At 46.4% G+C, this 65182-nt stretch overlaps 5 pseudogenes; all 5 read left to right on the top strand.

The window, feature by feature from the left end:
* Positions 1 to 11037: 11037 nt before the first annotated feature.
* Positions 11038 to 12363, top strand: LOC149347497 (legumain pseudogene; annotated as a pseudogene).
* A 14552-nt stretch (positions 12364 to 26915) lies between these two features.
* Positions 26916 to 28241, top strand: LOC149347496 (legumain pseudogene; annotated as a pseudogene).
* A 7324-nt stretch (positions 28242 to 35565) lies between these two features.
* Positions 35566 to 37068, top strand: LOC149347495 (legumain pseudogene; annotated as a pseudogene).
* An 8718-nt stretch (positions 37069 to 45786) lies between these two features.
* On the top strand, positions 45787 to 47115 carry LOC149347494 (legumain pseudogene; annotated as a pseudogene).
* A 9567-nt stretch (positions 47116 to 56682) lies between these two features.
* Positions 56683 to 58062, top strand: LOC149347493 (legumain pseudogene; annotated as a pseudogene).
* Positions 58063 to 65182: the final 7120 nt, after the last annotated feature.

Here is a 65182-nt window from a genome sequence, read left to right as displayed (position 1 = left end):
CTAAGGTTTCGAGTTCTCAAAGACGCGTATCACGGAGCAGTAAAGAAAATCGGCAATATGACGGGGACGAACAGCATTAATTCACTTTGAAACCTGAGAGGCGCACTCTTCTCTGTGGGCAAGAGAAGCTACTTGTACATCGCGTTCTCACAATGGAGTAGGCCCTATTCGGTCTGACCTAAAATCATATTCAAAGCTTCGTGTTCACGCACTGCCAGTCAAACCAAATAGCATGTTCACTCGACTGGACCGACTCAAAAAACAACATTTGGGAAACCAAAACAGAAATAAATTGCGAAAGAGGCAAGAACTTCTATGGAATCGTGTAGGCAGGACCCCAAAAAAGACTGGCTATAGGACTGCCAAAACTGTAGACAATCATAAAAGAAAAGTGCACCGTCTTTTGTATGGATACGCTGTTTGTCATGCGAGTAGGCTCACAAAGATTGTCTCGGTTCTCATGGAGCGAGCTTCACGTGCCTTTTTTGCCAAGATGAGAAATGTCTTAATTTTTTTAGAGGCGTTGCATTTTCTCCCACGCACAGTCTCATTTTACCCTGTGGGGGTGGGGCAAGATGTGATAGTTTGATAGTTTGAAATTTTTGTTTTAAAAACCTTTCTGGAGTCCCGCATCCGCGAGATGTTTACTAAATTTGGAGTCAGAAAGGCAGCGCATATGTCTAAATGACAAAAATAAAACGATTATTTACAAATTTATGTCGCCTTTTCTCTCACCCGGCTTCATGACAAACAGTTGACACGTGTCGAACAACAATGAAAACATCTAGAGAACGGAATTTAATTAAAGGAATACACCCATCAATTGCATATGAGAATAAATATATCTTCAAATACTAAAGCCTTAGCTGGCGTCACCCTCTGTAAAGTGGCCGCCACGGTGACTTAGTGGTTATGGCGCTCGGCTGCTGGCTCGAAAGACACGGGTTCGATCCCGGCCGCGGCGGTCGAATTTCGATGGAGGCGAAATTCTAGAGGCTCGTGTACTGTGCGATGTCAGTGGATGTTAAAGAACACCAGGTGGTCGAGATTTCCGGAGCCCTTCCTTAGGGCGTCCCTCATAGCCTCAGTCGCTTTGGGACGTTAACACCCAATAAATCAAACCAAACTAAACCCAAACTTTGTAATATAGAAATACAAATCTGCAACGACTAAATGAGTTTTAGTAACGTAAAACAAAGTACTACTTCCGTCTAGAAGAAAACATTGATGACTGAATGCTTATATTCTTGCGTGCTAGAATACGCCTAAATCATGAGAATACGCCTGGCGTTGAATCTCTGGTACCTTGAAGGATTCTTGAAGGATTGTGAAGAGCTCCACGCGCCAGCTAAGAAGTGCTTGCTTGTCCGCAAGCGGGGCTACAACGTTCTCCGCTGCGCGGTTCCACCCACTGCCTACGTTGCTCATACGCGGCCTTGTATCTGTTATTGTCGAAAAGATGTTTCAGCCGTCACTTCACCGCCGTGCCCCTCAAGTTGCGCTGGAAGCAAAGATAAAGCCGGCCACAAGGCTCGGCAATTCGATGCTGAGCCGTCTTGCTTGCACCGGTGTGGCTGGCACCGAAACTTGACCGAGGAGAAATACTGCGTCGTGCCCGATGGGGTTATGAACACCTGGCCACAATCTCTGAATAGGAGTGTATAAAAGCTTTGTGGCTTCTCTGCATCTATAGTAGACAAGCCTAGAGGATAAAAAAAGGAAGAAATAGTCCCCAAACTCGTATACCGAGTAAGAGATGTGATACCAGCAGCGTGAAAATTGACAGGAGCATGGATCGGACGACTAGCACGTTGTTAGTTCTCAGTCCAGTCGTCGTGGCGTGTGCACTCCTCTTGTCCCTCGTCTTGTGTGACTGGTTTTTTTTTTTCATTTGCAATGTACCAGCTGGCCCGCATTTCAACCCTTCTGCAGACTAGCACGAGAAGTGTTCATTTTAAGTTATGGAGAAAAAATGGACGTGGACAACGCATATAATATGCTGAGCACTTAAGTGATTGCCCTTATGCTAATGGACTGTATTTCAAGAGACCTGGAATGGACTCTGCGCTGGCTGAGAGTTGAAGGAATGACGTGGTTGAGAAATTTGTTGACATAAATTAGATGAAAAAGCCAGCCCTGAGGGATGTTATACCAGAATACACAACCTTAATGCTGTTCTTTGCTCGGTGTCAACGAAAAAGTAATCAAAGTTGTGAAACGAGAAGAATTAGGCAGAAGCTTTAGCAGAATCCTTTAGCCTTTAGCCTTACATAAGCTTTAGCCTGGTCAGATACTTCAAATAGAGAACGAGTACATGTGTCTGGAGAAAGCACACTAGTAAGCCAGAAGTTACCGTCAAAAAAACAACACCAATCTTCAACAGCTTGACAAATAATCATTAATTAAGTCCAGGGAATGAAGTACGGAAAGGAGTGAAAGAAAAAGAAATTATTGCCAATTTCCATAGTCAGGCCAAATGCCAATTAGATGCGCTAGCAGTATATGTGGCTATTGATTTGCCTTTTTCTTCTTTGTTTTTGTATTGTTTATTGCGGTTATAATTTGTTATGCATAACACTGTTCTTCAATTATAGTTGTGTATCAATAGTATTATCGGTGTTGTGTGTTTGCATAGATTTCAATGCAGCAAAATAGACACATGAGACAATAATCATTGCAGTCGTTTTGTGTATATCTCTCGGATTGCCCTCAAAGGTTACAAAACCTGTATTGTGACTAGTAAAGCCCTTAGACACATATCAAACACTGGAAATCCCATATTGTTCGTGAAACACTGAATTTATTGCAAGTTTCAAACTGCGTAGTTCCGGTATTTTTGCGTGTAATCAGACGCAATTTACAAATGATGACATATATAAACACGTCCACCTGCCCACGTTAATGTTGGCTTGAGTGCTAGCGCACGAAAAGTCTGTAGCAAGATCTAACCCAACAAAAAGCCTGTACCAAAAAAATTATGGCTGAGGCTTAGCTAAGGTTAAGCCTAGTCAGATGCGAAGCATATTGGTGGCTAGGCTTGGTAATAGATGGCTTTCCTTGGTTGCATACTTGGTCATTTTAATACAACCACTAGAAGCCTTCGTAGTGGGGGAAGACAACGGCATGGCTACAGCGGAACGCCGACTAACCCCGAGACGCGCGTTGGGTGAGCGCCTGGATTGCCACGGAAGCCGCGTCTGCCTGCCCGGTGGAGCGAGCGTTTCACCTACACCGAGTGTGAACGCGCGTTCGAAATGCGCGGGAATGCCGCTCGAGGACATTCCGGCGTCTGTGCGATGGAATCGTCACGACGACGTCACGGTGTCACGTGGCGTGACGGCTAGGGGTCCCACGGCGACGGCGCGAGGTGGAGGCCGCCTCTCTCATCCGATGTCACGTGTTGTGACGTCACGGTGCCACGTGGTGTGACGTCACGGCGTCACGTAGTGTGACGTCATGGTGTCACGTGCTGTGACGTCACGGTGCCACGTAGTGTGACATTACGGTGTCACGTGGTGTGACTTCTAGGGCTCCCACGCCGACGGCGTGAGTGGTAGCTCTAGCAATATGCTTCGCATAAAAAATGGCTGTGGTTTGACCAATGGCCATCCAGAGTAGAAATGCGGAAGCAACGGCCCGGACATCGCATTGTCAACGCAAACGCCAATAACATAACGAACGCCGACGGCCTACTGGTTCTGCGCCGCGTTTCTGACGGCAAACGTTGTCAATGCCTGCAGGTTACATCTCTCTCTCATCGCCCCACGTACTACATATAAGCGCGATTCAGGTGTCCACTTACCCAAAGCAAAGGGAAGGCGTATAACTGCCCTCTTGGAACAGTGGACGCCTCAATCGCGCCTTAACTACGTAGCGTTAGTGACACATGTGTGCTGCTTGCGTTGGATAGGCCGTCGGCGTTTGTTGTGTTCATTGGCGTTGGCGTTGACGTTTTACACAGCGATCATTTTAATGAAAGGTCCCTGGGTCAGTGGACGCCTGAATCGAGCTTATAGGTACGTGGGGTGAAGAGAGAGAGATGTAGGCTGCGCGCTGCTCTCCAGATGTGTGCCATGTGACGTCACTCGCTCCTCGCGCATGAGCAGTTTGGGCTCTCCAGGGCTCCTCAAAATCGCTCACACCTAGCGTAGTTGCTTCCACAACAAAAACATGTAACCAAGAAACATGCAACATGAGGGCACGACACCGCAGGCTGCACCATGCTCAACCCGCTGCTGACATTGCAGGTTCTATCCAACTATTTTTTATATTTTTCAGTATGTTCCTGTCACCAAAATCTTGATTTTCCTCCCCCCTTATGCAATGCCTTCGAGCGTTTAACGGAGAAAATAAATGAGTTAGTTTATGGGGTTTAACGTCCCAAAGCAACTAAGGCTATGAGAGACGCCGTAGTGAAGGGCTCCGAAAATTTCGACCACCTGGGGTTCTTTAACGTGCACTGACATCGCGCAGTACACGGGCCTCTAGAATTTCTCCTCCAAAGAAATTCTGCCGCCGCGGCCGGGATCGAACCCGCGTCTTTTGGGTCAGCAGCCGAGCCCCGTAACCACTGAGCCACCGCGGCGGCTAGAAAATAAATGAAATGAAGTGAATAATCTCCTTGTCGGCAAGCGAATGGGCTGATATGCATTTGGCAGGCACAGTCAAACTTTCCCACGTTATTTTAGTAGTTTATAAGCACTGCATCCTACCATTACTCACCTGTCAATGCTAATGAAAAAGCTGGGCCTTAAATTACAGTTAGAGTCATGATCGTGCAATGACCAGCGAAATAACATAAAAAGGAGCAGTTTTGCAGGCCAAATATTTATTACGATTAGAAGAAAAAAACGGTGCTTGGTGGTATCTTAAATTAAATAGAGGAAATGTCCTTGGGCTGAAGACGCTGAGCTGAGAACAGGTGTTCGGTGGTCTACAGCGGTAGCAGAGTACATATCAAAAGAGGAGTAGCTGGCGCTGTCAGAATCAGGTTAAGGTGAGAAAATTAGGTTAGAAAATTTACTCTTCTGGGTGGCCCGAGCTGTACAAGGATAAGGCTAACTCTAGTTTATTAGCATATGTTTCGGTCTTCCAGAAGACGCAGTGTAGCTGCAGAAACTACTGGGGCTGCTCATTATGATAGATATCCCAAATTTACCTGTCAGGCCATACTATATTGTTACGAAGAAGACGAAGCTGGCAGTGGCGCGGGACCGAGCTCTCGCGCTAGGCCAGCAGCCATTAAATCATCTCTTGTCCATCGTTCATCGCGCCTCATTCTTCGGCTGGCCGCCACATATAATTTTGTTGAGGTGCTGGGGTCCCTAAATCGCCATCCTGGTCACGGAGCTTCGGCGTCCTGCGCCTGCCGTGGACGTCGGCCGTGAGTACCTGGTCCGCCCCGCACGGCCGTGCCCCAGCCCGCCCGACCTGAACCGACCTCGCCGCTCACCCCAGCCCCGTCCCCCGCCGGGACCACAAGACACGACGACCCAAGACCCGACCGACCCAAGACCCGACCAACCCAAGACCCTGCCCACACATGAGGCCACCGCCCCCCTGCCCCTGCCGTTCGGTGCGTCCACGGACCTCGGCCGTCAGCTCCTGGCACCCTAGGCCCGGATGCTTCGTGGACCGGGACTCATCCGCCTATCATCTCATCCACCGTGGCGGCCAGCACTTCATCACCTTGCCACTTCTTTTCTGCAATGAACGCCATCGCTGAATGACGCATCCCTTCGTCCACGTCTTCCTCAGTTTACGATCGGGAGGATCACTCGGAGGCCCCGGGTAATGTTACGAAGAAGACGAACCTGGCAGTGGCGCGGGACGGAGCGCTGGCGCTAGGTCAACGGCCATTAAATCATCTCTTGTCCATCGTTCATCGCGCCTCATTCTTCGGCTGGCCGCCACGTTAGTATCATTCAAGTTCGGTAAATTGGGACGATATTCCTTGGGAAATAGTGACACATGCAAATTTCACTGTAGGTTATTGGACCTAGGGGCTCTCACAAATGTGAGGCCCAGCTGAATATCACGTGGAAGCAGTATTAGGTTATTTGTTGCATACAGAGATGGCGGACGAGTCAGCGTGGTTAGGCCAATAGCGAATAAGATACACTAGCACTCCGGTTTTCACTTAGGCTTCGGTTCGAGGCTTGGTTTTTAAGATGAAACAGGCTTGGGAAAAGAACAGCGAAATCAGATATAAGCTGCGTTTTAAGGTTAGGGCGTGGCAGCTTTAATGGTTAATAAATATATATGCAGAATTGGTCATTCTCTACTTTACATGAATAGATTGCTGAGAGTCCTCATACCGCTCATGGGGCAAGGGTGTGGCAGTTAAGAGATGTGCCATTGCCCAGCAATGGCAGGAGCTGCCACTGGTGGGTATTGTGAAACCCAGGTTTCTCTTCCCCAGAAAACTTAATGTCACCTAGAGAAGCTTCGGACAAGCAAACATTGTGAAATCTTAAATGGCGGGTTATATTGCTAGCGCACCAAGACTAACTTATTTTTTAGATATTCAGATGCATAGCGTGGGCAAAATAAACGCCACTTATGTCGTACCCGAGAACAGTCATGGCCACCAATGAAGAAATCGTTCCCTTTACCAATACGTTATACTGCTGACTACCTGAAAGCATTTCTCATGAATGCTCATTACGGTAAGTGGAAACAAGAAGCTCAAAAATTTTCCCAAAGAAACTTCCACCATTGCACAGCTCTCGCCAATAGAAACGCAAGCCATTTGAGGTCGCGAATGATGTCTGAAGTGAATTCCATATGAGTGCAAATAATTATGTCTGTGATCGCAGACTTTCATCCTTCCTTGAAATTCTCTCTTAAAGAAAGATTTTGACCTTGCTTATTCCAAGCGGTTGAACATTTATTTTGAGCAACGCCTACCTGTAGAGCCTTTACAGGTTGTCCGTATCTCGACACATAGGAAGTAAGCATAATAACTGTGATTAGCAGCTCTCACCCTCTATTTTTTGAATGCAACAAATTTATAGCGCTTCAGTTCCTGTGCGTCCAGAAAGGTTTGTTCTGACTTTATTGCTTAGTGTCTGCTAGAAACAAGCCCCAAACAGCGTTGTCTTTGTCTGGGAACATGTCAGATCTCAATAGTAATAATAAATCAAATCAGTCCTAAGAAATTATTCCAGAGAGACAAATATCTAAGGCCGTCTTAAGCCTTGGCGCGGAAAAAAAGGAACGTTGTACTGTTTGTGCAAATAGTACTTCAAGATACTCGTGAAGCTCGCAACATTACCGCCAAGTGAAGGCATAATCCAAAAATGCAAATAAGCTTGGCATCAGACAAACAGCGCCCGGAGATACCAAGACGACATATGCGCCGTCAACTGAACGAAAGAGGTTAGAGAGTAACACTGCTTCAGTGGTTTCTCGCCTACCATTGTGGGCTATTTCTGAACGTCACCTTGACAGTGATGCAGTTTTGAAGAGGGCAACAGCGATAACCGTCTACGAGGGCATTGGCCGTCACAGGCTTCCAGACGTCGCATCAGCTTTCGGCCAATGGAGCACTCGAGAGCATGAATGTGCCCCATACTGCTATATTGCTGCACTGTGGATATTATATACGAGGTAAAAGTCAGAACATAAAAGAACTGGTACATATTTTCAGAAACTGCACAGCTACCACGGCCCTTCGTAGAGAAAGTGATAAGATTCAAGTCAGGAAGGCTGTCAGACAGCGAGGCACGATGTCTCCAGTAACATGAGTGTGTCTAGCGAGGAGTCGTGATATCTCTGTGTCGAACTCTGTCACCTCAGTTGCTTTCTATCACTTATCCCAGTGGTGGTTATATCTATTTGTGTTGCTCTGGCATAACTATGTTGTACATCTAGAGTTTGTGGCACTGTGCGAGCGGGTTTGCTAAGTTTGGCCACCTTTAAGAAGCTCTTCTTTCTTTTTAGAATGTATTAAAAAATCTTACCGTGAACATAACACAGACATCATAAATGAGACTACCATAAACAAGTTCCGACATGCCTTAAAAGGCAAATCTGGTCATCAAGATTATTGTGGGAATGCAGTAATTCTAGTGTAAAGTTAGGTTGTCAGCAGCTGTTTGTAGCAAATGTTCAGCTTGCGCTCTATATTCTACGAAAAAAAAAATTGACTAACGGCTTTTGAAGCAATCAAGATCTATGAAACTGTAAATCAGTGGGAAAAGGAGCAACTTTAACCATCATACGCCCACTGCTCATGTGTGACAACCCCACTTTTCATCATTTTTGAAAGGGGGGGAGGGGGGGTGCAAGGGAATGACATATAGGTACAGAAATGCACACTGAAAGGTGCAAATCTTTTTACAGTAATCATGATATATCGATGTAAAAACACACACTGCAGGTTCATCCCTTTTGAACAGGCAAAAAAAAAACGAACATGAGAGCACTGACGATCGCTACGAAATGCGACTCAGCCGATTACAAGCCGCCGTCGCAGCCGTCGCGATTGTTGACAGGCGTCCTGTCACGTGACGCACGCCACGTATTCTCGTTGTGGCTGGCTGTAACGGCGAAGTCATAAAAATGACGTCGATGCGACGCAATTTCAAGCGTGGTTTGAATGCACGAAGATTTACGGAATTTCATTTCAGATTTTCTTGCGATTTTTTCCGCTCATAAAATAGTTTGTCGTTGCGCAAGAGGAATACTCTACTTATATTTCTAATTTTGGTATTTTCCTTGTGTGTCCCTTGAAGGGACAGGAAGAGATTTGAGTCGGTCTGGGGATTAATGCAAGTTAGTGATATCGCAGCTGAAAACTTGAGCACGCATATGCACGAAAAGTAATTTAAAGGGAAGACCGCCATTGGCCGCTAAAAGTAAGAGAGAATTTCAAGTCAAGGAAAGCGTAGCAGTGACTGCAAGAGAGTCAGGTGGTAGGAGGAGTTTATGAAGTTGCGGGGATGAGGTTGCTGCAGTTGGCACTTGGTGGGGATAATTGGAGTGACACGGCAGAGTCCTTTATCCTGCAGTGGGCGTAGTGAGGGTGATGTTCGAGATGATGACACGAGATTCATGACGGAGGAAATCGGAACTGTCTAGGCATGCAAAGCAGAAAATAGATGAGCAACACCCGCTAAGGGTAGCTGAGGGGATCAAAACGACGGTAGAGTATAAAATTCAACAAGGGTAGCTTGTTGGACCAATTTAGGCCAGTTGGTGAGCACAGTCAATTGAGCTGATGGGATTAGAAAATTGAGCGCTTGAGGTGGCCGCAGCCTGAGCAAGCATTGTTAACGGGAAATGGGAGAGGTCGTTGCCATCAGAGTACCATCACATCCGTAACGTCCACTGCACGACAATGATGACAAGATACTTCAGCCACGCAGAAAACATCGACTGAATGCGGAGACCGCAAAATGGCCGGCATGAAAGTGAACATGGATGCGGGGCGGTGTGCACACACGCACATAGCTCTGCTAAAGGGCCGACCACCGGATCGCATTCCTGCATGCGAGCTTGCGGGGCGTCAGACTCGATCCGGCTAAGCTGCTGCACCTCAGGTTGCCAACTATCAGAGCACGAACCAAAAAAATGAGGATGGGCTGCGTCACATCGGTACTATGAAGGCCAGAAGAGAGGATACGTGCCTTTTCTAACCACACATTTAACAACTTTTGTCACTGCCATTCTCACAACCTCACAGAGCCCTTTTCCGGAGTTTAAATGCCAAGCTAATTCGTATTACACAACCAGAAGCACGGATGTGTAGATTTTTCAATTAAAAATTATTTCTTATGACTGTTAAATCTACAAGAAAAGTCTCTTCGTATTGGTTTTAAGACGAGGACCATAGCCGTAACAATTAAGGACGACAGAAAAGACAAGCGGATTGCGGGAGTTTGCTTGAAAAAAAAAAAACGACAGCTACAAACAGTCACGCAGCAAATATATACAGCGGGTTTCACGGAAGACTTTACACAATTTTTAAAAATAGGCTTTTTGAGTTAGGAGGGCACTTTTTTCGGCATAGCATTGTCAGCGGTGAAGTACAGGGTTGGTCAAAAGTTGCCAGGTTTGAAGCATTACAGTCGGCCACTCAAGAACGCTATGAATTTAAGAAGGCTTTAAGAGGAGAGGAAAATACTTCTCCTGCCCCTTTGAGATATATTGAGCTTCGGGAGTGTTGTAAAATGCCCCGCGAGATTCCTCAAAAGCATACCCTGTGGCCTGGAAACTTTTGACCACCCCTGTACATCAGAATACAGCTATGGCGTGCTAACTAGCAGCCTTAGCTGTGTGCGAACTAGCAGCCATAGCAGCGGTAGGTGCGTTAACTAGCAGTAAGCTAACTAATAATGAATGGTTATTTTTTAACTATCATAGTTAGGCTCCTTAATTATTGACAGGCGTGTAGCCCACCGTAAGTGATATACATGTCAGTTTTTAGAATTTCGAAAACACGACTACCCTCGGCGCTGCGGCCCAACAGCATTTGGCTATTTCTACGAGTTACGTGAACTGCAGAGGTTGCTTTGCCTGCAAGCTTCTCGAAAGCGCATCCATTGTGGCGCGATGTAGCCATAACTTGAAGGACCACCGCGCCGAGTGTAACCGCCTTTTCGAAATTCTAAAAATTGATATGGATATTACTAACGATGGGGGCTGCATGCCTTTCAGCAGTTAAAGAGCATAACAGTAATAGTGAAAAGAGCAAACTTTTCAATAATAATTAACGAGCCTAAGAATAAAGGACTATTCTACAAGTTTTAGTGAAGGAAAACAACGACGCTCAGCGTTCTGGTAAGGTGGCGCCATATTTTAGGCTCTCATAAACAGTCAGCAACTCTACACGACCGTTCCAGCCTCGCAAAGTGTCCATCGGCGGCCCTTTCCTAGCAGATAAGCGCAATCTTTCGCTCAAAGTGTGCCGGCAAGCAGTACAACGTGCACTATCTACGGGCGCCGTGCTCTCAACGCGATGACCACAGTGCGCGTGACGGTTCCTTTAAAAGGAGCCTCTGGGTCTCCCAGCCTCCCGCAGACAGAGCAGCCATGGACCTGTGGACACTGTTTGTTTCTTTTCTGACATGGGCGTCGAATTTCAGCCCCTTGCCGGATAACATTAATAATTCGGATGAACTGAACGCGGGTAGCCCGAATAAGTGGGCTATACTTGTGGCTGGGTCTAAAACGTACAAAAACTATCGTCACCAAGCGGACATCTGCCACGCTTACCAGGTACTGCACAGGCACGGCATTCCCGACAGGCGCATCGTTGTCATGATGTACGACGATATCGCCCAGAACCCACAGAACCCGGAGCCGAGGAGGTTATTCAACCGACCGGACGGACCAGATGTCTACAAGGGAGTGCCTAAGGACTACACGGGAGCACTGGTGACACCATTTAACTTCCTCCAGATACTTCAGGGAAAGAAGATCAAAGGTGGTAGCAAAAAGGTCATCGCCAGTGGATCCAAAGACCACATCTTCATCTACTTCTCGGGCCACGGTACTACGGGCTTGGTCAGATTCCCTAATGGCGAAGCGTTGTTCGCGACGGACTTTGTTAATGTGCTCAATACAATGCACGCAGCAAAGAGGTACGCCAAGATGACCATCTACGTTGAGGCTTGCAAATCCGGATCCATGTTCGACAGCATCCTTCCAAAAGACGTCGACATCTATGCCACAACGGCGGCGAATCCTTTCGAGCCGTCCTACGCTTGCTACTGGGACGCACAGAGAGGGGCGTACTTGGGTAACAAGTACAGCGCGAACTGGATGGAAGATTCGGACGCACAGGATCTAAAAACCAGGAGCCTCTCCGAACAGTACGAGTTCGTCAAAGCCGAAACCAAAAGGAGTCACGTGATGCAGTACGGCGATGACGCAATGGGAGTCCTCAAAGTTGGTGACTTCCAGGGGGACAAGATAGTGAAACCGTTCCGTTTTCCATTCTTGCTGTGCGGGGGCACTCCTGACTGTGACACGTCTGTCGCCGTCCTGGAGCACCAAATAGCGGATGCCACAGACCCGGTCCGACGGATGTCTCTGCAGGAAAAGCTCAACCAGACCCTCGAGGAGAGGCAATTCGTAGAGACGAAAATCGCAAAGATCGCCAAGTATGTTTCCCAGGCGAGCGGAAATGCTACCAAAGCACTCCTGTCGACCAAGAGGGTTGTGACAAACTTTGACTGCTACAAAGATGCCGTGCTCTACTTCAGTGAACGTTGTTCTAGCGTTTATAAGCATACCTACGCGCTCGAGCACCTCCACGTTTTGGCCAACGCATGCGATTCCGGGTACACCCTTGCGGTGCTGACGGCTGCCATGGACAAGGCTTGCACCCATGAATCCGTTACGGGCATAGCTTAGAGGTAGCTATATGTGTTTCAGCAGAAGCTTCTAGGTGCTTCACAAACATGAATTCCAAAAGAAGTGAGGAATATAAGAAAATATTGGCGTTTTTTTTTTATGTTAACAACATGTGTTTAGGAAAGGTTGCAAGTGAAGCGATAAGCGTTTATATGCGTTTTTCTCGGCATGTTTCTCTGTAGTATATTTTCTATAGCTTATATTTAGGAAATGTATATAGTGAGTGCAGTGGTTCGCTTTGGTGCGCGATAATTTACACTGTTTTATTTTTCGTCCATTATTTTGCTCTTAAGGCAACGGACCCTACTCTCTGACAAGGGTATGCATTGCGCGGAACTTATACGTTTATTGTTTGTGCACGGTTCGAAAAGAAACGATGACGAGATTCTGCTTTGGTCGCATATTGTAAATGTTGAAGAAAACAATCTCCCCTTACTTAGGATGGTACGACCACCTGGGGTTCTTTAACGTGCACTGACATCGCACAGCACACGGGCCTCTAGAATTTCGCCTTCATCGGCCGAATTTCGATGAAGGCGAAATTATAGAGGCCCGTGTGCTGTGCTATGTCAGTGCACGTTAAAGAACCCCAGGTGGTCGAAATTTCCGGAGCCCTCCACTACGGCGTCCCTCATAGCCTGAGTTGCTTCGGGACGTTAAACCCCAATAAACCAAACCAAACCAAACCTGAACAGAGAGTGCATGATATTCTACCCAAAGCGGCCCTTTGGAGCTTCACGGCAAACATCTCCTCCACGAAACTTATTATGGACATGTGAGCTCTATATTGAAGAAGTTGCAGTGGTGTTCTGACCGAGCTGTTCATTGATAAACCCTTAGTGATGAACCTAAATGATGTATGCATGTGCTTCTACCAGGGAGAACAAAACTTATAAAAAATGTTGTACCCAACGTTTCCTCAGCATTAAACAGTAAGTTGATTAAAACACCTCGAGCGCCGTTATCAGAGCCTTCTTCGCCTTAACTAAAGTTTATTAAGTGCAGTATAATGTTAGGAGAACGTTAACCTGCAGGTAATGTTGTGGCGGGTGCGATGCACATTTGTCCAAGAAGCCGCAGGTAGCATCATTTTCTGAAAGGCAACTTTGCCGTGAACTTGTTGCGCCCTCTGAAGATATCGGCAAAAAATAATTACAGATCCAGCGGAAGCCTTGGAGGGAGTTTTTTTTTTTTTTGCACTCCTCGCCTATTGGTCGAAGCCTTTAGTAATATTATTCAGGGTAGCAGAAAAATCTTGTTCGGTTTGCGGCACAAAAAAGCTGGAGTTTCGCAGACGGTCGCGAAGCGCACAGGAATGCATGCGTAACGTTGTACTACTATAATTATTGAAGCCAAGTGAAAACAACTGTCAGACCACTGCAGTTTGGAGGAATATTTTCAAACCGAAAGGCTCATTGTATTAGTGAAAATTCCAAATGGCATGATTTCTCAAAAGGCTACTTCGTTCTGATAGAATCACGATTTCTTAAAAAAAAATTGCTGTGAGCATTACGATAAAATATACGTTATTCATTTGGGAGTACACACTGCGGCATTTTAAAATTTCTCAGTCTGTCACAATGCAAATATTTATGAAAACGTAACTATCTGCTTCTTAATGTGTGTCGCTCGCAGTGGTGCGAATATTGAATGTGTATAACTACAATAAATGGTTGATGCTCGTTGTTTCGAGTACAATTGTCTGCCTCGCGCAGTGATCAATAGCTAAATAAATTCTTTTCTCATGATTACGACATAACCTGACTGCGACCAGTCTGAGGCGAAAACTAAGAGGCCGGTCTTTTTTCTTTCACTCCCACCTTTCTCCCTTTCGTTACGGCGCGGTTCAGGTGTCCGCCGAGATATGTGAGACAGATACTGCGCCATTTTCTTTCCTCAAAAACCAATGTACCAATTTACCATTTTACCGTCGTATTAGCCGGTAGTGGAAAAAAATGCGCAATGCAGGTACTTAGCACCCGCTAACTCCTAAATGTGCTATGCACTTAACAAGATACTTATAAGGAATGGACTTTCGCGTGTCCTCTACTTGTAATGGTAAGGCTCACGTGATTGTTTCTTTTTTGAAGCATCGAAAAAATCGCAAATTGAGTCGTGCTGAGCGAAAATGACAGAAAAAAAAGAGTGTATTTCAGCAAGTTACACTTCCCACTACTCTCCCCCTCAGCCGACAAAAAGCCCTGGAGTAACCTTAGTGTTTGGATATAACAGCTTGCTATTAATCTTACCTTACTCATAATTTCAGAAGAATGTGCCTCACGTTGTCAAGAGAGGATTGCCGCATCGATGGCTCAGCGGTTGTGGCGCTCGGCTACTGATCCGAAAGACGAGGGTTCGATCCCGGCCGTGGCGGTCGAATTTCGATGGAGACGAAATTCTAGAGGCCCGTGTACTGTGCGATGTCAGTACACGTTAAAGAACCGCAAGTGGTTGAAATTTCCGGAACCGTTCACTACAGCGTCCCTCATAGCGTCAGTCGATTTCTGACATTAGACCCTCATGAACCAAACTCATTAGAGGATTATTTTACCAGTAGGCTACACGAGGGGAAAAATGGGACATTGTGGCGTACTTCAGGGCGTAAATATAAGAAGGAACGAACTGCATTAATTTACTTTTAGCCTGAAGGCACACTCTTCTCTGCGGGCAAGATCCGCTACTTGTACAGCGCGTTTTACAATGGAGTAGGCTCTATTCGGTCGGACCTGAAATCATATTCAAAGCTTCGTGTTCACGCACTGCCAACAGAGCCAAATAACATGCTCATTCGACTGGACCGAGTGAAAATGCAACATTTGGGAACCAAAACAAAATAAAATCTAAAGCAGCAAGAAATTATACAAAGTCGTGTAGGCAGGGCACGAGCGAAGCCTTAATGTAGGACCCCCCAGTCTGTAGACTGTCATGAAACAAAATTCCGCCAGGTTTTGTATGGATACATTGTTCGCCATGCGAGTAGACACGCAGAGATTGTCTTGGTTTCCATGGAGCGAGCTTCATGGGCATTGTTTGCAAGAATAAGTAATTTATGAATTTTTCTAAGGGAGTTGCATTTTGCCTCATGCACTGCTATGTATTACCGCTCGGTGAGACAGCAAAATGTGAGAATTTAAAGTTTTTATTTTACAAAATTTTCTCGTGCTCTTTTTTTCGCTGGCCTTTTAATATTTAGTGACCTTGGTGACAGGACCGTTACGCATAGTTTGGCTGTATTTGTTGATATCGTTCGACAAAAATTAAATGAAGAGTTACATCCTTACGTCGCGTTTTGCCCCCACCGCCCGTCTTCATGAAAAACAGTTCAGGCGTGTTGAACAACAAGGAAAACGCCTGAAGAAGAAAGCTAATTACAGAAAGAAATCCATCGCCTGTATATGAGAATAAATATGTCTTCAAATACTAAAGCCTTAGCTGGTACCATCCATCTTAATATGCCGATACAAATCCGATACAGGTACCAATAAAAGGCTAACACAGATAAGAACAGAGATACAGGTAGTAGAGATACAACGAAAAGAAAGCACTACTTTCATATAGAGACAGATTGCTTTCATTGTTTCGTGCTAGATAACACTCGAATCATGAAAATATGCCTGGCGCTAAATCTCTAGTACCGAATCGAAGGTTGACATAAAATTGCAAAAAGTTTGAATTAAGGTTTCTACTTATAGATTATAGGAGGATTATAGATATTAAGAGGATTCCTCTCAAGAGGCGTGGCATGGGGGCACAATTGTACGTACTGGTACTCTCAATCCTCCTTCCTTCCGCCCCCTCCCCTTGCCAATTTGAGGATACGTGTGCGACATATGTCCTCGGCTGTCCCTCTGCCATTTTTCCTACAAAGTGAACCCCCCGCACATGCCAGCTCTTGTGTGCCTCGCTATTCGAAGCCGAATATTCTACCAGTCAGGCCACTCATACATGTTGCGCAGGTTTAGCGCGCGAGTGATTCAACACTATTGTTTTGACGTAGACCATTAGTTGTATACGATTATGTGTGTAAGGGTTCGGTAGCGTTCGCGGGGGTCATCGGGACGCGGCTGGGGGTGCTCAAAGCGAAGCGTCTCCTTTCAGGGAACGCGGCCGCTCGCGAACGCGCCGGCATGTATACGGGTGTCCCCCCACCCGCGGTACTGATTCGCACACGTGCTGGCACGGATGTCTATTTGTGTTTGTTTTTATTTTGTGGTGGAGAGAGTGCTCTACTTTACGGCAGCTGGAGGGCTGGCCAGGCCCTTGAAGAACCAATCATGTTGAGAGCACAACATGATTGGAAGTTACCGAATGTGGGCTGGGCCTTTAAGGCTTTAAAACCGGGCCCCGGAGCTGGAAGCGGGGTTCTGGGCTAAGGTGAGATGCAACGCATCTTCGGCAACGCCGAGTAGGGGCCTCCCCTAGTATTAGCCAGATCCACCTGTTTGTTGTTTGGTTTGTCCTTTTTGCTGCTTAATGTCTCCAGTGCCTTAACTTGTATCTATTGTACATATTTGTATATAAATCTATATATAAGGAAGCATCTGTATATAAGGAAGCAGCGCGTCGCGAACTTGACGGTCACCGGCGGCGGAGCAGCGGCGTGCGACAGCTCATCGCAGCGTCCGGGGAAAGTGGCGGTGTACTCCGACGCTAAGGAGGCTCACGTGGCCACTTACGGACGTCGTGCGAGTACTACTGAACGCTCCACTTGCGAGCGTCTGTGTGTGTGTGTGTGTGCTTGTTCGCGAGCAGGACGCGGGTGTGCATGCAAGTGAACTGAGTAGCCTGTCAACTTGGACTCCGTTTTACGGCGCACAGCAAGCGTGTCACCGCGTGTATTTGAGTGTGCAATTTGCTTGTGTTGTGTTGGTGCCCGTGTGCATTTTTTTTTGTTTTTGGTTTTGTTCGTGCCAGTGTTTGTGTAGCTGCGGTATGTCACCCACAGGGTGGTTTTGTGACCCGTACCGATCCCTTTGTTATAATTCTAAAAGTGGCATTTGAGCCCTTTGTAGAATCTTGGGAAGGGCGTGTAAGGGTTCGGTAGCGTTCGCGGGGGTCATCGGGACGCGGCTGGGGGTGCTCAAAGCGAAGCGTCTCCTTTCAGGGAACGCGGCCGCTCGCGAACGCGCCGGCATGTATACGGGTGTCCCCCCACCCGCGGTACTGATTCGCACACGTGCTGGCACGGATGTCTATTTGTGTTTGTTTTTATTTTGTGGTGGAGAGAGTGCTCTACTTTACGGCAGCTGGAGGGCTGGCCAGGCCCTTGAAGAACCAATCATGTTGAGAGCACAACATGATTGGAAGTTACCGAATGTGGGCTGGGCCTTTAAGGCTTTAAAACCGGGCCCCGGAGCTGGAAGCGGGGTTCTGCGCTAAGGTCAGATGCAACGCATCTTCGGCAACGCCGAGTAGGGGCCTCCCCTAGTATTAGCCAGATCCACCTTTTTGTTGTTTGTCCTTGTGCCGTTAATTTGTCTCGAGTGTCTAAACTTCTGTACGCTGTAAATATCTGTACATAAACCTCAGTTATTGCCTTTTTTTTATCCCTGCGTGTCAACTGATCACAAGAGCGTCTCTGACGTGGCACCCCTGGTGCGAAGAGCTTCAGTTCGAGTTACCAACCGTCTCTGGCGGTGCACCTGTGGTGCAAAGAAGAAGAAGAAGAAGAACCTGATCTTTACTATGTGGAATGATCATTTTTGTGAAGCCGGAATCTTGGCTCCAGCATGATCCCCCCTTAGTGAATGTTTGCTGATTTGTCAATAAAATTCTGGGTCAGCAGAGTAGAGAATTCTTTTGGTTGCCTAGAATGATGCATTTGGCCCATTATTGTAGTTCTGCAGTTAGCTTGTGAACCCACCGATGGGAATCGAGCGCAGTCTGAGGGCATAACTTGACGTCAGTGAAGTTTCCTTGAAATGCAGCAGGAATGGTGATAGCTCGACATCAATATTTAATTTTTCATAGCCTATGAAAACTTTGGTTTAAGTGTAGTAACCATTTTCCACAGAAATACGGTTATTGATACACGTCCAACTGAATAAGTCATTAGTATTCCTTTGAGTACACATACCAGAACTAAACTGTGAGTCTTGCCTTTAAGGAAGTAGAAAGAATACTAATCGAAAGAGGTGTAGCCCGTGTTACACAGTCCACGTACCTCTATTCGCACTATGCTTCTGACAGCTTACCGGCACACTTTGAGCGAAAAATTGCGCTTATCTGCTAGGAAAGGGCCACAGTTGGACACGTTGCGAGGCCCGAGCGGTCGTGTAGCTGACTGCTTATGAGAGCCTAAAATGTGGCCCCACCTCACCACAATGCTGAGCGTCGTTGTTTTCTTTCACTAAAACTTGAAGAATAGTCTTCTATTCCTAGACTCGTTAACTATTATTGAAAAGTTAGCTTTCTTTACTATTACTGTTATGCTCTTTAACTACTGAAAGGCATGTAGCCCCCATCGTAAGTAGTATCCATATCAATTGTTCGAATTTCGAAAACCTTGTTACACTCGGCGCAGTGATCGAACAAGTTTTGCATACATCGCGCCAAAATACATCCGCTTTCGGGAAGCTCGCAGACAAAGGAACCTACCTCCCTACTGTACGCAACTCGTCGAAATAGCCAGAAGTTGGGCCACAGCGCCGAGGGTAGTCGTGTTTTCGAAATTCTATAAACTGATATGGATATGAGTTACGGTCGGTTACATGTCCCTTAATAATTAAAGAGCCTAACAGTAGTCGTTAAAAAATTAGCCATTTCAACACAGAGATATCACGACTGCTCGCTATACATACTCACATTAGTGAGGAGATCGTGTCTGGCTGCCTGACAGCCTTCCTGACTTGAATTTATTTCACTTTCTGTACGAAAAACTGTGGCCGTGTCGTGTCTGAAAATATTGTTCAGGTCTTTTACGTTCCGTCTCTTACCTCGTATATCATGTCCATAGTGCAGCAATATATGAGTATGGGGCACTTGCATACTCTCGAGTACTCCATCGTCCTAAGGCTGATGCGACGTCTGGAAGCGTGTGACGGCCAGTGCCCTCGTAGACTGTTATCGTTGTTGCGCTCTTGAAAACTGCATTACTGTCAAAGTGATATTCAGAAATAGCCTACAACGGTAAGCAAGACACCACTGAAGCACCGTTACTCTACAACCTTTTTCGTTCAACTGACGGCGCATATGTCCTCTAGGTACCTCCGGGCGCTGTTTCACTGAGGCCAACCTTAATTTTATTTTCTGTATTACGCACTGAAATTCAAGTTGTGTAAATGTTTGGCATTCAAGGAATAGAGGTTGAGGGCTGCTAAATCACAGTTATGCTCAGTTCCTAAGTGACTATAGATATGAACACCTCTGCAAGGGTTCGAGAGGCAAGCGTTGCTCAAATAAATGTTTGACTGCTTTAAATAAGCAAAAACTTTTTAGGAGAGAATCCTGAAAAATGGTTAACAGTACATTTTGCAGGGCTAATTGGTGGGGCATTGTTTGACAAAACGTAAAAACAGCGCTAGTTTAACTCAAACCACATAGAAAGGCGACTCCAGACGTCTCTGTGTTTCTTAGTTGTTTGTGTTAAATTAGCGCTGTTTTTCATTCTGTCACACAAACCTCAAGAAGAATGAAAGCCTGCGATCACAGACACAATTTTGATGGCTGATGTGGAATTCACTGCACACATCATTCGCGACCTCGAACGGCTTGCGTTTTTATCGGCGAACGCTATGCAACTGTGGAAGTTTACTTGGGATCACAGACACAATTTTGATGGCTGATGTGGAATTCACTGCACACATCATTCGCGACCTCGAACGGCTTGCGTTTTTATCGGCGAACGCTATGCAACTGTGGAAGTTTACTTGAGAAAACTTTTCCAGTTTCCGGTTTCCGGTTACCGAAATGCACCTTCATGAGTAATGCTTTCAGATAGGCTGTATGACTTACTGGTAAATGGGGAGGTTTCCTCATGGTTGGTCATGACTGTTCTCGGGTATGACATAGGTGGCGTTTATTTTGCCCACGCTGTGCATCTGAATGTCTAAAAAATAAGTTAGTTTTAGCGCGCCAGCAATATAACCGCCCCTTTAAGATTTTACAATGTTTGCTTGTCCAAAGCCTCTCGCAATGACATCTAGGTGGCTCGGTAAGAACAACATGGGTTTTACAAGCCCCACCGGTGGCAGCACCTGCCATTTTTAAGGAACGAAACAGCGCAACTAAAACGAAGGACCAAGAAAAAGAGAGACACAAACACGCGCTGGTTCCACCATCCTCCTGCCATCATTCCACCTGCCATTGCAGTGCGATGGGTCATCTTTTAATTAACAGCCGCACCACGCAAGCGCAAACCATCATTGCCCTTCCGCAGTTATAGCTTCTGCGTCATCATCGTCATCGCCCACATTGGTATTTTTCATATTAATTTTCATGCCTGGTGGGAGTCGTCTTTCTGTTTTGCTAATGAGTCATTCCATGCATTCTATTTCACGTGTTTCCTAAATGAACTGTGACATTTGTGATCTCCATCGTACTGGGGGTCTTCTACTAAATTATCTGCCTATGTCATCTAGTTTCACAGCTTTGATTACTCTTTGTTGACGTTGACACAAAGTAAAGAACAGCATTGAGAATGTGCAATGACGTGCATTCAAGCACGTCATTGCTTGAACTCTCAGCTAGCGGTGACGCTATTTTAGGTCTCTTGGAGTGCAATCTGTTAACATACGGGCAATATTCAGCATATTGTGTGCACTGCTCACCTACATTTCTTCTCCATCACTTAAAATGAACACAACCCGCCGTAGTACTCAGATCTACGTTCGGGTCAATCTTCATGTTCCTGGTATCTCTTCTCTTGCTTGATATGTAAATCTGGGGACCATTTCTCCCCTTTTCTTTATCCTCTCGGTTTGTCTACTATAGGTACAGAGAAGCCACAGCGCTTTTGCACACTGCTTTTCGGAGACTGGGGTCAGGTACTGTTCATAAGCTCATCGGGCGCGACGTCTATATTTTTGCTCTGTAATTTTAGGTGCCAGCCACACCGCCGCACGAAATCCTCACCGGTGCAAGCAAGAGTGCTCAACTTCCAATCGCCGAGCCCTATGGCCGGCTCTATCTTTGCTTCAATGTGCGTAACTTGAGGGGCACGGCGGTGAGTTGAGAGCTGAAACACCTTTCCGAGAAAAACAGATACAAGGCCGCGAATGAGCAACGCAGACAGCGGGTGAGACCGCGCAACGCAGAACGTTGTCGCCCCGCTTGCAGGAAAGCAATGACTTTAAGGTTCCTGGAGATCACGTGTCGCCATCAAATTGTTCCTCATACTTTGCTCAGTAGTGTTACCTTCAACAGCGCATCATTCAAATTTTTGCGTTCTATTATTTTCCCAGGGACTTAGAAGCAGCGTTTACAAAACTGCTCCTTGTCGAAACTTAATAGAATTATTGAAGATTTTGTAAAATCTGTCGGCGCATTTGTTTATTTGTTTATTTATTTATTCAATACTGCAGGCCTTTACGGCCAAAGCAGGAGGGGCATACAAATGATATCAGAGTACAGAACGAAGATAGCAAATAATAATTTCAAAACACTTGTTCTTTGGGAAATAGAACATGAGCAAAACAAGGACTAAGCGAAATGCAAACCGAGCTCCTCATTTGGGACGGTAAAACATAAAGAAACAGAATAAGTCAATGAATGAAATATGCAAAAATGAAATGTCAAACTTGTAGCAAGGCAAAAACACGATCAGTTTGGGCAACCAAAAAGGGGACAAGCATAATATTCAAGAGCAATTCAAGGTTTCAATTGAATCAATGCTGGTTAGCAGAGGCAGAGGTAAGTTGTTCCAATCTGTTATCGTGCGAGGAAAAAAAGAATATTTAAAAACATTGGTTCTGGTGCTGTAAGGCGTTAGAGAGTGATCGGGTCGATGTCGTGTTCGGCGTGCCGTAAGTAGTGTTATGTACGGATCAGGAGTTAGAGCAAGAAGGTTATCTTTAAGAACTTTAAGAAAGAACATAAATTTTAAGCGCTGAATTTTTCTTCTCAGTTCCAGTGTCGGTATTCCATGTTGTTTCATTAGGGCTGTCGGGGAATCAGTTGTACGGTACTTAGAAAAAATAAACCTGACTGCCTTACGCTGGATTCTTTCGAGAGCGTCAATGTTAGTTTTGGTATAAGGGTCCCATACTACGCATGCATATTCAAGTTTTGGTCTTATTAATGATGTATAAGCTGAAAGTTTGGTTTCGGCGGGGGCGTGCTTCAATTTATGACGGAGAAGGCAAAGTTTCCGAAAAGCTGTGTCATATACGTTAGTTATGTGAGTCTTCCAGTTTAGGCTGTTAGTGTGATTCCAAGATATTTATACTCGCTGACTTCGGTTAATGGTTCTGTCCCGAGGGCATAGGGAAAAGAAAGGTTATTAAGTTTCTTGGTTATTTTCATATAGACTGTTTTGTCAGCGTTCAACTGCATATCCCAACAGCGACACCAGGAAAGAATGTTTTGTAGATTAGTATTAAGAGTTATCTGGCCATCCTCGCTTGACACTTCCCTGAACAGCACACAGTCGTCTGCAAACAATCGTATTTGGACGGGTTCGGTAATAACGCTCACAATGTCATTAATATATATTGAAAACAACAATGGTCCTAGCACACTGCCCTGAGGGACGCCGGAAGTAACTGGAAGTTCATGGGAGTAGTAAGTATCAATATTAACAAACTGTCTACGATCAGTGACATACGCAGGAACCCAGTTAATAATGAAAGGAGGAAGGTTAATCATTTTAAGTTTTTCAATAAGCTTAGAGTGTGAGACAAGGTCAAAGGCTTTCCTGAAGTCTAAAAAAATAACGTCCACCTGGCCGGATTTGTCTAAAACTCTAGCAAGGGAATGGATCACCGTTGTTAATTGGGTCACCGTAGAAAATCCTTTACGAAAACCATGCTGCGCAGGTGAAAGTATATTGTTATCCTCCAGAAAATCTCTGATGAAGTTGGCTATGACGTGTTCAAGCATCTTACAACAAGATGATGTTAGCGAAATTGGTCGGTAGTTAGTAATCATTGTGGGGTCTCCCTTCTTAGGCACTGGTACTACACGTGCCGTTCGCCAGTCAGGGGGAAGGGCTGCAGTGGACAGTGATGCAACGAAAATTATTACCAGAAAGTGTGACAGCATTTCTGCGTATCGGCGCAGAAAAACATTCGGTATGTTATCCGGTCCAGGAGTAGATTTTGTTTTTAGATTAAGGATCATAGAAAGCACACCTTGGGCGGATACAAATTCAGGAGATACATTTGATAAAGGTGAATAGGGAAGTGCAAGCTCTTCTGAGTTAATAAACACACTGTGGAAGAATGCATTAAAGTGTTCGGCGATACTTTGCTTTTCGACAACGGGAATGCCATCTTTTATTATTTGATCCACTGCCTTGTTCTTTTTACTCAGAAATTTCCAGAATTTTTCTGGAGCCGTACGAATAAAGTGCGGCAAAGTGTTATTAAAGTAATGCCGTTTGGCATGCCCAATTGACGAGCTCAGCGTAGCTTGTAAGTTCTGTACTGTAGTTCGTGAGGCATTCCGTCGTCTTAAGCGTTTTATTTTTCTTTTCAAGTGAATGACTTCACGCGTTATCCAAGGGTTTTCATTTCCTGTTTTCTTTGTTTTCGTTGGAACGAAATTTTCGATGCAATCAGTGCAGATTTTTTTGAACTTGTCCCAAAGTTCTTCTACATTGCTTCCGTGAAAGGTGCTTAGGTGTAAATCGAGGTAATCTAACACGCTTTCGTCTCTGGCACGTGTGAAGTCCTTCACTTGTACAGTTTTTGCCTTCTTAGCGGTACATTTTTTTAAATGACACGAATAGTACACCATCCTATGATCAGATATTCCATGTTCAATTGATACTGAAAAATGCTCGATTGTTTTGCTCACGAAGACAAGATCAAGCATTGATGATGAAGAACCATGCACTCGCGTTCGTAAGTTGACAACTTGGTGCAAATTGTGGCATAAGATTATTTCACGCATATAATTAACATGAGTGCTCAATTCACCACTAGAAGAACAATGTTCTCAGTTAACTCCTGGAAGATTAAAGTCCCCCACTAAAAATTTTTTTTTATGCACGAATGAACTGACATGCTCACTCAAATCACACAGGAATTGGGGTGGTGAGCCAGGCGCTCGATAAACGGCAATAGCAAAAATTAATGTCCGTAGTAAGAAATCTTTAGGCTAATAGTTTCTATGCTATCAGCCTGACACAAGAGAGTTGCTGACAAGTTTTGCTTTACCAGCACAGCCACCCCGCCTCCCCTCGTTGATCTGTCACGACGGAAAACACTGTAAGATGGTGGAAAGACGTCTTCATCATCTATGCCACTGTGTAGCCAAGTTTCGGTCAAAACAACGATGTGTGGGTTGTAACCTAAGATAATAGCCTCTAACTGATCACTTTTGTTAACAATGCTGCGTGCATTTATATTTAATAGGCGCATATCTTTCGTATCAGGCCGGAGATGTCAGTCTTGTTTAGCAATGTTATATTTACCAATGTTTTTCCTACAGTTTCTAGCTTCATCCCAAATGTAAAGGTCGTTGTCGACTCGAAGTTTCTCGTTGATTAGTTGAACTTTTCTTTTGTGCTCCCTTTCCTCTGAAGTACTGTCCCACAAAAGCTTACGCTTCCTGAGCGTGTTTCGTGAATAATCGTTTTGAACAGAAGTATTTGAACCTTTGAGTTTGAAAGCATTTTGCATGATACTTTTCTTTTCTTCGTAATCTTGAAAATATAAAATTACTGGCCGCGTTTTATCGCTCTTGCCGATCCGATGTATTCGGGCTACAGACTTGCACGTGATTTGTAACTTCGTAGAAAATATATCAGTCAGAACTTTACGACGCAGTACAGCCTCTGTCTCTTCTGGTTCCTCTGATACCCCAAAAACCAGTAAATTCGAGCGTCTACTTTTATCATCCAAATCCGTAATTTTCGCTTCTAAGGCTTTAACCGTGCTTTCAAGTGCTTCCACGCGCGTGGCTTGTTTCTCCATTTCAGCAAATCGAGTCTCCCAGTCCGCCAGACGTGTTTCCATGCTAGTTTGTTGTATACGAAGTCTGCAACATCCTGAATTAATTTATTCTGTCCCAAAAGCAGTTTTTGAAGCAGTTCATTTGTGCTGGAACCTTCCGTGTCAGGTCCGGGATTCAACTCGATATCTCGAAGTCGAAGGCTTGAAGGTGCTCTTTTATATCCCAAAGCGATGAGGTCACGTGTCGTGATGATGGCGCTGTCGGTGCATCCCGAAGCAGTAAAGATATCGCCAAAGGAAGAAGAGAGATTCGGTTCCTTGATAAACTTGACGCAGCCGCAGATCGGAGATCAGCAACTGCATCTGGCAGGTTTAGAAGGTCGATCTGCCCGTCAACTTGGTTGATTTGCTTTGTTGTTCTGACGAGACCAAAAGCATGAACCTGCACAAGGCAGAAGAATGGTCTGTTAGGCCACATGGTCGCTCTCGGTCCGCCGTGCCCACTGATGCCGTGCCAACGATGCATAAGGAACCAAAAAAAAAAGTTCGCAATATTTCTGTGCTAAAAAAAATCATTCAGAGCCAAGGTTGTTTCGAAGGTGATATTTTCAATGCTAAACCGTTGTACGGCTCACCTGCAAATGAGCACAGCGTTGCCGTTTTCCTGCAGCAGTCATCCCGAAAATCCCAGGTGACCTCCCCTTGTTCTCAGAGAAGAATACCATTTCTTCCTAACGTGCGGGGAATTGAACTCAGGACTTTCAGATTGCGAGGTGAGCACGCAAAACGCAAAAAATAAAAATAAGACAGACAAAGCTTTCGCATGCTTTAAGCATGTAAGTTGTCTTACGTGCCCTCCGTAAATTTTTAATCAGAGCCAAAGGCTTCTGTCACCCGCGTTATCTTCCTTCCTCTTGCTTCCTTATGATCTGGATGCGATATGATTATTTCTCAATGGTGTACGTTGCTCTTTAGTAACTGCAGTTTTTTGTTTATCTGCCTGAACTGGTTGCTTGTTCACCACCGTTCAAAATATTTTCTTTCTGTTCGTGTTAATTTTCAGGTTACCAATGCATTCTGGGTGTCTCGGTGTGCTATCTATACCTCCAGTTCTTCACTTGGATGATGGTTAAATGGCTAAGGCGATGTTCGAGTCGAGCAGGGGCATCTACATTTGCAATTAACGAGCCTAGGAATAGAGGACTATTCTTCAAGTTTTAGTGAAGGAAAACAACGACGCTCAGCGTTCTGGTGAGGTGGTGCCACATTTTAGGCTCTCATAAGCAGTCAGCTACACGACCGCTCGGGCCTCGCAACGTGTCCACCGGTGGCCCTTTTCTAGCAGATAAGCGCAATTTTCGCTCAAACTGTGCCGGTAAGCAGTACAACTTGCATTATCTACATGCGCCTTGCTTTGAACGCGATGACCACAATGCACGTGACGGCTCCTTTAAAAGGAGCCTCTGGGTCTCTCAGCCTCCCGCAGACAGAGCAGCCATGGACCTGTGGACACTGTTTGTTTCTTTTCTGACATGGGCGTCGAATTTCGGCCCCTTGCCGGAAAACTTTAATAATGCGGATGAACTGTACGCGGCTAGCCCGAAGAAGTGGGCTATTCTCGTGGCCGGGTCCAATACGTACAAAAACTATCGCCACCAAGCGGACATCTGCCACGCTTACCAGGTACTGCACAGGCACGGAGTTCCCGACAGGCGCATCGTTGTCATGATGTACGACGACATTGCCCAGCACCTACTGAACCCAGAGCCGAATAGGATATTCAACCGACCGGACGGACCAGATGTGTACAAGGGAGTGCCTAAGGACTACACCGGAGAACTGGTGACACCATTTAACTTCCTCCAGATACTTCAGGGAAAGAAAATCAAAGGTGGTAGCAAAAAAGTCATCGCCAGCGGATCCAAGGATCACATCTTCATCTTCTTCTCGGGCCACGGCACTACGGGCTTGCTCAGATTCCCTAAACGCGAACCGTTGTTCGCGACGGACTTTGTTAACGTGCTCAAGACAATGCACGCAAACAAGAGGTACGCCAAGATGACCATCTACGTGGAGGCTTGCAATTCCGGATCCATGTTCGACAACATCCTTCCCAAAGACATCAACGTCTATGCCACTACGGCGGCAAATCCTTTCGAGCCGTCCTACTCTTGCTACTGGGACGTAGAGAGAGGGGCGTACTTGGGTAACAAGTACAGCGCAAACTGGATGGAAGATTCGGACGCGCAGGATCTAAAAACCAGGAGCCTCTCCGAACAGTACGAATTCGTCAAAGCCGAAACTAAGCAGAGCCACGTGATGCAGTACGGCGATGACGCGATGGGAGTCCTTAAAGTTGGCGACTTCCAGGGGGACAAGAAAGTGAAACCGTTCTTTTTTCCATTTTTTCCGTGCGGGGGCACTTCGGACTGTGACACGTCCGTCGCCGTCCTGGAGCACCAAATAGCGGATGCCACAGACCCGGTCCGACGGATGTCTCTGCAAGAAAAGCTCAACCAGACCCTCGGGGAGAGGCAATTCGTAGAGACGAAAATCGCTAAGATCGCCAAGTATGTTTCCCAGGCGAACGGAAATGTTACCAAAGCACTCCTGTCCACCAAGAGGGTTGTAACAAACTTTAACTGCTACAAAGATGCCGTGATCTATTTCAGTGAACGTTGTTCTAGCGTTTACAAGCATACCTACGCGCTCGAGCACCTCCACGTCTTGGCCAACGCATGTGATTCCGGGTACACCCTTCCAGTGCTGACGGCTGCCATGGACAAGGCTTGCCGGCGTGAAGAAGTTGCAGGCACAGTTTGAGGAAAAGCTACACGTATTTCTGCAGAAAGTGTTCGGCCTTCAGAAAATGTAATTGAAAAATTGCGTTGAGAAGATTAAGGATATACTGGCTGTTTCCTCGTCTTAATGATTGGAATGTCTTTGTAAAAGAGGTGATTAGCGAGAGGTCAGAAGTTTCTATGATTTTTTCGTTAAATTTTGTTGTCGTTTTGCATATTTTTTAGGCTTAGGAGAACTGAGTGTGTGGAAGGTTCTGGGGTGGCTCGTATGTCTTTGAAGCGTTAGTTTTACTTGTCCTGCATTGTTTAGTTTGAAGGCCAGGCGGTCTTCGTTGCGCAGAGGGCGTGCCTTGTGAGGAAGAGCGGTAAATTTCTTACTGCTTCATGAACTAAAGGTAGTAGTTGTGATTGTTTGGGTAAACCTTTATCTGTGAATCCGTTTCCGTTTAAGCAGCGCGCCATCCGGAATGATTTCGAGCAGCTGATTTTGTAACATAGCCGCAATGTTCGGAAAGAGAGAAATTAGAATTTTTTTAAGGTGGCGCTGAACGAAGGGTGCGTGATACGTTACTAAAACTTCCTTGTAGGGCTTCAAGGCATTTGGTTTCAGGAAATTTAATACGAATGTTTCAAGTAGGACGGTAATTTGCACTGACAACACTAAATTATTGATACGTAACTTGTCACATCTATTCTCAATGATGTGGCCACTACAGGTGCTTCCAAAAAGAGAAATAAATATTTATAAGAAACATCAAGCTAAACGTTTCCTCACAAGAAAATAAAAGGGTGATTTCAACACTCTTGCGGCGCCGAAAATTATCAATGCTTTCTACTCTTAACGAATTTTTGTTAAGTGTGCGCGAATGTTAGCAGCACAATCACATGCACGGTACGCTGGGGCTACAGCGATGCAGATGGCTCAACAAACATCACGTAGCATCAGCTTGTTGACAGGCGCCTTTATTGTGAACGTTGTTTCTGCTCTGAGCAAGCCACGACGAAAAGAATTTCCGGGGAGCAAGCCTCAGTCTTTCCAGGTCATCGTTTTGCACTTCTCTCATAATTATAAGTACAAGTTAGTAGCAGTAATAGCAACAGAAAAGTCTTGCCCGATTTGCGGAAGATAAAGATGACACTTGCTGACGGTCAGAAAGGGCACATGAATGCATGCCAAACTATATATTTCTGAATTAATCAATTCAAGTAAAAGCAACCATCTAACGAAATATTTTCAAGCCTGAAACTTCAGTGTATTAGTGAGCAACAGAAATTGCGCGATTTCTCAAAAAGGTGCTTTTGTCTTTTTTATAATTCATGAGTCGGCAGAAATATTGAATGTGAAGAATAAAATAAATATATTTCTTATTCATGCACTGGAGACAGCTCGCTAGAAGTCATTAACGACTGCAGTAGTGTAGGCTGTGGTATTTATATATTTCTTAGTAAAGGGCCAATTTTAAACTGCATGAAGTACTCTGCTTCCCAACACATGTTATGCGCTGTTATTTCACATTTTTAAACGCTTATTGCCAACGTGAACGATTTATGAAGACCATTTTGCCCACAGTTGGGTCCTTCACGTGGTAATGAATAGGCAATCAAAACAAGAAGACGTACACTGCAACTTCATTAACACCTCTTTTTGGGCTAGTTGGTGCATACTTGAATTAGAGAAAAAAATAGCGCCAAACTATACACACCACAAGAAAGGAACGAGCAGGAGACACAAGCGCTTGTGTCTTGTCTTCGTTCCTTTCTTGTGGTGTAAGTTGTAACAAGCAAGAAACAGGAGCTTAACATTATGACAGAAGACTGAGAAGCGTTTCATCGCCAAAAGAGGCACTCGAATAAAAGAACGAATCCTACCCTTCGTGCACGAGATTATCTCTGCGTACGCTGTGGTCGAAGCTGGCATTATTCCCTTAGTATGGAGACGCAAATCTGATAATGGATATCAGTTTCAGTTTATCTGAAACTTTTGCTTGGAAGCAAAAGTATTTAACCGACTGCTCTTTATCGTTTCTTGCTAGAAGAAGCCTGATTCATAGGAATACGCCTGGCGCGGAATCCCTTCCACGAGAGGCACGGTTAACCAGAACTGTCAAATATTTTGATCCAAGTTCTGAACAGATAGTTGCGCAAAACACGTTTCAAGAAAACTCTTCGTTGGCATATGGTGCAGAATTTTTAGCGACACCTAACAAGGGGCGTGTCCGGGAAGGCCAATTTGACGGTACAGGTCCCCTTATTGAAAAGCGTACCAGGCGACGCGTGTTGCACAAAATACACCCGAACATCGGATGGGAGCATAGTAAATTAAGCATGAACTTTATCAAAATTTCTTGCTGGCACACCACACCTAGCGCTCAGGCGTTCGCATTGCAGGCTCTGAAGCATGCTGTGAGTTTTTTAATTCTTTTTTTCTTTGCATGCCTTTGCGAATGGTTCCTAAACTCTTTGCGACGGTTGCGCAAAGTTATCAGATCTTCTGAACAGAGGAATGAGCAGTGGTCTGTATGGTAGTGGTTGTGCCTTTGGCTAGTCTGAAGTACAACGGAAACAAACCGATTGGGAGGAATCTTTTGCTCGGCAACAAAGTGGAATTCAGCGCCGTGACCACGACAAAGCTTGTTTGGAAGGAAATGACACTGCGGTAAGTACAAACGACTATAACTACAAGTGAGCCCATGCTGAACTCAATTACAAACCGATAACACGTTCTGAAACCAGGAGAGAGAGACAGAAATGGACAGAAAGGCAGGGAGGTTAGCAAGGCGATGCCCAGTAGGCTACCCTACGGTTGAGCAGGGGAACAAAGGAGAAAAAAGAAAAAAGAGGGGCAATGAAATGAGTTTTTCAAGTGTCGCCACTATGTCAAGGGGACAGAGGGCGCGCACTAAGAACTTAAAGATTATAGACGGGAATACAACCCCGGGTCATTTAAGAATCTTAGGAGTGGTTTCACTACTTTCCTTTGTAAGGAAGGTTGTACCCAAGGCCCTAGAACCTTGGACTCTGCATTACGCCCAGGTCGAGAATACCCCAGTGATCCGCGATTCACTGATGGAATTGCCTTGCTCAGTCACTCAGAATATGATCTGCAAAGCATGGTCAATGAGTTGCTGCAGGAGAAATGAAGGATTTTCAAGTTTTCAATTTAGACAGTGAGAGAAGAATGGTGGGTATAAATACTAAAATGCAGACAACCAAAGTAATGTTCGACAGTCTGGCAATAGAATAGCACTTTACAATTTATTGCCAGGTGCTGGAAGTGGTGAGGGAATACATCTACTTAGGGCAGGCAGTGATCGCTGATCTGGATCATGAGGGGAAAATAACTAGAAGAATAAGAATGGGGTGGACCGGATATGAGAGGCTGTCTCGAAATCATGAATGGTAGTTTACCAAAATCCCCGAGGAGAAAAGTATACAACAGCTGTATCTTACCAATACTCACCTATGGGGCAGAAATGCGGAGGCTAACAAAGAGGGTTCAGCTTAAGTTGAGGAGAACGCAGCGAGCTATGGAAAAAAAATGATAGGTGAAACGTTAATAGACCGGAAGCGGGCACAGTGGGTAAGGGAACTAACGCGGATTAATGACATCCTAGTCCAAATGAAGAGAAAGAAATGGGCTTGGGAGGGCCATGAATGCGAAGGCAAGATAATCGCTGGTCCTTAAAGGTAACGAGTAGATTCCAAGGTAAGGTAAGCGTAGCAAGAGGCGGCAGATTGGTGGATGAGATTAAGAAGCTTGCGGGAATACGGTGACCGCAGCTGGCAAAAGACAGGGTTAATTGGGGAGACATGGGAGAGGCCTTTGCCCCGCAGTGGTTATAGTCAGGCTGATAGTGATGATGATGTCGCATGGCTGTCAAAGTGCAGAAATGCATGCGTACTTAGCAATGCTTTGTCGCCCTGAATAGACACTAAGCATTCACAGTGAAGAAATTCTTGTTTTGTAGCGCTTGTATTTGTTGCCACCATCCAGGACGCTGACGAAGCGATCGAAACAAACTGGGAGCGAAACCTTGACTCTCGGTAAAGCTTCCTTCAGCGCCGAATGCACAATAGCTCCGTGAAGGTCTGCGTGCATTCAAGGCTGGAGATGCCACTGTATCAGATGTTTTTCCCCTCTCTTTTCTGGAGCAAGGTGTGTTGCTGGGCGAGTTGGTTGGGGTACATCTTGAGAAAAACAGCGCTTGCAGACAAAGGACCAGAACGAGAAGGACACACAAAAACTCTTTTCTCGCCAGGATATTTGAGAATGTGATCGTGCTGTCTGTCACCAAAATCGGGGCACATTTGGAAAGTCGGCGTGGCACTGAAGCGATCTTGCTCGCTCGCGCCATAGTACAATTCGAGAACCTTGGAGAAAATTTCACTCATTGCCGACGGAGTGCGCCTAACCTTGCGTGTGTTGACTTATGCCATCTTAACTTCGCTCGCGCGCGGTGGCGCCGGGTAGACGAGACGTGAGTAGAGCATTCTGGAAGCCTTTGTCCTTGCCTAGCCGATAGTGAGGCGAGCGTTGGACGTATGGTGAGAGCGCGTTGTACTGCCGATGCTATGTGCAGTAGCGCTACTGCCTTGGCGCCAAGTTACAGAACTTCTCGCGCTACCCCGGGTCAACGTCTCAGACGCCCAGCCATGGACCAGCGAAGAAGAGTGCGCAAGCCTTTGAGACGGCAACATCGTGAGCCTTCGGTCCGTCGGACTGACGCAGTGCCCGGTGAACAAATTGCGATCTGTTTTCATTGCCTTTAATTAACCCTTGGTGAAGGCCACCTCTCTTAATGCCGGACTATCTGCAGAGGCTGAGGAGGCGGCCATAGCACTCGCCACAGCCGGCGCCAGGGCACAACCCATTCTCAGTGATTCAAATGCAGAAATCAGGAATTAAGCTGAGAGAAAGCTTCATGCCCCAGCTCTTTCCACCGTGGCAAGAGCCAAATTATCCGCAATACGGTTCCAGCTCACATGGATGCCAACACACACCTCCCACTCACGGAACACGGCAGCTATTGAATGTGCCGGAGGATTCGTCAGCCGGGCAGAGAGCGACCAGAGTCCCAGGTTCAGGAGGGCCTGGTAATCTACTACGAAATCACTGTCCCCTATAGAAACGATCGACTCAAATAACCACCCTCACACAAATTCCTCCCCAAAGTAGATCAGGTTTCCTCCTGGTTGCAACTTCGAACGCGTACATTCCCAAAATCCTTACATCTACTCTCTGATGAATACTGGGTGGAATACGATTCCCGTTCTAGTCTAAAGCAAACCTCAATCATATCCTATTCGAGTACCCTGACGACCAACAACCTCTGAACCTCCAATCTCATACCGCAGTCGGTGCAAGACTGCATTCCACAACTCTGACCGGGAGAAAGTGGTTTGGGCCTCGGAGGTCGGCAAAAAGCATAGACTTGAAGCTATTTAACACCGCTGGGAGGGCCCGCACACCTTTCTAAGAATTATCCCTAACTCCTAGCCTCTTTGTCATTTTCTTCTCGTGTGTTAGTAGACTTTCGGTGCAAAATCTAATTTGTGTTTTAATGCTATAGCGTTAAAGGCCCAGTTACCCAGAAAATCAGGCGTAGGAGTTGTCGGCGTTGTGAGCAATATTCACGGGCATGGCTGTGACAGGTTGTGCGCAGAGCGAAACCTAGGAGGAAAGTGGGGCAGGCCACGTGACATTGCGGCGTCACGTGGCCTGAAATTAATCAATGGTCGTGGTCGCTCGGGACGCTACCTGGTGGTGGTGGTGGAACTTTATTTCCAGCGGATATAGAGGAGCGACCCGAAGTCACCCCCCGCTTAAACGGCGGCCGCTATCCCTTGGGCAGCGGCGGCGTCTTCAGCCAGCTGGAGGAGCTTGATCTGTGTCCCCGGGTCGGGGCTGAGCAATAGAGCCTCCCAATGATCAGAGTCGGTAATGAAGCGACTCGCGGGTAGGGACTGCGGGCAGTTCCAGATCATATGATTTAGATCGGCTTTGGCATCACAATTTTTGCATTTGTCTGAGTACAGTCCATCCGAATAGAAGCTACACAATTGGGGATTTGGATAGGTTTTAGTTTGAAGTTTACGCCAGGCTTTGGCCTGTTGCTTCGAAAGCGTTTTATCTGCTGGGGGAAATCTGAGTCTTGCAAGCCTGTAGTGCTGCAGGATTTCTCTGTAAGAAAACAACCTGTCCTTGCCGGAGTATAGGGCGGGTGGACTGCACGACCCACGTTTGGAAGAATCTCTCCACAAGCAGCACGGATTCTGCTAAATTATCAGCCCACGCGGCGCATTCGCCTAATCTGGACGCCTGCTCATGCCTCCCTTGCTGGTAATGAGACGCAACCTGGTGCGCATAAGAATCACCGCTGGGACCACCTGCCATCTTAGGATAGTGGCGCGTCGCTTAACCGCTGCACCACTGCGCCAGAAGAGACATGAGTACTCCCAGGGATCCATGAATGCAGAGATTGACCTTCTGTATATATGTGAATTAGTCCATTACACTATCGTGTCATACCCTTAAGGCACAGCTTAAGTGTTTCCTACAATTTTTAGCTTCTCTCTCGTGTTACTTCGAATGTGTTGCATTGTTTTGTAGATAACTTTGTATGTGGTGCTAGTGTTTACAATTTCCTCTGTATCGTCTCCTTGCTGTATAAAGTTTGTTTTGTTGTGAACCTTAGACTCCGACCCTTTCTCTGGCTTGCGACCGGCAAAAGCTGGGAGCAAATGACCATCCGTCTTTGTCACTATCTAGCTAGTTTCTGGTTGAGCTTGCCACACTGAGTTAAGGGTATCTCATCTTAGACTGAGAAGGCCAACCTTCACACTCTAAAGGTGTAAGTACGAACTGACACGTATGAGTTATTGGAAAATATATGTTTTCAGCATTATCATTATTATTGAAAATGTGCAAAGAGAGGCTACTGCATAGCATTATTTTAAACTCTGTGACTGTAAATAATCGTACCGCGACTGCTGCTCGAAGACATACACAAAAAACAAATACTGCTTGATTCCTTCAAATTAACTCGCACTCAAATTAAGCCTGCTGCGTAGGTTCTAATTAAAGAAGGGGAAAATGATATGATCACGACAATCAGCAGATGACGCTATTGTGTTTCACGGAAGCTGGACAACAAAAGGCCGCCAAGCCGATAGCTGTTATCCTTCGCTCATTGTATTCTGATCCATAATCAGCCAACTCCAGCATTGTTCAGGTCACCGGATGTTTGACTACCGCAGCGGTACATTGCAGCTAACAGCTCTCTTTCGCTGAAAGGGCTCTCATATGTGGCGCAAGTCTTATCGTTACGTAGGTACGTCTGGGTACCAATAGCTGTCCACTACTGCTCATCCTTTCTCCTTAAAACGGCACCCCGTGTTAGAACAGAATCACCCAGAAAGCAACGATGGTAGTGTCGCGGCGCTTGTTTCTGCCTCTACTGGCAGTTACGCTCAGCGTAGTCGCTTTCCCTGCAAAGTCCGGTCGCATGCAAAACTTTACTCGTCCTCCAACCAGGATATGGGCTTTTCTTGTGGCTGGCTCTAATACCTACGATAACTACCGACATCAAGCGGACATTTGCCACGCGTACCATGTGCTTCATAACCACGGCATCCCTGACCAGCGCATTGTTGTCATGATGTACGACGACATCGCCAACAACACAGAAAACAAAACGCCTGGTGTGATACTCAACCATCCCAAAGGATCGGACGTATACAGTGGAGTTCCTAAGGATTACACTGAATACATGGTGAGCGCACATAACTTTCTTGAAATACTACAAGGAAACAAGGTGAACGGTGGTAGCGGCAAGGTCATCGCCAGCGGTCCCGAAGACCACGTCTTCGTCTTCTTCTCAGGTCACGGGCGAAGAGGTGCACTAGGGTTCCCTGGCGCTGATTTGGAAGCTAGGGAGCTTACTGATGTCCTCATAAGTATGCGAAGAAAGCGAAAGTTTTCAAGGATGGTCTTGTATATTCAGGCTTGCCACTCTGGATCTCTCTTCCATCGCCTGCTACCCAAAGGCTTGAACATCTATGTCACTACTGCAGCTAATCCCGAGGAGCAGTCGTATGCCTGCTACTGGGATAGTCGAAGAGGGGCGTACTTGGGCAACCAGTACAGTGTCAAGTGGATGGAGGACTCGGATATAAAGGAACTCATTAGGACAACTCTTAATGACCAGTACAACGTAGTGCGAAGGAAAGCTGAAAATAGTAACGTCATGATGTATGGGGACACTGACCTCGGAAAGATCGCGCTTAGCAAGTTTCAAGGCAGCAGGAGTTCGAAACCTATCGTTCTTCCGAAAGCGCCATGTAGGCCAACTTCCAACCGTGACGTGCCCATCGCTATTCTCGAGAACGAACTGAAGAAGGCCACCGACCCGGCCACAAAGAAATCTTTTCAGGAGAAGCTCAATCAAGTACTGAATAACAGAGCTTTCCTTAACAGGAAAATTGAGGAGATTGCAACGTTCATCGCTCGAGAGAAGAAAGACGACATAGAGTTGCTCCTGTCATCCGAGAAAAATTTGAAAAATTTTGACTGCTACGAACACGCTGTGAGCCACTTCAACGACAAGTGCTTCAATCTTGACGACAACCCCTACGCCTTTCACCAACTGCGTTTGTTGGTCAACGCATGCGAGTCCGGGTACCGGTCGGGAGATATCTTAAATGCCATAAACTCCGCTTGCACTCACCCCACCATGAGGGGCATACGTTAATATGAATATGTTTGGGTTCCTTTACGATTTTTTTTTTCAGCTTTTATGTGGTCTTCACAAAGCAGTGCGAGAAGACAATAAACAATATTGGTTTCTTTAGCCTTGTCGCTTCATTGAGTACAAAATGGTGCTGTAATTTTTTTTCTGGTTTGATTGGGGAAGGTGGGATGCGTTCAATTTTCAAATTGCTGTGCAATGGTTGCAGGCGCAAAAGCCGCTTATTATTTCGTGTACTAAAGAGAGCACAATTGCGTAGTGCACTTAAAACATGTTGAAGACTCTTCCAGAAGCTGAAAGAGGAATTAAAAGGCGATCCTGTTAAGTCAAAAGAAGAACATAAAGCTGCGGAGCAACTGACCATTGCGGCAGTCAGACCTGTGATGCAGTAAAGGAGGCTAATGATCTTTGGCTCCGGACAGGCTGCCATTGGAAACTGAACCCGGTAACGTTCAACGCAAGAACCTTATCCAGTGCGGCTAGTCTAGCAGCGCTGTTCTGTCAAAGGGCTTAGTGACGTTAGGAGGACAGATGTGGCGTGTACAGTGCTAAAAGGTGGGCACGTATTATGCTACCACGGATTAGGGGACATACGAGAGCTAAAGCTGTGGAATTCCTCATTAATAGAGATATTCGCGAATTAACCAATATATGGGGCACCCGGTGGCACAGGCTAGGAACGGAGAAATAAAAATCCGTTAGTACTGCACTCATGGAGCCGCAGAAAACGAAAAAAGCCAAAGGATCACCTGGGGATATTTAACGTGCGCTGACATTGCCCAGCACACGGGCGCCTTTTGCATTTCGGCGGCTGCGTTTCGATGGAGGCGGACCGTTAAAGGCGCCCGTGCACTGTACGGTGTCAGTGCACGTTAAATATCCCCGGGTGGTCGAAATTGTTCCGGAGCCCTGCACTACGGCACCTCTTTCTCTCTTTCTTCTTTCACTCCTACCTTCCCTTACGGCGCAGTTCAGGTGTCCACCGAGCTATGTGAGACAGTTACTACGTCATTTCCTTCCCTCAAAACCAATTTTCGATTTTCGAACGAAATCTGCAGCATTCCACAGTGCGGGTCAACAAAGTGACACATGGTTTCATTAGCCACTTTCATGATGTAACGATCGGCGCCGGAACATGTGATGTATTGCTGATTTCTGCGCATCCGGATAAACTCACGGCGACAATACTATTTCCGCCGCTTCTGGTGGTACGGTTTCGTCTTCACGAGTATCAAATATGTCCTGCTAACACTCGTAAGGTGCGGAACTCCTGTGGTGCACTTGTGCGTGTACTCGCCTTTGATATTGCAACGTCGGCACGCACAAACAACGGCGACAGCTGTGATCAGAGCGCATTTGAAGCTCCTGCTACTAAGTTAATGCCATCAATAAATGCGCGTAGGGGAGCAATCTGTGGCTGTCGGCTTTTTTCGCCGGAATTGTTTTTAACGGGCCAGGGGCACATGACTCAAATTTGAACCGCGCGCATTACTGCGGCAACGGCCAGTTGAGCGATCGTTCGCCTATGGGCAGCTGCTCGTCGGATTGCAGATTAAGGAATTTGCAGTATGAACCACGCACTTGTATCCCGTGGACTGCTAGGAAGCGATGACCGGTCGACACAAAAACCGTAACACAGGTACGTTTATTCCGAATAAGGTCCGCGAAGGGCGTGCGTCTGGGAGCCAAGTCCACATACAACGCGGAGGGTAAACAGATACGCGTGCAAGAAGGTATGCGTTGCACGCTCGCACGGAGGCGCCACGTTGGCATGGAGGAGCCTCTTCAATATTTTATTGATCAGTATTGATAGTTCTGGCGCCAATCATCGTCATCATCAGCCTGACTACGCCCACCGCAGGGCAACGGCCTCTCCCACGTCTCTCCAGTTTAACCCTGTCCTGGCGCCAATCAGACCAGTGACAACTATCGGCGAGCTGAGCGCCCACCAGTTCCGCATTTTACTATTATACTTCTGCGGTAAAAAAATGTCAAATTGGCGGGACAACGCCCGCTTGTAACGCGCTCATGTGGTCAAATGTTTGCATGCTGTTCATATCTAATCAACTACAGGAGTAGAAACGAATAATGCACTTACGCATACACGTCGTATACAGAATTAGCCTGTCCTTTATTATACAGGAGTCATTCCGGTGAGCCCAGGTTTTAAACTTTTGATCTTAAGCGCCCTTTAAGCGCCTTCCATCAATCTTACACAGACTTCAGCTCTTCGTTATGATATATCCAAAATTAAAAATGAAGTAAGCTTCGCACAGCAAGGAAAAGGTATACAGAAAATTAATGCCTGATTTTAGTGACATCCCCACACATACCCACACATTACCCTCTAAGCTGGCACCATGTGGCAGCGTATAGACCTTTGTGAAGTGATACTTCATGCAGATATGTCATGGAAAACTGACGCAGACTACCTTCCTTGTGTTACAAACCTTAAAAATCAATTTTGCACGTTTTCCTTGATACCTGGCAATCAACTGTAAACAACGATTTGCAGTTGCACTACAGGCTTTCAAACACAAAAGAAGTCTCGAGTGGAGTCCGGTTGAACAAGACCCATCCACAAGAAAGCCAACTCATGCATCAGTTTTCGTGTGTTTCATGAAACATAATTGAAGGCGATATCATTTTGCCCAACGGTTGCTGTGATGAAACCCATACCTTCTTAATGTTCTTTTGTGTGTTCAGTGCGTGATAGTGTTGCATGTCTGCAATAAGCACTCTCTGAATAACAAGCGCTATCATTGGAAACTTTTCTGATGTCCCATTTTCGTAATTTGAATAGAAGTTCACACGCATGTATTACTCAGCTGGCAGAAGCACTTTTCTCTATGTTCCGCCTGTACTTGACATCCTGTTTTTCTTGTCCTCTTTTCTACAGAGCAGCTTTAAAATTTATGCCCAGCCTGTATTTGCTGCTTCAACCTGCTAAGCACTGAATGTGAGCTGCAGAGGTTCAGCAGTGAGTTAGCTGAGAGCGCTGTGACGAATTCATTTCACAAGATTTGCCCGCTGTCGTAACAAGGCGCTTATGTTTGACTATCGAGGGAGCGGGCACACACGTTCTCAGAACTAACTCAACAAGCACGCCTTGCCCGTCGACTCTATTCCCCTCCTCACCCCCTCCTCACCACCGCCTACCCCACTCCCAACAAATCCTCGGGAGGCGACTCGAGACACGAACTCTTCCCATCCCTCAGCTTCTATCCTATTTCCGCTTCGTTTCCCCAGAGTGCACTCTCTGCGGAGAATCGCACGCCACCCTGGACCATATCCTCTTCGGCTGCCCTGCCGATCCTCCCCCGCAGGGACAGCCCACCGTCGGTACATGGGAGGAATGGGAGGCCCTCCTTGCGTTGCAGGACCCGGACGCGCAACTCCGCTGTGTGAACCGGGGTGCCAGTGCCATGGCCCTACGTGGGCTGGACACATGCGCGTAATGTGAGGGCTCTGCGCTGGCCCTGAGACCTTGCACGGTCCAAACTAGCTTGCTTAATAAAGTTTTCCATCCATCCATACCCCCATGATGGGGTCGAACTGCACACAATCCTGCGCCGAGATCCGACACACCTCTCTGGATACTGCTTTTTGCACTATTCTCACTTTTTTAGCTTACGCCTCCTTAAAGCTTAGTTGGCAACAACAGCAACGTGGAAATATTCGAGTTGCACAGAATGACAAAATGGTATGATCAGGGAAAAACAATACATGAGATCCATGCGGCGTAACAAACAAGCATCTTTATGGTTTCGTCTACAGTGGAGCAGCTTACATGAAATGAAGAACTTAATCACGAGCAAAGACAAGGCACTTTATCACGAGCAAAGACAAGCCGTGTACCCGCTTAGACAGATCCTGATTTGGGTGATGGCAATCGAGTAGAGAATTTTAATAGCTACTTCGGGAATATCAGAATGCCACTAGATAGGCCGGTGGCCCTAGATAGAGGCGTCTCAAGTACTGACACAGCAGAATGCGATTTTGAGCTTGATGCCACAGATACTTTGGAAATCACCACAACAGTTTCTAGCTTGGCCAGTGCGAAAGCTCCAGGATCCGATGAAGCATAAAGGTTCTCAAGGAGAGTGTTGACGTTCTGGCGCCGATAATGATGGAATTGTTCAAATTCGCTACGCAACAGGTTGAATACCCGGATATTTTAACATTTGCAAAAGTTACTCCCATTTATATATATAGTGACCAAAACGACTTATGCGGTTGCCGACAAATATCGATGTTAAGCATTGTCAATGCCGTATTTGAAAAATATCAGTGCGACGACAAAAATGCCGGCATGAAAATAGTATAATTACAGGTTCGTACCATGCCTTCAGGCCCCAAAGATCAGCGCCGCCTGCGGTAACACAACTAACGCAATCTATTTGCTCTTCATTACGCAAGGATGATATAGCAGCCATTATATTTTTGGATCTTAAGAAGGCTTTCGATACCATAGCGCATTCAGTTTTAGTAGGCAAATTGTAGCAGCATGGGTTTAGAGGAAAAACTATCGGGGTTTGCACTAGCTATTTAGAGAACCCTGAACAAACCGTCCCTATAAAAGAACTTTCATCCCAACGCATTGCAGTTTTAACAAAAATACCTCAGGGTTTTGTGTTAGGCCAGTTTTGTTTTATCTTTAAGATAATGAGTTACTCTCGACTACGCGGCATCTAAAACTATGATGTGTGCAGAAAATACTGCACTCGTTTTTTTCTGAAAAAAATTAGAACATATCGGCATCATCCTGAACAAAGAGCTAATAAACCTGTCAGCGTGGTTAAGAACAAATTGCTTAACAATGAACACCTTAAAAACAAAGTGCATAGTGTTTCTCTCTGCCTATCAGCATACTGACTACGATTTACTAAAAACTATATAAACTGCCAGCAGGGAAGAGTTAACAGAATAAAATATCTAGGCGTAGAGTTGGACTATAGCCTGAACTGGAAACCACACATTGAGCATGTATGTTCTAAGTTAGCATCATAATGCAAAAAAACAGCGCGAACAAACGGGGACGAGACGAAGAATACACAGGAACAAGCGCTGACTCTCAACTAAAGTTTAATCACAGGAAACACGCTTATAAAAGGAAACAGAAAACAAAAAAAACACCAAAAACAGAACGCATGTGTTACTATGTGATGTCCAGATATGCAACCTCACAGACACGCAGGTGCAGGGATGGTTTGCTAACACACAATCTTGCTTTCGCTTCGTTTGTTCGCGCTGTTTTTTTGCATAATGTATCACCAACTCGCCCGCTTATCTATCCTGTAGCATCATAATGTTATGCTCTACTTCGAAGCTGAGCGCACTTTGATATATTTCCTGTTAAAATCATTTACTACGCCATTTTCTATATACGCCTTAAATAAAGTGTGTTACGCATCATGACATTCTCCAACAAATAGGGGAGCCGTGTAGTTTATTGCGAAATTAAAATACTTCAATACATGCTTGTGTTTCAGGTTAATGTGTCAGAAACAGTCTACAACACTGTATCCAACAGCCACCCACTCACAATCCATATTTTTACTATGCTTACCCGCAACACCAGGAATTCAAAGCAATCTAAGCTTTAATCTCCCTTTAACACAAAACCTTTAAGGCCAGCGATGGCCGCCGTTCTCCGGCGCTAAAATTTGGAATCACATCCCGCTAGACGTCAAAACATCTAGCAACTTCGAATACTCTCTAAAAAAATATTTTCTTAGTACCATGTAGTAGCTACAAGCAGTGTTTCTTATTTTGCTTGATTTTTAAAAATATTTTTCTTGTTATCACTCGCATGCATTTGCACTGTTTGGATTTCTGATATATCACTGTGCTGTGAAGCGTGCGGGACTATGGGCCCAAACTAGCTTTGGCTATGTGCCCACCAGATTTTCACGTGTGGTTTATGTATTGAATAAAACAAATAATTCTCTCTCTCTCAACTAGGAATGCTCAACACCTTACTTTCTGAGGGAACTGTAACACGACTTGCGCTGTGCACATTTCTACAAAGAAAGACTTTCAGTGCTCCGAGTGCAGTGGCCCATATTGCACAGTAACACAGCAAAAATAATCAGAACTTCCAAAACCAAAATCCCTTCTCTTGCACGATCTTCAGTTGAGCTGCGTGACTTGCCTGACGTTCAAGTCATGCTTCATATATTTTAAAGAAATCTTGCAGCTTCGTTGGACACATGATCTCTAGAAAGCATATCTCGCCCTCCACATCACTCACATGAGAAGCGGACAATGCCACCAGGAGAGTACCGAATAAAAAAGAACTGGTGTGAAGTATCTGTGTTGCACGTCTCAAGTCCTTGGCGTTATCTCTCGCCATTTTTGTACGAGCCAGATAAATTGTTCGTTTTCTTAGACGGCCGTAGGAGATTTAGAAGTTTTAGAATATTTAGAAGATTCTTAGTTAGATGGGCAGATGAGATTAAGAAGTTTGTGGGGATTAGCTTGCCGCATTTGGCACAGGACAGGCTTAATTGAAGAGGCATTGCAGAGGCCTTTGTCCACCAGTGGGCGTAGTCTGGAAGCTATTGATTAGAATGGAACATTTTCTGTAGGTTCCTCATTGCCGCTTATACGATTTCAGAGAGGGTTGTTGAGTGATTAAGTTTTATCGTGACCATTCCATCAGGCAGAAAGATGTAGCCTGAAAAGAATTGCCCCAGCTTTCAAAATCACCGCTCACATATCTTTCCTCAGGCGAAGTGCAATATGTCTGCAATAGAACCTTTGTTCGCGCGATAAGCGACGCCGGGATTGCAGGCCCGTACCCTTTTAGTAGTAGCTCTCATGATAATGACCTTGTTACCAGATCTTTCTGTGCCTTTGTAGCTGCGAGTTGCTTTTGAAATAAGGCCAGGGGAAGAGTGAACAATAGGTGCTTGAAAGAAATTTGGAATAGTCAGAAAGGGTCAAGGTTGCCAACTGGCACAGAAAATAACTACAAGGTAATGACATTGTTACCTGATCTTTCTGTGAATGTGTAGCTACGAGTTGCTTTTGAAATGAGGCCAGGGGAGGAGTGAATAATAGGTGCTGGAAGGAAATTTGGAATAGTCAGAAAGGGTCAAGGTTGCCAACTGGCACAGAAAATAATTACAAAGAAGCATTAATCTACGCTGTAACTATCCAATTTAAGCCTCGATTGGTCCGTCGCGTGGCTCAGTGGTTATGGCGCTCGGCTTCTGACCCAAAAGTGGCGAGTTCGATCCCGGCCGCGGGGGTCGAATTTCGATGGAGGCGAAGTTCTAGAAGCCCGTGTACTGTGCGATGTCAGTGCAGGTGAAAGAACCCCAGGTGGTTCTTTCACCTGCCCTTCACTACGGGGTCCATCAATGCTTGAGTTGCTTTGGGACGTAAAAACCCAATTAACCAAGATAAACCATCCTCCTTTATGGATACCCGTTCGGCTGCTGAACACGAAGACGGGAGACCAAATGTCGGCAGCAGCGGTGGTGAATGGAAAACAGCGAAACGCAAAAAAAATGACCGCATTGTGTCTGCTACTAGAGCACGTTCCAGATGAGAAGATGGACGGAGCACGCCCTGTGGAATCCGACAACAACAGAACGCTTTTCTTCTTGCAGCCACAGCCTCCTAGAAAACGGCATTTTCTTGCGCAGGCTCAGAACCCAGCAGAAAGTAGAAACCCATTATCAGTGACAGGAAGGCAAATACAAAACGAATAAGAACTGCAATAGAGGTATCAACGTACAAGCACTGCTGCGTGACTCCAGTCACGTTTTGTTGGCTGAAAACAGGGCAAATGCAGGTCTTCTGGGATATTGCAGTGTTTACTCATCGGCATATACCGTTCAGGAAATTCCATAATATATTTCCTGAACGGTATATGCCGATGAGTAAACACTGCAATATCCCAGCAGACCTCCTTCATGTGGTCTGGACTTGTCCACGACAACACATGCCAACACCCACAAAACATACCTGGGAGGCTCGTCTACGCAACTCTACCCTGGACGACCAACGAGCGCTCATCGGTCTCGCTCTAGAGGCTGCCAGACTCCAAGGAGTCTTGGCCGACCCCTAGATCTGGGGCTTCGACCCTTTGACTGTTTTAATAAATGTTTACCAACGAACCAACCAACCGCCAAGGACACCATTAGCAAGATTCAAGATTTTCGGTGATAAAGAATGAATCAGAAAATATTGCGCGTACTAAGAACGCAAATATTGAACTTTTCTCCGCCTGTCTTGAACGGTTGCTGCAGCGCTGGTCTAGTGGTCTGAGCTCCCGCTTCATATGCGAGAGGTGCGGGATGCGATCCCCCAGTGCCGCCGTGTATTTAGCAATGATGCAGTGGGAACGAGCTTTTCCCTGGCGTGGCGCTCGGTTTATCTGGGGCGACATGCTTGGGACAGTGGGCCTTTTCTCCCACCTTGTGTAATGACCACTACCTTGTGTCATGGCGCTGTTTGACTAAAACTACCCCTTGCGCGTTAAAAATCCATCATAAGCACCATTCTTGCTCAGGAAACCAGCATACTCATTTTAGGGGGCGCATGCTGGCTCTGCTTACAAAACGGAGAAAAATAATCAGCAGATCGGTACTATTGTTCTCGCTTCTCACTACTGGACTTCAGCATTGTATTATAGGAGATAGCTACGTTCTTTCACAGAAAATGTGGCACAATGTAGCGTCACGTGCGTTATCACAAGGCTAGAGGCCCTCACACTTTGCCGCGATATTGTTCTCTTTTGCAAAAGGCCACGGAGGTGCCTTTAAAAGGGAACTGCGAATGTTGGAGCGATCACAAAGGAAGGCAATCATGGCACCGCCACTGCTCTTCGTTCTGCCTATATTGGCACTGCTGCTGACCGCCGCTGCTTTGCCGGCCGAATCCAGTCCTACTAAAAGTGCTCCGAACGCTGAAACAAGAATCTGGGCTGTTCTTGTGGCCGGATCTAAGGGATACAAAAACTACCGGCACCAGGCGGACGTCTGCCATGCGTTCCAGGTTCTGAACAGCCGCGGTGTTCCTGCAAAGCAGATCGTAGTCATGATGTACGACGATATAGCAGAGAACGAAGAGAACCCAACAAAAGGAGTCTTAGTCCAGCACCGTGACGGACCTAACGTCTACGATGGAGTTCCCAAAGACTACACCGGAGAGAGAGTAACCTCGGAAAACTTCCTTCAGGTGCTTCAGGGCCAGAACCCTGGCGGTGGTAGCGGCAAAGTGATCAACAGCGGCCCCAACGACCACATCTTTGTATTCTTCTCGGGCCACGGGAGTTCCGGTTTTCTGAAATTTCCCGACAAAGAGGACAAGTTGTTCGCAAACAGACTGATTGGTGTGATAAGAAACATGCACGAGAAGAACAGGTACGCCAGGATGGTGATCTACGTGGAGGCTTGTCGCTCTGGATCGATGTTTCAAGGCCTCCTTCCTGAAGACCTCAACGTCTACGCCACTACAGCAGCTAACGCCTCCCAGCCTTCCTGGTCCACCTGCGTAGACAATTACAGAAAGGTACCCCTGGGCGATGTCTACAGCGTTAATTGGATGGAACACTCGGAAAACAGCGAAATGATTGCGACTCTTAATGAGCAGTACTCAGTCGTCAAGGCAAAAACGAAGAAAAGTGAGGTCAAGCAATACGGGGACCCCAGCATAGGAAAGCTTTACCTCAGATGGTTTCAAGGCAGCAAGAGGACGCGAAAAGATATGCTTACGATGGGGCAATGCGAACCTATTTCTAACCGGGATGTGCCAATCGGTATACTAGATGACAATATCAAAAACGCTGCAGATGCGGCCGTAAAGGAACCTCTGCAGCGAAAGCGCAAACAAATGTTGGAGAACAGGGCTTTCCTAGAGAGAAAAATTGCCGAGATCGCGACATTCATCGCTGGAGAGAAACGAGACAAAGCTCAGTTGCTCCTTACTTCCGAAAAAGATATAGTAAACTTCGACTGCTACGAAGCCGCTCTGCGCCATTTCGAAGTCAAGTGCTTCAGTATTTCCGCCAATCCCTACGCGCTGCACCACCTCCGCTTCTTGGTCAACGCATGCGAGTCCGGGTACCGAATGAGGGATATCACTTCAGCCATGGATTCCGCCTGCACTCACCCCGCCATAAGAGGAATAGTTTAGGCAGAGGACATTTGTATAATTTTCTTCTTTTTGAAGTTTACGACCACAACAGATCGAGGACAAGAATCAAAGTCGGCCGTTTCGACACCCCACCTGCGTTGTTCAATGCAAAAGGGTGCTCTATGTCCTGAAAGGTGGTTCAACCTCTGATTCCTTTTACATGATTTTGCTTTTCATACTTTTTTCCTATTGTGTGAAACGAACTGAGTTCCCTATTCTGAGTGCTCATTAAATGCTGAATAAAAATTAATTTTATACTTGGCGTTATGAGAGACCCTCTATCTAGGATCTTTGTTCCGGAGGGTAGTATTTCTGTTGCAATATCTAGGGGTGTGCGATTAAAACTTTTCGAAACCGAATCCAATGCGAATTGCTCAGTTTCGGTACTGAATTGGATACGAAGTGTGAGGATATAAACCGAATCGAATACGAATTGAATTGCGAAATAACTGAATCGAATACGAATCGAATATTTGTGTGATCATTCGCTGCTAGTACGAATATTCGTACAAAACGAATGCTTATGCGAAAAATAAAAACCTAGTGACAGAAACTCGTCAAGTTCAAAGGTTTACCTGTAAAATGACGCTACAGCGATCTCCACAATGAGGTGCGCCGTACAGAGAACGGAGTCAGTATTAGGCATTAGGATATACCGTGGCGCCATCTCTTGGCAGCGCCTACATGAAATTGAACGGGGTGTAACAAGTGTCGCTCTCCTGCTTTGTACTGCGTCTCAGGTCGTTCAGTTTTCGTATTAATATCTTTCGTGGCCATGGCTACAGTCCATAAGGGGCAGTAAATAAACTTTTTCGGCGATAAAGCAAGTCACCTGGTGAACAAGCTGTTCCTTGCAGATGGCACGGTGAGTTTTATTCGCCGCTGAAACGTACTAGCGACCAACTTTCATCAATCATTCAGCGCATAAATTGGTGTCGTCACTGAAGTTTCTGCGCCAGTAGTCTTAGGTAAGTAGTTAGAAGGTCACTAAACGCTGACAAAAATAAAATTTCTACACAGCTGGTGTGGAGCTGTGCAGAAGAAAGAGTCATACTGATGCGTGAAAATCAAATGCGGGGTAGTTGTTTTCGATTTTTGTCGGCGGCTGTGGGGCCGCTCGAATGCTCCCTTCATATAGTTTATGGTGAATTCCAATCGCAGGCCCGGAGCGGTCTGCACGCTCTGTGACAGAGCGCCTGAATCTGGCGGAGAGCGCGCGACCTGAAATTGGGATTGGAGTACACTTGCTCTGGCCAGAGCATGTAGGTGGCGCTCGCGAACTGCTTGAGGAAGTACCCGTCATTCCTTGCGCTTGCCCGCGCTTTTCGCGTGCGCGTCGTCTGCTTTTCGAGCGTAACTGCAAGAGGTGAAGATTACTCCCGCTACCGTTTGAGATGGAGGTGACGCCTGAAGTTTACGCTGTGCTGTCAGCCATGTCTGCACATATGTACTGTTGAGTCCATACCGGCGGGAGATGCTGATCGTCTGCTACGGAGCGCGAAGCCGTCGCGGAGGACGCGACAAGCCACCGGAAATGGAGGGCGCCGCTAGCGCCGCTGACAAAGAACGTCACGCAAACTTCCGGTCGACTCCGTCAATTTCGGCGGAGTTGCTCCGAAAAGAGCAGAAAACGTTGCTCCCGAAGTGCTCCAACTCTGCGTTTGAAAGTCACCATTAGTGAGGGCGGAACGCGTATAATAGACCTTACGGACGACTTGGACGACACAGCGCAATATTTGAATCCTTAATCTGTGGAGGTGTGTTGCATATAGCGCTTTCAAGATCGGCTGCTACTTATTAAGCAGCTTAGCGACGACTCCACGAAATAACCCTAGCTCCCGACGCACGCGACAGCGTAAATCTGTTTCTTTTTTGCCAATTCAAAGCGTAAATGACCATGCTTTTTCAGCTTCACATCTTCCAGATAGAAACTGGAGCTTGGACCAAGCTCTGAAATGTACGTCTGGCATCGAAACATTGACATTTTCGGAGCCCTTCACTACGGCGTCTCTCACAGCCTGAGTCGTTTTGGGACATTAAAACTCCATAAACCAAACCAAACCAAACCAAACCAATGATAAGCCATCGTGACGAAAGCGTAAAAATGTGCTGGTGTTAAAACGATGACAGTATGACCACAAGCTTGACGAGGACTTGTCAAGCTGCTATCACAGCTTTTTGCCTCGCCTCCCCCATCTTTGATGGAAATAAATGGACGCTGTACAATGCAGAAACTCTGGAGTGGGGAAAGCTCAACACAGTATGCGATCTGTGCATTTTAAAACAGAGAAACTGTTTCCAGCACTCTCTGATGTGAAAGCAAGAGGAATCACGTAATCCCTTAGCGGCGCTAGATCGCCACTTTTGCCCAACATTACGTGTATAAACGTCATTTCATGCGGCTCGGAAGGTTACCTTCTGTTACTGCCGCTCACGGCGAACAAACTAGAGCAAGATCTCGGTTCATGAGTGGCACGACAGTTATAGGCCGCGGCCTACGATAACGAGAATGAATGCCGGATTCGCAGACCATTGCAAGAACCTGCCGATTCCCCCAGTCTTGGAGACCTTATGCTTGAGAATTAGAAATGTTTCCGCATTCTATTAAAAATTGTGAATCCTGCCTCGAAATAAACTGGTTGCCACTGTTTTGTAGTGAATTGTGGCGTAGAGCAGCATCTGGGATCCATGCCCGAAAATCAATGCCGACGCAATCATTTTGTTTGTAAGTCATCCGGTGATGGTGACACCTGTTTACTGTTAATTGTTTGTGCGTTTTATACTTTATAAAAGCTCCGCTTTCTCTGAGGGCATTCTTTTTGAAATTGAAACGCGTGCCGCCCACTGATACAAGCCAACTTCAATAGTCCACGACGTAGCTTAGGTTTTGTCGAACTTCATCATCGGTGATTGTTTCATGTCCGGCAACTACGTGCATAGGACAGCTAGTCAGTATTTGTTTTTAACATATTCCCATGGCTTTTTTACATTGTAACCTCCGAAGGTAATGCGTTAAGTGCTAGCTGTAAAGAACTGTCTAATTATACACCTTTGTTTTCAAAACTAAAATCCTCGCTACTATCTCAGCAAAATGTTGAGAGCGAACGCTCCCTAATCGGCAGATCAGTTTCGGAAACAAAAGCATCTTGCTACTACTTTCTGGTGAAACGCCTGTATAAAAAGTTTAGGAAAGCTTGCCCCAGCATTCTTTCATTCTCGCTGAAAGATTAGTGCTGCTAAATGCTAAGGAGGGCTGTGACGGTCTCTTAGAGGTGACAGTTTTTGTGGATTCTCTTTAGTCAAATGTTTAGGGGAATCCCCCAAGGTGGAGTAGATTTGTAATAAGGGAGTAATTACTCATTGGCTAAGCTATAAGCTTGCCGTCCCGGTTAGCTCAATTGGTAGAGCGATTGCTCCGGTGAAGCGGTGGTCCCGGGTTCGAACCCCGGACTAGGACGAATTTTTCTTTAACTGCGAAGTTTCTGAGAAAGCTGTATAGCTTTCCTTTGTAGCCGTTTGGCTGCGCTTGAGTGGATGGATTCTCTTTCCATTCTATTCCATTAACCATTTGCCACTGGCAGCAGCCGCCTGTGCAGTCAGTGAAAGTAATGTTGCTCGAAAGCTCCGTTTACAAATGAGTGCCTCAGCAATCGCGAGAAAACAGATAAGAAAGTATAGAAACAATTTGGCTGCGGTTTAGCTCTGGTTAGACCTGGAGTGACGAGATAGCTACAGCTGGCCGAGTGGAGCTCGCTCAGTCGAATTGCAAAGTCAGTCTTTCGCCGCTCCGTTTCGCTGGGCGTTCTTTCCTCATCTTCGTCTTTAGACATGGATTCACTCTCCCCCCTCTCACCTCCCCCTCTCCACATCCCCACTCACTTTCGTCGACTCCGGCAGCTGCTCCGCACCACGTGACCCACCACGTGACCAGCCACGCTGAAGGTTCGAAATCCTTGATTAATTAGGCGCGCGGCGCGCACACCAGCTGCGGACAATGACGTCACTCCGCGCATGCGCAACCCTGGCGGAGCAGTGGTGCCACGGCTCAGCGCGCAGCCACGCTGACCTCGCGAAGCAACTGGCGTAGTGTAGCTATCGCTACAAAAGAATACAAAGTGTGGCAGCTCGATCATATTTGCTAACACGTGGCGAACATGAGCATTGGCAAAGGCCTCAGCGAGTAACGTCGTCTAGTGTGCGCTGCACTTTCTACCTCGAAGCTCGGTGCGCCGCCCGTCACAGCAGCTACTGCAAAGTAAGAAACTGTCGAGGTTTCACTAATGTATAGATGTCGGGTATTTGTCTGTCCATAACCATTTTCCTACACCGCAAAATTGCAAGAAGCGACGCCAAGAAGACAGTGAACAGAACTAACGGCCATTTTATACGTTTTTTTTGTAGTCTAGAAATCAGCGCCTCATAAGGGAGGTCACCTCCGAAAACGTGAACTAGCTAGAGACAAAAGAAAAGAAAAAGCACAGAGATTAAGCAGGTGACGCAAGGTTTTCTTTCCTAGGAATGGGGGGTGTGACACTTAAGCTCCGCCTTAAGGGTATGACGCCTTAAGGGCAAGCGTAATCAGTTAATTCCCATATATACAGAATGTCATTGCATACTTTACATTCACAGATCTCTGGGAGCCCTCATACCTCTCCTGGCGCAGTGGTGCAGCGGTTAAGCGATGCGTCACTACACTTGTTGGCAGGCATGATACCACACTTTATGACAGCGAGAAATTGCACCAGTGACCACTACCAGCATGGAGAGTCGGTACCTCCCGGTCTTTAATAGGAAAGCGTAAATTTGACTTATATCCGAAGGCGCGCTTCGTTTACATCTGTCCTCTCCTGTAAGTTGCTGGTTATTAAAGCAACGGCTGATAATTTGCCCTTCAAAATTTCTCCAGTTAACAACGACTGGATAGCGAATAGCAATTTTGTCCGCAAATTTTGCACAAACGCGGACCCAAGGCGAGAGGATATAATGTGATCACGAAGGCCCAAATTACGTAGATTCTTTATAAACTTTGACGTCTATTCAGTTATATGCATGTTTACACTGGAAATGTAGACGCTGACTTATACCTGGACAGGTACAGCTGGTAAATTCCGTTACACGTCAGGGTTAACACATATTCACCAGGAAGTGTTTAGATTAAAACCTTCCTGAGGATGTATTGAAGGCGGTTACGACGAATGCAAAGCTCATAAATGATTGAAGTCTCATGCGCGAAGACAAAAAGTGGCAATAAAGAGTGACCTCTTTTTAATTCAGGTAGCCTAATCTAAAAAACTTCAATTTAACAGCTGCGTCCTTTTAGGAAGGAGCCTTGCTCGTAATGCCAGCGCATTGTGCAAGTAATTAAGCGGATTAAGTAGGAAATTTGAACTTCAAGATCTTGTAAGACAAACCTACCACGACAGTACTACAAAAGTGAACATTATAAGCATGAAACGTCTGAACAGCTTTCAATAAAAAGAAGCAAGCTAACTGAAGTGATTAAAAAGTTCATTACAGAGTTTAAAAAATTGCGAAACTGACGATTTCTGTCACATGCCTTCCGCCTGGTTGCATCACGAAACTGCTTTCGTGCACTATCAGCTATTTAGTGATAGAACCTTGAACGTCTCATTCTGAACACCAATCGTGAGATGGGCGCATTAACTTCATTCTTGGAGCCAAAATGTTAGTGAGCCTACAGGAAATATAATATTTGTCCGCGTAAAGGATACCATTGGCAGAGCTCGTCCGCAGACACAGAGTGCAAAATATACATCTCGCTTCCTTAACTTAGACCACAGCAGAACGCTCATGTATTGCGCATATCTAAAGGTGGCGTAGTCGATTCTATTGGTAAAAGGAGTCGGTGTATGAGAATACTTTTTTATTACTGAAAACATTACCTAGAAGTCGGACATAGCAAATAAGTGTTCACACTACTTTAAGAACTGTGGCCTAAGATAAACACACTACAGCAGACAACTGCAGTCATTCGCTTTAAGTTTATTTTTCGTTATGCGCAAAGGCTTTGTGGTACACTGTAGAAATAGTGCCTTCCGTTGCTTAACGGCTATGTTTTAAAGGGCTCTCCGTGTCCAAAAGCAACAAGGCGCCCTTAAGAAAATTTTTCAGTCTATATAGACTGTCCATAGACTTTTGTGTATAAAGTTTATTGAACCTTTATAGACAGATCCTTAAGAACAGTATATAGGCAATACAAATACTATAGACAGTCTACAGACAATCTATAAATTTATGGCCACATATTTTATTTATTTTTATTTATTTGTTGCAAGTACCTACAGCGCCCATGAGGCATTATTTAGGGGGATATTACTACATACAATAACACATGCAAAGGAGATATTGGGAAACATGTCAGCAAGGATACACAACATACTAAGAGAAAACTAAATGAGTTCACAAGTAGTACGAGTGATAATACATCGCCACAGCGCTGGTTAACGAACAACCTGGAAGAAATATATCAGTTTGGTAGACTTTTGTCTATAAGCAGTCTATAGACTATGAATAGACAAAAAGAATATTTATAGCAAGGCAATAGAATCCATAAGTAGTCTATAGACTGTCAATAAAACATTTTTATAAGGCCGTGGCAGCAACAATGGGATTGTCGATGCTCTTTCTTACTTATGTGGCGTCAACAGCTGATCGTTCCCGCTGCCGCGGCCACGTTCCCCTGCTGAAAAAAGTTCTATGATACAATAAACTCATACAGTTTATCATGGAAATATCATAGACTTTTTTTCCACCCAAAATCATAGACTTATCATGCAAATCATATAAAATTTTCATTTAAATGTCATAGATTCCTGTAAAATCATACAGTCATCGTAGAGATGTCATAGAATATCATACGAATTGTATGATATATCATACAGATTGTATGATATTCTATGATGAATGATCTATGAGGTTATTGCATCATAGAACTTTTTTTCAGCAGGGTCCAACCCCGCTCGAGGCAACAGACGTTTCATTTAGTATTTATAGTCTACGAGAATTATCGGCAATCAAGCCGATATTTGCGTTGCGTCACAAGTTCTCCTAAACAACATTATCTGTGATGACTGCATGACATTTATAATGTGTGACATCTCTAGCAGCATCCGAAATACAGCGATAAGAGTATAGGAGCGAAAATGGCACAAATCAAGGGCTGCTAAAACGAAATGCGGACGTTCAGGAACCAGATCAGTGCACTCTTCAGGGGGACTGAATGGTCAGCACGCATCAGGAAGCAGACCTCGCTTCTTATTTGTGGTCACCTTGCGAAGATCATTTACGCAGGCGCATTGCAGATAAGTGGGCACCTACTCACGTTCAATTTTGTGTCTTGAATGAGCCATGATTCGAGATGAACGCTCTTAAAATTTGATGGAACGCCTACCACAATCACGCGCTCGAAGGAAATTCAATGGTCAGTCAACATTGAAACAGGGCACTGTTCAGTGTAGATTCTTCGGATGCCATTTCTGCGTTGTTCAAATTTCTCACCCGAAGTCCCGTAGATGTACGAAGAAAGGAATACAAGCAAAGAGGTGTTATAAGCAACAACTTGGTGCTTGTCTGCGGGGACTTGGTTCTGGGTCCCGGAATAAAGTGGCTTGAAACATAGTTTCCTCTGCACTCTGACCAATTTTTCCCCTTTTCGGCTGTGACGACGACTTTTAGTCACTGGAGACGAAGTTTGGTTGGCGAAGTGATTGACGCTGGCTAAAGAACAAAAGTTTCTTCGCGTGTGGTTTTAAGAATAATTATCACGGCGCCACATGTGAACCTTATAAAGAAAGACCGGCTAGAAACCGCGCATTCTTTATACAAAGTAACCCATTTCATTCCGCTACGACTAAACAAACTTTTCTACCTGTAGTGTAGCAGCCGCGTTGGGTCACTCTGGTGAACTGTGTGGGTGAAAGCCGACGGCGATCTAGAGGTGTTAAGCTCGCTCGCAGCCCGAACACTTGGCCTGAACCTTTGCTGGACGTTGCAAAGCGACCTAGGTTCTGCTTATCCACAACACTCTCTTACATTTGCTGGAGTTGCCTGGTTCAATGTTCTATTCAAAACTCTGCTATGACATAATGATGCAGGAAAGAACGAATGTGAATTATAATTAGTTGCTAATATTTCAGAAAGAAATATTTAGTTGCTTTCAAAACTATCATGCAGAGTTTAAGTTCGACCAATTTCCTCTTTCTAGTATAGAGAAAGTTGTTGGGCGACCATCTTTACTACTACAATCTATGTCACCTATTATATTTCCCAAAAATACAGTCTTCAAAAGGCATGATAAATGCGTATCTATTACGACATAATAAAAGACCCGCACCAAGACCAAGAACTAATTATGGAAAGCATAACAGTTGCACACCGAATGGTTCACATTCATAAAAAAAAATAAAAGATGCACTTTCGCAGCCAGTATAGGCACAGTAAGAGACCACATTGAAATTATTACAACAATATCAGGAGTTTCGTACGAAAACTGATATGCACGGTTGTCACACGCCGGTGGAATACATCCTTGTGTTGTATATCGGTTGGCATCCTGTATTTGTGTTGAACTGTCCTACAAAAGCGCCCAACCCATTCTATACCACTGCATGTGAGAGCTCCCTAAACCGATCCGGAAACCTCATCCCGGCAACCAAACTACACTACCTCCTCACGGGGAACTGCTCTTACAAGCTCTAGCCTGGGTGGTCAACAGAGGCCGATTGCGCGCGCCCATAGGGCAGCAGAAGCTATCGGAGCTCTGTACTCAGGACCTCGCCCATGTAGACCAGTTTCCCAGACACCCTTTACAAATAGCTTCCTCCTCCTCCCTTTCTAATAATCTTGCATTCTGTGGCACTCATCCTGTACTGTATTGAATCTTTGGTTCGAACTGAATCACTCTAAAATATCTTCGAATTTTGTAGTAGGTATTGCAAAATTTACCTGCATTGTCAAAATTCCGTAATTAGAGTAAATTTTTACCCATTCTTGTTATCTATGCGCAATATATTTGTGCTGCTGAGATATAACTGCATTTTGTCAACAGTACAGGACCAGTAGCATTTTTGAGGCGCCATAGCCATTTTTCCGCCCTCCTACAACCGATGCTATCGCTGCTCTGCACAAATAAACATGCTACTACTGGTATTAAAATACTTATACTATTACATAATATAAATCGTCCTTTCCACAAAGCTGCAGTCAGCGCATAGAAGAGCAAGAGTACAATTGTAAAATTTTCGCAGATAATAAACACACAGAAAGTTTTCTCGTAAACAATGTACGAATTTGTTCTTATTCAGAAGCTCAACTTCCAACTTGAGTTAACTTTTACGCAGCTCGGGCATCAAATCACACAATTCGGGAAAGTAGCACGGCCATCGAGATCATTGCTTCCGCCACCCAACGTCACCCTTGGCTTTGGCTCGCGGAGATAACTCCATTATGTGGCTCTATCGCATCCCGTGCACAATCACACAGATAAAGCCCTCACTAGTCACACAGATATCGCATAACACCCCGTACAAAAGATTGTCGGCGCGTGTAGGCCGCCAGCAAGAAAGCAGTCATCGCAATGACGCCTTTATTTTTACTGTCTTTCCTGGTGTTCGAAGTCGCATATGCTCGTGAGTTGGATGTGGATATTTTCAATACGAAACCAAACCCTAAAGGCAATGCACCAAGACAGTGGGCTATTCTTGTGGCTGGATCTAAAACTTACGCGAACTACCGGCATCAAGCGGACATCTGTCATGCCTACCAGCTGCTACGGGAGCGCGGCATGCGTGATGAGCGAATCGTTGTCATGATGTACGACGACATCGCCAACAACACCGAGAATCCTACGCCCGGGGTAATACTCAACCACCCTGAAGGACCGAACGTCTACGAAGGAGTTGCAAAGGACTACACGGGAGACCTGGTGACCCCGGAAAACTTTCTTAAAATACTTGAAGGTACGAAGGTGGCGGGAGGCAGCGGCAAGGTTATCGCCAGTGGACACAACGACAACATCTTCATCTTTTTCTCGGGCCATGGAGGGCCCGGCCTCCTCGATTTCCCCAACGGCGGCGCCTTGAAAAGAAGCCAACTAATTAATGCGATCAGAAAAATGCGCCGACAGCGAAGGTATAACAGGATGGTCATCTACATCGAGGCTTGCTTCTCTGGATCCCTGTTCGCTCGCCACCTTCCGAACAACCTCAACGTATACGCCACCACGTCAGCTACGTATTACCAGAACTCTTACTCCTGCTATTGGGACAGCTACAGGGAGGTGCCCCTCGGTGACGAATACAGCGTCAAGTGGATGGAACACGCAGAAGAAAAAGATGTAATCGCGACGAGTCTGCGCGCCTTGTTCGCACATGTACAGAGAGAAACAGAAGACAGTCATGTAATGGAGTACGGTGACCTTAGCATGGGAGGGCTTAAACTCAGCAGGTTTCTAGGCTTTAGTAAACCAAAACCACTCTTGCGGCGGAAACTGCCATGTGCCTCTCCATCGAACCCTGACGTGGCGATCAACATTCTAGCGAACAAGGTTGAGAAGGCCAGTGAACCGATAGCAAAAGAGGCTTTGCGGCGTAAGCTCAAGCAGACTCTGGATAACAGAGCTTTCCTCGAAAGGAAAGTCGCCGAGATCGCAACGTTCATCGCTGGAGAGAAAAAAGATATCGCCGAGTCGTTGCTGTCGTCGGTGAACAACACCGAAAACACTCGCTGTTATGAGGACACTGTGAGCTACTTCGACGTCAAGTGCTTCAGCCTTTCCGATAATCCCTACGCGCTTCAGCACCTCGGCGTCCTAGTCAACGCATGCGCGTCTGGTTACCGCCCGAAGCAGATAAATGACGCCATGGACGCTGCATGTACTCATACGACCATAACAGGTATAGAATAACAACTATATCTTTGTACCTTTACAAGCATTTTGCCAGCTTGTAGATAGGGTCCGCTCAAAGCACAGCAAGAAGTTGTCTAGAATAAACACTATTTTTCTTTCCATTTTAGTTTGGTTTGGTTTGATGGTGTTTTCCGTCCCACAGCGACTTAGACTATGAGGGACGCCGCAGTGAAGGTCTCCGGAAATTTCGACCACCTGGGGTTCTTTAACGTGCACTGACGTCGCACAGTACACGCTCCTCTAGATTTACACTTCCATAGAAATTGGACCGCCGCGGTCGGGCTCCCCATCACGGTTGAATCTCGACGTCAGAGACAAGGTTTTCTGTTTTGTAAAGGATCTTTGACTGCATGGATCCTTTTACGAAATTTTTCCCGTTAGCGGATTCCTTTGCCTCGCTTATGCCAAGAAGTGTGTGCAATGTTTTCGTGCCATTGTTGACTGGTGCGGTTTTATTTCAATATTAGAGTAAAGGTTATGAAAACCAGCTGATTCTTGCATGTGCCGATTGAGTAAGGCCGACGGTTGAGAGGATTTTCAGAGGTCTCCTGTGTTCCACAAGCCGTACTCCCCACGGTAGTAGGCTTAACCATAATCTTTTTCCAGTATAACGATGGTACAACAGTAGTCAAATACCAAACGTCCACATGCGCCATCGAGAGACGTCATAGAATGAACATTGACGCCTTCAAGCAATTTGGTTTACCCTGATAACCGTGGTCGGTTTTTGTTCATGTGACACGCATAACCGATTGCACAGACTCCACCTAACCAGCTTGTTAATTAAACAGTACACATCTCTAGCGCACCTGGTTAAGATTTTCGTCCTGAATTCACGTACTTTTAGTTATGCAGCTCACGTTTTAGTCTGCCTACGGGCAATATTAAAAGAAAAACTACTTCTTTTACACTGCTAGCAATATCTGGAGACCAACGCGAATGTTAACAGAAAACACCCGAATCTATGAACACACAGCATGATTTGAGCCCAATAGCTATTACTTACCGAATAGATATTTTTATGGAGATTATCCGAGTTGTCGGATAACTAATCACTGAAATGCGTGAAACAAACCTTATGGATTAGTCATCACGCAAAACAATTTGCATCATAGTATCTAAAAGCGCGCGGGATGTCGTAAATGGCGTTCTTTTCGACGTAGTGGCGCGCGAAACCTGGTGTGGCGGTCAATGATCTCCCTGTAGGCACGTTATCGATGCATGCTAAATGATATACACGATGACACTCATAGACTGGACATAGTGCCTTCAGAATAAAACGTTTCGCGCGGGAAGTGGTGTCAGAGTGTATTCATTTACAATAGTCCGCATATCCCAATTACTGAGAAGTATGATAGCTTTGGAGTCCGTGCAGATATTTCCAAGTTGCTGTAGTTTCTTAACTACATAGGATTCAAGCATCTTATCAGATAATAGATAGGTTAGTGCATTTGCTGCGCTTCTTAATGCCAGGTATGGTGCACAGTTGAAAGAACATTCCAGTGGAGGCATGATGCATACTGTTGATGTTAAACGCAGAAATCCAGTTTCCGCCAGCGCCTACCGCTGCCTATAGCCAACATCGTGTCATTCTTGTCTTAATGCGAACTCATCAGTAGCCGTACGGTGTCAGTTGTTACACAGCTTCCTATGTCTTTTTCGACGCTTAGCTGTTTCAAGTCCGATATAGACAGTTTATGAGCGCTCTGAGCAAATGTGAAGGTGGCAGTCAATGGTGGGCATACTCCGTGAACCCGTTTTGTTTGCCTCTTCTTGCATGACAGCCATAGGAAAGCACAACATAGAAGCGAGTAGGAGAGCCGTAATTATAGCACAAATATGCGAAGACTGGTTCGGCCCAAGGAAAATTCAGGTTCGCCGCACCCTCGAAACTATGGCGCATGCAGCCGTAAGAAACGTCACGCCGCTCAGTTCAACCTCTGCCCAGTCGGTATCACTGCACAGAGGCTTTCTCACCAAGCAGTCGCTCCTCAGAGTAACTTATATCGATGTGTGTGACGTCCGCGCCGCCAAAGACAAAGCAGCTATGTTATGCGAAAGTCTGCTCTCTGTGCTTCAACAAAGATGAAGAGCGGATGCGCAAGCTGATGACTTACCTGAACGGTGCCTCCCTCCAGAGCAACAAGCGACCGCAAAATGGAACGTGGCTACTTCCTACTTGTCGGAATAAATTAGCCTTCTTCTATCGAAGCCACTGAGGATGGCACGTTGGAAGTGGTTACTGGATATAATAAAAGAGCTCTTCCTCCCAGCAGTTAACCGACAGCGTAATTTCCCAATAATCTTAAGATTCTCGTGACAGCAGCCACGACTTCTGCACCGAAGTTGGTGGTAAATTAAGCAGACCAAGAGATCTTCCACGCAGCGATGGCGGCTGCTAAGCGGCTATAGCCGGAAATTTGCTCGCATCGCAGCAGTTTTTACGCTGACCACCACCTCGGCGTTGGTGAATTACCCTCGAAAAATTAGTTGCTCATTGCAGTCTGGAATCTCTTGGGCCAATCTGCACAAACATCAAATTTTAAGGCGGAAGCCTTTAATGCCTCATCGTTGTAAGCAGGAGCTGTCGACAGAAATATCACGCTTTTCAATTGGTCGAAACGGTCGTGATGTCACAGTGCGCGAATTTCAAACGGGACCAATTGTACCTTGGCTACAACCATGCACCCAATTAAAGGGATCGTATAGTGCTGCTCCAAGTAAATTTGACTGAGTTTAGTTAATTGCTTACTTAACCAATTAGTTGGTCAAATGTTTAGGGACGAATTTTTCTTTAACTACGAACTTTCTGAGAAAGCTGTATAGCTTTCCTTTGTAGCCGTATGGCTGCGCTTGGGTGGATGCCAATGAGTAATTACTCCCTTATTAACCAATTAGTCTAATTAACCTTTCTAGTCAGAGAAGAGAAATAAATAAAACCGAGTAGGAAATTGGCCGAGCTTGAGCACACTACCACTCCGCCATGCCAGCTCAATGGTTTGGAATGAACAAAGGTGCGTCTAGTGAATACGGTCTCTCCGTTCGCTCCCATCTTCCTTCCTTCCCGTTACGGCGAGGTTTAGGTGTCCACGGCGATATGAGAGACAGATACATTTCCTTTCCTCAAAAACCAATTTACCGACGAGCAAGCTGTATTTGTCCGCGTTTCAGATTGGTCCAAATTGTCGTGACGTCCCCGCGCGCGAATTTTGGCGGGTGTCCACCGAAATATGTGAGGCAGTTACTGCGCAACTTACTTTCCTCAAATAGGTTTGGTTTGGTTTGGTTTATGGGGTTTAACGTCCCAAAGCGACTGAGGCTATGAGAGACGCCGTAGTGGAGGGCTCCGGAAATTTCGACCACCTGGGGTTCTTTAACGTGCACTGACATCGCACAGTACACGGGCCTCTAGGATTTCTCCTCCAAAGAAATTCCAGCCGCCGCGGCCGGGATCGAACCCGCGTCTTTCGGGTCAGCAGCCGAGCACCATAACCGCTAAGCCACCGCGGCGGCTCCACTTTCCTCAAATACAATTTTCGACTAGTGTCTACTGAGATATGTGAGACGGTTACTGCGTAATTTGCTTTCCTCAAATACAATTTTCATTTTCTTCATTACGGCCCCTCTTCTTTCACTCACACTTCCTCCCTTCCTGTGCGGTGGTGGTGGTGAAAAAAATGGCTGAGGCTTAACTTGGTTAACCCTGGTCAGATGCGAAGCATATTGATGGCTAGGCTTGGTAATACATGGCTTTCCTTGGTTGAATACTTGGTCATTTTAATACAACCACTAGAAGCCTTCGTCGAGGGGGAAGACAACGGCATGGCTACAGCGGAACGCCGACTAACCCCGAGACGCGCGTTGGGTGGGCGCCTGGATTGCCACGGAAGCCGCGTCTGCCTGCCCGGTGGAGCGAGCGTTTCACCTACACCGAGTGTGGACGCGCGTTCGAAATGCGCGGGAATGCCGCTCGATGACATTCCGGTGTCTGTGGGTAGGCATCGTTCTCCCTCTCCCAGCGCGTGACGGCGATCAATCGTGACGATGTGTCACGTGGTATGTCACGTGGTGTGACGTCACTGTACCACGTGGTCTGCACAGCGTGCAACCACAGCGACGGCGCGAGGTGGACCCCCATCTTCCGCTGACGTGACGTCATGTGTCACGTGGTATGTCACGTGGTGTGACGTCACTGTACCATGTGGTGTGTACAGCGTGTAACCACGGCGAAGGGCTGTAGTGTACCTCCGTCTTCCTCTGTCGTGACGTCATGTGTCACGTGGTATGTCACGTGGTGTGACGTCACTGTACCACGTGGTGTGCACGGCGTGTAACCACGGCGAAGGGCTGTAGTCTAGGCTGTAGGCTGTAGTGTACCTCCGTCTTCCTCTGTCGCGACGTCATGCGTGACGTGGTATATCACGTGGTGTGACGTCACTGTGCCAATTGGTGTGCACGGCGCGTAACCACGGCGAAGGGCTGTAGTGTACCTCCGTCTTCCTCTGTCGTGACGTCATGTGTCACGTGGTGTGACGTCACTGTACCACGTGGTGTGCACGGCGCGTAACCACGGCGAAGGGCTGTAGTGTACCTCTAGTAATATGCTTCGCATAAAACTTTATTATTCAAAGAGAGCTTGAGGGTTCAACAACCCTGCTGCATGGTCGGTATCCTTAGTCCGGGACACCGCACGACGAGGCCCCGTCTCGCGCCCGCTTGACCAGAGCCCTTTGGGACTCCAGCGTGGAGCAGTTGAGGAGGGCAGTCTCCCATGCCTCTCGGGTGGGGGTGGGGGAACGGGGAAGGTGAGGATTCTGAGTACATGCCCACACCATGTGAAAGATATCGCAGATCTCTCCACAGTGCGGGCAGCGCCCATCTGTGTTCGGATCGAAGTGTTTTGCTATGGCAGGACAGAGAAGGATTCCTGTCTGCAGGCGCCGCAGAGTTCGCTCCTCCGCCTTACTCAGCCCCTTGGCAGGTGCCGGGTAGAGACGGTGGCTGTCGCAATAATGAATTAGGATTTCGCGGAACCGCAGAAGCGGTTTATGAGCTTCTGAGCCAGGAGAGCTAGGATGAGGAGCCCGGTGTGTGAGCGCTCGGGCGGCCGCATCAGCGGCCTCATTGCCTCGTAGACCCTGGTGGCCAGGAGCCCAGATAACTTTTGTGCGAGTTGGATCGGCGAGAGCGCGTCTTAGAATTTGTGAGGCAAGAGGTGATATTTCGCCTGCACAGGCCCGGCGAGAGTCTGTGATAACCGTTTTGGATTTTGGATCGGCGGCAGCGAGAGCTATTGCGACTTCCTCCGCTCGTGTTGAATTTGGGGCCCGAAAAGATAGCCCATCGACATTCATTCCCCGGTGGACTACGGCAGCCGTGAAGAAACCCGCGGGCGACGGCCCTTTGATGTCCACGTAGTAGACGCCCTCTTTATATCCATATTGCCTCTCAAGCGTGCGAACCCGCGCTTGTCGTCTGCCTTCATGTGAAGCCATGTCCATGTTACGCGGAAGCGGAGCGACCCAGAGCATGTGGCGCCACAGCACCGGGATGTTCTCCGTCCCCTCTGGTATGCATGTGTGTTGGATGTGTAAGCGGTTTAGCAGGCGGCGCCCAGGAACCGTCTGCGATAGCCGCGTATATTGGTTCACAAGGTGGGCCTCCCGCAACTCCTGATAGGAGTTTACCACTCCCAACGCCTTCAGTTTGGCGTTGGAGGTAGCCACCGGGAGGTCCTGTGCTCGCTTTGTTGCCTTCCTGATGATGGCGTCAATGCGCTCGTCTTGTTGTTTGGTGGTGCGTAGGTACGGCACGGCGTAGAGGATCCGGCTGGTCACGAAGGCATAGGCGAGCCGTAGTGCGTCCCTGCCCCGCAGACCACCCCGCTTGTTGGAAACACGGTGGATCATGCGCCCTACCTGTTCACCTATGCCCTTGAGTTTCGCTATAGTAGAGTCCGGCCTAAGTTTGTTATTGATGAACAGACCCATGATCCGGAGCTCTGCCACTTCTTTGATGGGACCGCCCGACAGAGATATGTGTAGAGACGTGTTGTCCTTGTGGTTTGTCCTGACGTGTAGAAGCTCTGATTTGGCGGGAGCACATTGGAGACCACAGTCGGCAGCATATGCTTCGACTATGGAGGCGGCCTGCTGAAGGCGGTCCTCCATCTCCCCAAGGCTCCCCTCGGTGGTCCAGATTGTAATGTCGTCAGCGTAGAGTGCGTGTTTTATGCCCTCCACCTGAGCCAGTCGGCCGGGCAGGTGCATCATGGCGATGTTGAAAAGGAGCGGTGATAACACCGCCCCCTGTGGTGTACCTCGTGTACCCATAGAGTACGGGCCGTATTCCTCGTCCTCGATCCGGAGGAGTGCCTGACGCGCAGAGAGGAAGTCTCTGACATAGGCGAAGACCTTCGCCCCGCAGTTAGTGGTGTTCAAGTTGGAGAGTATGGTAGCATGTTTAACATTGTCAAACGCCCCCTTAAGATCGAGGGCGAGAATGGCCTTGTCGTTTTGTTGCGTGGTTGTGGGTTGTATTATGTCCCTGTGTAGTTGGAGTAGGACATCCTGTGCAGACATGTGCGGGCGGAACCCGAACATAGTGTCTGCAAAGAGACCCTTACCCTCCATGTATGGAGAGAGGCGATCCCGAACCATCGTCTCCATGAGCTTTCCCACAAACGAGGTTAATGAGATCGGTCTCAAGTTGTCCGTAGTCACGGCTTTACTTGCTTTGGGGATGAACGTTACAAGCGATGTTTTCCATTCGAGTGGGAGCGGTGCGGCTCAAGTGTCCACCGAGGTGACAGAGAATTACAGCCCCATTTCCTTTCCTGAAAAAGTGTTGCGTTCAAAGGGCAACGCATCGCGCCGAACGGGTGGCGGCGTTTCTTGGACTCCGTGGCAGCGCTACAACACGCTGTCGCGTTCCACTCCTAAAAGCGAAGCTTAAGCGTCATTAATTGGCAGTTAATTAATGCACCAACAAAATGTGCAGTGAACAATCGTGTAGCAGAATGCAGCACTCAGGCTTTCGCCTTTCACCACTTTAGCCGCTAAAGTTCCTCGTAATTTTTGCGTAATTTTCGAGACGCGAGCACCTGAGATAAAGTCGGACAGGGAAGCCTGATCGGAACGC

Source organism: Amblyomma mixtum, chromosome 4, assembly GCF_055824585.1.
Source record: "Amblyomma mixtum isolate Tamu chromosome 4, ASM5582458v1, whole genome shotgun sequence".
Classification (NCBI taxonomy): Eukaryota; Metazoa; Arthropoda; class Arachnida; order Ixodida; family Ixodidae; genus Amblyomma; species Amblyomma mixtum.
This window is presented reverse-complemented; position numbering and strand designations above follow the sequence as displayed.